Below are 65,009 nucleotides of genomic sequence, written 5' to 3'. Positions count from 1 at the left end.
CGAAAGGATTTTTTTAAAAAAATTAGAACCCAGGCATCTCATGCTCGTCCGAGCGTACATTTACCGACACCAAGGAGTTATGTCTGCTGACCAGACACGATTATGCTTGTCAGAAAAAAACAACTGAGAATTTCGACATGATGAAGATTTTTTTTTTTTTGGCTTGGGAATTTCGAAATTCAAATTTTTCAGGGTTTTGAATTTCGAACGACTGCCGCCTTGTCGCCATCATTAAATTTCGCTGACGCCTCGACTGCTATGTCAGGGGCAGTAATTATTACTGCCGCCTGAATATCCGCACAATATCTGATAACTGAGTCGGTTTGGTTTCTGGTCATGGGGACTGTTTTCCCTAAGATTGCCCATCCGGATTCCCAGTTGCAAGGACCAGTAATCCCCGGTTACTGTGAGGTCTATATAAACCCTCTTCACCATTCACTCTTCACTTTTTACTTCTCACCTTTCATCTTCACATCCTTCTCCTATTCTTCCATTTTCTTTTCAAGCTTTTGTTTTCACCTTCTTCTCTATTTCCTCGGAATGCCTTCCATGGATAACACCAGCGCCCCATCTGAAGCCACTCGCGAAGTCGAAGAAAACGTAATGGGGGAAGACGAAGAGGACGTTCTCGGGAACAACCCTGCGGTACTCATCCCTCTCGAGAATCGGCATGTCTCTCTTTAGTCCGTGAAGAATGAGTGGATCTTGCATGTGAATTATGATATCGGTAATTCAGTCCGTCTTCACTTTCAAGACCCATCTTCTCTGTGCATCTCGGGCGGTGACGTCTCCCTATTTGAACGTATGTTCATGGCGGGGTTGAGGCTTCCATTCCCGGATATTGCTCGGGAATTATTACTCTATTTGAGGGTAGCTTCGAGTCAGATTTTCCCAAATTCGTGGAGATACCTGTTTGCATCGTTCATACTTTGGAGGACTGTAGTCGGGAGTCAAATGTCAACCCCGCAACTCGTCAATGTGTACCGACCAACGATGGACTCCGAAGGGATCGTGAAGTTACGGACCCGTCAAGGCCCCTCGTTCATCTTTTTGAAACCCATCTATTCGAACAATAAAGAATGGGAAAGGCAAGTGTTTCGAGTTTCAGGGGAATGGGAATGCTTCAAATCTGTGAAGCTCACCGAATCTCAGAGAATTTCTCGGGAGTGGAGAGCTTTAGACAGTGGCCTGACCAACCCTCTCGAGATATCTGATGCCGAACAAGAGAAGGTGTCCCCTATGATCGATTATTGCAAGAGTCACCATAAGGTGGAGAACGACTTCGACATGATTGTTAACGACAAATCGTTAAATGACCACCTGGGCTGCAATATTCTCGAGAACAAGGTTCCGCTTACGAAGACCGGGAAACCCAAGACCGCGAAAGGCTAAGGCTCCGGTAGTCCCAGTTCCACTCGGTCGTCAAATGGAGACTCTACGAGCCAGGAAGTCCTCTTCTCAGGCCCCCGTTGTCGGGGGGATTCCAGGGAAGAAAACCCTTCGGCCTGCTACTCATTCAGTCCTGAGTGGGACTTCTACTCCTCGGGAGAAGGGCATACCCGACACCTCTCAACCTTAGGAGCACGATGACATTCCTGGCCGGAGAGCCTTTGTAGAATCTGAGGTCCCCCTATTTTGAGAGGTTGGGGGGGTGGTGATCGAGATGGGCATTCCGGAGTCTCCCCGAGCGGTTGCAGGCAGCTCTGCGGGCGGACCGAATGCCGAGTCCGAGGAAGAAGTCCCGGTTGTCGAGGCTCGGAGGGACGTTACTTCATTAGGAGTTCCCGATCAACAGATCATTTCCGAGTCTGAGACTCGGTAGACTACCCAACCCGAAGCAATACGTCTACACAAGGGAATGGGTACCAAACGCAAAGCTAGCAATCTCCAAAGAGACGAAGCTTCAAAGAGGCCTCACATTGAAGAAGGGGATGACTTCTTACTTAACGAGATATCCCTTGCCGCCCAGAACTTCAAGCGCCCAGAGTTCACATTGCGAGGTGAGCCTCTCTCTTCCCCTCATTTTTCTGAAGAAATCCGAGAACGGAGCGAGTCCTCTCCAGAACATCTGGCCGGTTCCAGTGTCCCGACATACGAGGAGGGACTTACCGAAGCTCCCAGGGTGGTTTCTCCTGAGGTCCAACTGAGGAGGCCCGATTTAGGATCTGAAAGAGGTCTCCGTAATGAAGAGCCCGGCCTAAGTACGACCTCGGACCCGGGTACCTTTGAAGCCGGACCTTCAGGCACTTCTTGTAGGTTCGACTTCTTGGGTGTCTGCCTACTCGGCGACCCTCTGGAAGCCTTAGCCTCCATTCTCCCCGATGGGCTTTTCGAGGATATCGGGAGAACTACACCTTTCAAATTCGCCCAGGACATCATCGAATCCCAGATCGCGGTATTTTCCTTTTGCATTCTTATTTGTACTTATCTCTTTTTCCCCTTATTATTTCTCACTCATTTTCTGCGTTTCAAGATTCTCTTCGCTCTGTTGCCGCCTGGTCAAATTTTCTGGAACACATGCGTGCCCATCCTGACGTCGAGACCACTCTCCGTCTCAAGATCAGTCAGCTTGAGCATACCGTATTATCTCAAGATGAGGTCATCACCGGTCTGACTCAAGAGCTGTCCGACTTGAAGGACAAGTGTAAGGCTCTCGAGACCAGGGCCGGAGTTCCTGAGGCCTCTTCAAGCCGGGTCCCACTGCGCTCCTCTGAATCCCAAGGCGAGGGAGAACTGCTGAATGACGAACGAGCGCGGTTATCAGCGGAGTCGGACATAGCTCATCAAGAGGTGGAACGCATATCTGCCGAACTGAGTTCTCTTAGGGATGAGAAGTTGACTCTTGTGGCAGATCTCAATTCGGCGATCCTAGCCAAAGAGGCATTGGACGCTGAAAAGAATCAGTTGGTTGCCGAGAGGGACACAACTTTTGCCGAGAGGGACACAGCTTTTGCTGAGAAGGAACATGCCTTGATTGATAAGGACTGGATCTTGGCCGAAAAAGACAAAGTGTCGTTTGCACTGGAGAAAGCCGTGTCTGAGAAAAATCTTGCCGAGACTGACAAAAATCAAGCTGTTACGGAAAGGGAGTCAACTCTCGAAAAGCTGGAGGGGATAGAAGGTCGATACCAAAGGATTCGAAGGAAGTATCGTTACTATAAATCTAAAATTATGAGGCTCTCGGAGCAACTCTCCTTCGTTCCTTGGCTTCGCACCAAAGCTTGGGCAATTGGTTTTCACATCGGGTTCGAGAACTTCTGAGCTCTAGTTCTTCGCTCTGACCAGTTGAGAATATCTTTTGAAAATGTGAGTTCAAACTTCTTATCGCTTCAAAGCCCATGCTACTCAGAGCTCTTGGATCTCGGGATCGAGTACTTTCTCGACGTTCTCGACTGGAGTAAAGATGCTCCAAATCCCGAGGCCTCATCCTAAGGGGAACATATTCAAAACAATCCTCCGGAAGACGATCAGCCGGAAGACGAATAGGCTCCTTTATACCTTAAGTGTTTTGTATACACCATTACTCCAAGGGAATTAATGGGATTTTAATGCTTTAATTTTCTCTCTTCTCTTCCTCTTTTCTTCCTCTTTTTTTTTTTTAAAAGAGGAAACAAGGCAATTCGGTATTGTTGTCATTTGATATTGCTAATTGCCATTTGAGATTGCTAATTGCCATTTGAGATTGCTGAGAACAAGGAAGATTACAAAGAGATTGTCAGATGCTATGTACTATCGTATAAATCCATTGTAAGAATCGGTTGCAATATAAACTCGCGTCTCTGCCCGGTTTATCAACCTACCCCCCTAAATAACTAAGGTAATTGTTGCTGTATTACCTAAGTTATTTTATTTTTGCAAGTTATGCCGAGTTACCCCCCTATCTGAGTGAGGGTAACTTTCAGATTAACTTACTCCCCTTTTATCCGAAGGAGGATAAGAGAAAAAATTTTATGCCGAGTTACCCCCTATCCGAGTGAGGGTAACTTTCAGATTAACTTTCAGATTAACTTACCCCCATTTATCTGAAGGAGGATAAGAGAAAAAAAAAAATTTACGTCGAGTTACCCCCTATCCGAGTGAGGGTAACTTTCAGATTAACTTACCCCCCTTTATCCGAATGAGGATAAGAGAAAAATTTTTATGCCGAGTTACCACCTTATCCGAGTGAGGGTAACTTTCAGATTAACTTACCCCCTTTATCCGAAGGAGGATAAGAGAGAAAAAAATTTATGTTGAGTTACCCTCTATCCGAGTGAGGGTAACTTTCAGATTAACTTACCCCCCTTTATCTGAAGGAGGATAGGAGAAAAAATTTTATGCCGAGTTACCCACTTATCCGAGTAAGGGTAACTTTCAGATTAACTTACCTCATTTTATCCGAAGGAGGATAAGAGAAAAATTTTAATGCCGAGTTACCCCCCTTTCCAAGTGAGGGTAACTTTCAGATTAACTTACCCCTCTTTATCCGAAGGAGGATAAGAGAAAAAATTTTATGCCGAGTTACCCTCCTATTCGAGTGAGGGTAACTTTCAGATTAACTTACCCCCCTTTATCCGAAGGAGGATAAGAGAAAAAAATTTATGCCGAGTTACCCCCCTATCCGAGTGAGGGTAACTTTCAGATTAACTTACCCCCCTTTATCCGAAGGAGGATAAGAGAAAAAATTTTATATCCACTTCATTTGCAACTCCAGCCATTCTATTCAAACTTCATGGGTTTACAAAAAAGGAGATTTCAAAATTACATGTAGTACTTCTTCAGGCGCTTCGCATTCCATGCTTTGGGACCATCTTGCCTTCATGGGATTCCAAACGATAAGCCCATTTTTCATGGCATTTGACCACTCGGTATGGTCCTTCCCACTTGGCACCAAGCTTTCCTTCAGCGGAATCTCTGGTCATCAAATTCATCTTTCTGAGTACCCAATCTCCAACCTGAAACTTCCTGGGGTTCACCGTCTCGTTATAGTATCTTGCTACTCGGGCCCGATAAGCTTCGCCTATCGCCTGCGCGTCATCCTTCCGTTCTTGCAACAGATCAAGGCACAAGCTAAGTCCTTCATTATTATAATTCGGATCATATTGCGAGACTCTATAGCTCGGGGACCCTATTTCGACCGGTATGACTGCCTCAGTCCCATACGATAATGAGAACGGGGTTTCCCCAGTTGGGGTTCTTGATGTTGTCTGATATGACCACAAGACCTCCAGGACACATTCAACCCATAATCCTTTCCGCCAATCCAATTTCTTCTTTAGTATCCCCAATAAGGTCTTGTTAGTGGCCTCTACCTGCCCATTCGACTCGGGGTACATTGGAGTAGAGTAGTAGTTTCGGATACCAAGCTCAACACACCAGCTTCGGAATGGTTTTTCGTCAAACTGGGCCCCATCGTTGGTGACGAAGGCATGGGGGATTCCGAAACGACAGACGACCGACCTCTAGAGGAAGTTTATGACATTGTTGGCGGTCACAATTGCTAGCGCTTCTGCTTCGGCCCACTTCATGAAATAATCCGCAGCAACCACCAAGAACTTCTTTTTTCCTTTCCCAGGTGGTATTGGACCGACCAAGTCCACTCCCCATTTGGAAAACGGCCATGGTGACAAGACCGAATTCAATTTCTAGGGAGGGTTTTTCATAACTCGAGCGAACCGCTGACATTTATCACAACTTCGGACGAATTCGGCCGAGTCCTTTCCCATCGATGACCAATAATACCCAGCTCGCATTGCTTTGTGGGCAAGCATTCGTCCTCCCGAGTAGTTTCCGCATACTCCCTCGTGAATCTCCCTCAAGACATAGCGAGCCTCCGAGGCCGAGAGGCACTTTAACAGGGGATGTGAGTACCCTCTTCTATATAACACACCATCAACCATCGTGTAACGAGCCTACTGCAGCTTTACCTTATGCGATTGAATTTTATCATCAAGTAATTCCCTGCCTTTCAGGTATTTGATCACATCCGTGGGCCATTCAGGTTCTGGCTCCTTTTCCCGAGTTATCTGCATTGGATTATGAATTTTTGCTATTGTAGGACTGGGTTGAACCAGGACTTGACGCTTCATCCTGTTAATTTCCTGCTCCGTTGCTGACCCTGCCTTAGCCAACATGTCCGCTTGGACGTTCTCCTCCCGGGGGATTTTCATGATCGTCATACTTCTGAAACAGGACTGGAGGCTATGCACTTCCTTCAAATATTTGACCAACCGGTCCCCTTGTGTTGCGTATTCACCAGAGATCTGGCCCACGACCACCTGCAAATCGCTCCGTATCTCAACATAGAGAGCCCCGATTTCTCGGGCGATCGTCAACCCCGCCAGCACAGCTTCATACTTGACCTCATTATTTGTTGTGACAAAGTCTAATTTGACGGCGTATTGAAATCTCTGCTTTTCTGGACTCAATAGCACAACCCCGACACCGCTTTGCTGGCCCTGAGAGGATCCGTCCACATGAATGACCCATGTAGGAACTCGGGCAGGGCCCCGGGATTCGGGAATAGTGCAGAATTTGAGCAAGAAATCGGCCAGAACTTGGCCTTTAATTGCTGTTCACGGGTGAAACTCTATATCAAACTGACCAAGTTCCACAGCCCAGTTGACGAGTCTACCCGACAGGTCTGGTTTCTGGAGTACCTTCTTCAAGGGGTATTTGGTCAGCACTCGGATAGCATGTGCTTGAAAATAAGGTCTCAGCTTGCGGGCCGATACTATCAAAGCGAAGGCCAGCTTTTCTATTCTTAGGTATCTCTCCTCAGCCCCGCGAAGTGCTTTGCTGGTGAAGTATACTGGTTTCTGGATGCCAGCATCTTCCCGGACAAGAGCCGAGGAAACAGCTGAAGATGATACTGCCAGGTACAGATAAAGAACTTCCCCTTCCACTGGCCGGCTCAAGAGAGGGGGGTTCATCAAGTATTCTTTCAACTTCTGGAAGGCCTTTTCACACCTTGAATCCCATACAAATGCTTTCTTCAGGATTTTGAAGAAAGGGAGACACTTGTCGGTAGACTTCGAGATGAACTGGTTCAAGGTCGCTATCCTTCCGGTCAACTGCTGCAGCTTTTTTGTGGTTGCTGGTGGTTGCATCTCCAAAACTGCCCGTACCTTCTAGGGATTCGCCTCTATACCCCTTTGGGATACCAAGTAACTCAAGAATTTTCCGGATGAAACTCCAAAAGCACATTTCGTCGGATTCAACTTCATCTCATAGCGTCTTAACGTATTGAATGTTTCTTTCAAATCGGAGACGTGGTCTGGAACCTGCACACATTTTACTAACATTTCATCAACGTACACTTCCACATTCCGTCCCATTTGTTTCTCAAACATTTTGTTTACAGGCCTCTGATATGTGGCGCAAGCATTCTTTAGCCCGAACGGCATCATCATATAACAGTATAGACCCCGATCAGTAATGAACGAAGTGTTTTCCTAATCTACCTCTGCCATTCGTATTTGATTGTTGCCCGAGAATGCATCCATGAAACTTAGAAGTTGGTGGCCAGAAGTTGAGTCGACCAGAAGATCAATACGGGGCAACGAGAAGCTATCCTTCGGGCAGGCCTTATTCAAGTCGGTGAAGTCTACACACATTCTCCATTTGTTATTAGACTTTTTTACTAATACAACGTTTGCAAGCCACTCGGGATAGTTAACTTCTTGGATAAACCTTACTGCCAACAGCTTTGACACTTCTTCAGCAATCGCTTGGTTCCTCTCGGGCGCGAAGGTTCTCCTTCTCTCTCTAATTGGTCTGGAACTAGGGTCTACATTCAGTCTATGCACAATTATCGAGGGGTCAATACCGGGCATGTCTTCATGATTCCACGCAAACACATCGCTATTTCCCCTGAGGAACGTAACCAGCTCCTCCTTTAAATCTTCGGAGAGTTAGGAGCCAATCTTTATCTTTCTTCCTGGACCACCAATTTCGAATTCCTCTAAGTCTTCGACTGGCTCCACTGACTGTAATTGCTATTTCTCCTCCTTCCTGGCATCTCATCTGGACCCGTCCTTCAAGGTAGCGTTATAGCACACACGGGCAGACTTCTGATCTCCCTTGACTATTCCGACACCCGCGTCTGTTGGGAATTTCATGCACAGGTGCGGGGTTGAGGTAATGGCTCCCAACTCATTCAAGGCTGGTCTTCCCAATATAACGTTGTAAGCCGACCGCCCGTCCACAACTAGGAACTTCACCATAATTGTCTTCTGCCGGGGGCTGGTTCTCGCCATAACCGGGAACTCTATAGCCCCAATTGGGAGGACTTGCTTTCCAGCGAAACCAACTAGGGGACCCTTTGTTGGGATTAATTTCCCTTGATCTATGCTCATCAGATCGAAGGCCGGCTTATATATTATGTCGGCCGAACTCCCGGTGTCGACCAAAACTCTGTGAATGTTATGGTTGGTGATAGCCAAAGTCACCACCAAAGCATCCGAGTGGAGTGATACCCCTACAAAATCTTCGTTTGAGAAGCTAATAACTTGATTCTCGTACTTCCTCATCTTTGGTGGTCTCTGGACCGAATAAACTTCAAAGTCTTTTAGGTACCTTGCATAAGCTTTCCGCATTGCACTGGACTCACCTCTTCCCCCAAAACCACCAGATATTGTATGAATCTCGAGGAGGTTATCCCGACCAGGATGTCGTGCTTGACTTCTGCTTCTCTCCCGCCTCTCTCGATCGGGTGGTCGGTTGTCAGGCTCCCTGTTGCGATCCCGGGGGCGTTCTGCCCTTTCCCTGGGCTCTTTCCGATACATTTGGGGCTGGTTCCTCCGTTCCTCGAGCTGTGGATTTCGACTGAACCTTTGATGGTCTCGCTGACTAGCCAGAAAGCGGACTAACTTTCTGTTCTCGATAAATTTCTCAATCAAGGCTCGCAAAGACCTACAAGTCTCTGTGCTATGCCCCTTTGACTCGTGGAAAGTGCAATAGCGATGAGCCGTCCTAGGATGGGGAGTCCCGATTATTTCTGTCGGCTTCTCGTACATAGGATCCATTTTGATTGCTGCCAGGACTTCCTCGATGGGTGCCTTGAGGGGAGTCCAGTTATATTCATGGAATTTCTTCTTGCTCCCGGGCTCTGCTGCATCTGGCCTCTTGTGGAACTCCTTCTTCTTTTTCTTTGACTTTTCCCCCGAATGGGAAGCCTGGGCGGACCCTTTCCCGAGTAAAGCACAAAGTGTTTCTTCCTGATTGATAAACTCGTCGGCCCTCTCCATGAATTCATGAAGGTAACATGTCAGTTTTCGGGCCAGGTCGGCCATCAGTGGCCCGTCTTTCCTGATTCCCTGGTAGAGAGCCGAATGAACGAACTCTTCAGTCAGGCTTTCTATGGTAAGCTTTGCCTGATTGAAGCGTTGGAGGAACTCTTTTAGCGATTCATCTCACCCTTGCTGCAGTGACATGAGAGTGCCGACCGGCTTCCTTCTCAAAATCCCGGCCATGAACTGTGTCAGAAACATCTTTCCGAACTCATCAAAGTTTCGGATAGATTTCAGAGTAAGCCTCCTATACCAGTCTCGGGCATTTCCCGATAGGGTTAGCGGGAAAGCCCGACATGCCACCTCGTTCGGCGTTCCTTGCAATTCGAGATGAGCGTGATAATTATCCAGGTGCTCAACCGGGTCTTCTTGCCCAGAGTATGTCTTGATATCGGGGACCTTGAACTTTTCCAGGAGACGGAATGAGGCCACCTCGTCAGCGAACGGGGAGACCGATTTCTGGAATAGATCTCCCACTTTCGAAGTAATTCCGTTAGGCGAGTGCTGGGTTGCTACCAACAACAAGTCACACCTCTGCTCCAGTCTCTCAATGATTTCCTTGAGTTTCTTATCTACCTTTTTCGATGCTTTACGCCTTGGAGGTCTGCGACTCACAGTATCACGATTCTTCTTTTCTCCTTGACCTTTGGTTTGTACCTCATCATCCCGATCTTTGCCTTCATCAGGTTGCAAGGTTGCCGAGTGCGAGTCTTCTGCGTTACGCCGCTGTAGCGCAGCATTCTTTCCCTCCAACTCCTGCATTTCTTTTTCCATTTGGGCTATCCTTTTGTTGAGGATTTCCAATGTGGGGGAAGATTTGGAAGAGGTTTCTCCTCTTTCTTGGTGCTTTCTGACCCGGCTTCCCCATGGGCCTCTCAAGGCCTCTGATCGTGTAGTCACCATGTTGGACGTACATGTGTATTTCGCAAGAACGACAAACGTTCCCACAGACGGCGCCAATTGTTGATGTAGTTTCCAACTTGTGACGTAAGGATCACCGTCCGTGTAGATTGCTTTCAATAACCTACAAAGACAACAGGAACACACTGTGGGTTTCCCCAGTGGTTCCCCTCCGATGCCAAAGTTAGAATGGGTGCGTTGATTTGATCAAAAGAGAGAAAAAAAGGTCAATGCCCTCTTCGTACTTGGACCTTCTTATTTATAGTCTGTTGTAGTCATGTTTAGGTAAGGCTAATTCGGCTTTTAAGGGGCATGGTCCCTTCTGGAGCGAACAATGTTTAGGTACAGTTCAAATAATGACCTACGGGTTGACTTACCTTTGGCAAGGCATGGGCTCTCGATGGATCCCAGATTTTCTGGTGTTCAGTCATCTAACCGCGTCCTTCAGTCAGTCTCACAATCATGGCTTCCAGTCGGTTGGGCCACTCGGATGATTTGAGTCGGCGAACACCCTACTCGGGAAAGGTGGATTCCCCAACATTGCTCATCTTCTTCTCACCTTCAAACCGCCACTCGCGGTGTACAAGGGAGGTAAGATGGCATATTGATCATATCAATATATATGGGGTAACCCGTGTGATTTTCACTTATCCACCAACAACTTCAAAACAGTTTCAAACTGATACTCCCTTAACTGAAGGTTCATGCAAGATAGGCCACAACGTGTGAGAAGGCCAAATCCCAATTAAGTACATGGGATGGGATGAATGTGCTCTTCAGTGGCATGGATCTGTTTTGATGTGAAAAAACAAAGCCAAACAGAGCTAGATATATATTCATGGGATTGGATTATGGGTTATGGAGCTGCAGGAGTGGAACTAGTATTTGAAATTTTGGGGTAAAATTAAAAAGTAAAAAATAATAAAATTAGGGGTTAAAATTTTAATTTTAATTTCAAAGGATTATAATTTTTTTTAGAGAAAACATGCCATGTAGCTCCGCCCCTGTGGAGCTAGATGGGCATTTGACAGACGTGTTGTATATAGTTTGAGCATATTTCTTGTGTAAGAAGTGTGTTATATATAGGTTTTTTGTGTTGGCAAGTTCAATGTCGAAACATGTTTGGTTGTAAGTTTTAAGTCTAGGATTAAGTTGATTCAAGACATGAGAATTCAAGTTTGCGTATGTTGTTTAACATAGACCTAGTCAAACTAAAAGGATCATGTCTTTTGATTTCGACATCAGATGAAGCCAACTTGATGGTGTTGCAAAACTTACTCAATTTTTATTTTCTTAATAAAAAATAATAGAAGTCTAAATTTTTTGACAAAAAAGCTAGTTCTCTGAGTGTCGAACAAACTGAAGATTGCAATTTGACAAAATAACTTGTTCACTAGCTCGTTCGCACCGGGCCTAGATGCCACTTGTGAAAAATATATAAAACCTTAACCAACTTATTTATTTTAAAAAAAGAAGAAGAAGCCTTGTTTCCTCCCCATCTTTATAAACCTCATAACCCATGACTTCCAAACAATTAGAGAGGTTATTTTTCATCAATATTGGAGAGGTTTCATATAGCCACTAAAGTTCCATTTTTTTTGAAGCGGATGAGGTTAATTCGTGAATGTACTTGATCCGTATAGAAAAATGCTAGAGGTTCCGGAGTCATTACAGTGGGAAGTGAATGGGTCGTTTCTCAAGGTTACGAAATTGGGTCTTCAGAGTTATAAATGTTTTGTAAGTAAGAACAATCTATGATATAAACCTTCTATAGTAGTCAGTAGATGCCTTTTGGGCTGGCTGGCCCCAAGGTCGGTTTTACTATTAGGTTTCCATTTCATTACCAAACTCTTAGTCTTGATTGCCTGTTAAATTCTCAGAAACCTCGTAGTGATAAGTGTGGGTTGGGTTTCAATTTTGCTGTTTCTACCTCAAAAACCCCTCATGTTACAAAGCTAAGATTGCTTTTGTGCCTGTTTCTTCTGATAAGGGTAAGAATATTGTTTGCTATTTATTGTCTAAGGTATCACTATTACTCCATGGGTTCTATCTTGAAGGCCCATAACATTTTGTCACATGACAGTTACATGTTACTTAAATAAATTGATTTTATTTTATTTTTTTTAAAAAAAAGATTTCTAACTGCATGTACATTCCTGAACTATGTGATGCCTCGATGTGCAAACTTCTTAAAATCAACTTCTGTACACCATGCAGGCATATAGTTGTCAATATGATGGGCTGTTTATTCTCTTTACAATCTCATGGAAAGAATAGAATTTTAATCAAAGATATGTTATTCAACTGCTGATTGCTTTAGCCAACTACTGCAATTAAGCTTTGCCTGATAGCCGGAACTGAGCAAAGAAGAGATCCAAATATACCATTCAGAGCATAAGCAATGGCACAAAATGGGAGAGCCTCAGGCTCCTTGGCTGACAATGCTGCTGTTCCCAATCCATGAGCACTAGAACAACCAAGTAAAAAACAAGTTAAGCAAAAATGGATGAAAATGGCCATACCAATCTATTCACTTGTCCAAAAGCGATGTAAATGAAAAGAAAGAAAGAAAGAAGAGGAAAGAAAAACGAAATGATTGTATGAATGAATGAAACGTTTTAAAATGTTTTCTTATCCATATGAAAGGATGTGCAATAGTATCAAAGCCACTTAGTAACGCTAGGCCATTTGGTATTGAAGCACTGCATGACGTGGCTCTGCACAACTGTGCTAAGTCCCACATTGCCTAATTACTAGATGAAATTGTGCTTTATAAGGGATTTTATGAGAGCTCTAAATTAACTACTTATTTTGGGGTAATAACACATATGTAGCTAATGCTTTTTCCTGAGTCGTTACAAAAAGATTATAAAATATTATATTTTTCTTATGGATGGAATGCTTTGAAACTGTTCACCGGAGCGAAACATAGAAATAAAAGCATTCAGATCCTAAGAACATCTGTCTTACAGTCCCCAACATTTAGAAATTTTTGCACAGAATTAAAATATTGGTTGCCTTTAAGCTTTGTACCATATCCACTGAGAGCATGATTGATTGTACACATTGGCCATATAAACTTAATGGTGAGTACTCATTGATTAATCAGCTACAGAAGCACATACCTGGATGCAGTTGCTATCCCTCGAGCGATAGGATCACGAAACCGTAGTTTATCAAGCGTTGCTTGCACAAAATTTGCTCCAACTAAACCAGTTACTACAACTACTGCGGCTGTGAGAGATGAATTGGTACCTATTTAAGAAATGGAAAACATTATATTCCAAGAGAGAATATGTTTCAAGCAAGTATTATATGCACCAACATGTGGTCTGAACATTATATATTGATTGGGTGGTTAAGGAAAAAAAAAAAAGGCATCATAAAAATGAATTAAAACTTGAGTTCATTTCTCTTTATTTATTGGATTCATCTTTTTATTTATTTATTTTTATCTGTTCTATATTATGAAAGCCAAATTTAACTATAGCTCATAATTATAATTGTACAGGATATCCTGCCTACAGATTCGTAGAAATTATATAAATTGTACCTTCAAACAAAGACACAATGCTGAGGGCTAATGCCACAGTTATGCATCTGGGTAGAATTGATACAGTCAAAGATGGTTCTAGCCCAACAAGGCGTCCAACAAGAGCAGTTGAATACAATGAGAATATTGTTGAGAGAATGACTGACGTGAAAATCTCGGCTGCATGCCTCTTAACGAGCTGAAAGTGTGCAGAGAAACATCATTCCTTTATTAGTTTACAACATCATCTGATCATATATAGGATTTTCACAACATTAGATTGGAATTAATAAGAGAAAAAAAAAAATAATGCATGACATGGTGTCACAGTGAGGTATTCATATACGTTAACTTTGTATCAATCAGTTGGAGCATATGGCGCACGTATAAAAGATAGAAGAACAACACTATGGTCTGGATACCCATATCCCTGGCATCAAAATCAAACTGTACAGGGGTCTTTCACCATCCGTTATCCACTTTCCTAGATTTTCCAGTAAAAGAGAGCAAAAAAAGGTTTGCATAATTACATTGTATAGTTATAAATTATATATCAGAACAAGAAATGATATTAATAGAAGGATGGTCCCCTCCCGTATGTGCATCCAGTGGAATGCTATGGTGCAGAACCACTAGTTGTCCATTGAATCCACAGAACTCTGTCTAGGTACTCAGGTGGACTAAACCCAGCCTTAAACTTGAGAAGAATCAAACTAAATTAACAGTAACTGTTAAAAATTGGGAAAACTCTTAACTCACTAGATGTGAAGGATAGGTCGTTACCTTTCTCTGTTTGAACATAGAGAAGGCAAAAGAGAGTATAACAGATCCCAAAAATCCCATTAAGACATCACCAGCCCCAGGATTAGAAGACACCTTTGTAAGGTAATGTCCTGTTTATATTAGAAAGAAGAATCACCAACAAAGGTATAGATATGCAAAACTGAAACAGATAAGTGGTAAAATTTGCAAAAGAATAGTTCATATGAGAGAGGAACAACGGGTGGGCCTGCCTATATGTGAAGAGAGAGAGAGAGAGAGAGAGAGAGAGAGAGAGAGAGAGAGAGAGAGAGAGAGAGATCTAGGGCTTTCTTTTTTTTTTTTTCTTTTTTTTTTTTTTTTTTTTTTTTCTTTTTTTTTTCATATGAATCCTTAGCATGTGATCACTCCCACGCCAGTTTTAGGAAAGATACTTCCTCCTTGGAAGTAGGAACCTTCCAAAACAAGATATATCACCTTGCGACTATACAAAAATTTATCTCAATCATTTGGGTTCAGGTAAACATATCCTCATTTTCCTTCAGCTCTATCTAACTTCTGTCCCTTTTTTAACATTAACCATCTCGTCTTCTCCAACAAATTCAGCCACTGTTCTTTCTGCCTTCTACATGTCCTTTTAATGCCTTCAACTTGAACCAAGTCACTCCTTGAGAAATAATCATGTTTTGTGTCCCCTAATAACATTGCAGTCTTAGCCTTCTGGTAGTATCACATCTTGAGAAATCATTGTGTTTGACAATGGATTTTGAAAAGTGTTTTTTTAGCTTTGGTTATAAAAAAGTGTTTTAATGCGATATAGAGGTGAGAAGTGTTTTTTGACAGGGTCCACATTTGAAAAGTTGATGCATACCACATATAAGTCATATGTAGAGTCTCGTCTCTTCTTTAACATTATTATGTTTTCTAATGTTTATAGCCTTCAGTGGTTTTAATAGAAGGTTCCTATAAATAAGTTCTTTGTAGGAAAATGGGATTACACACGAGTTAAGAAACACAATTGAAACAACTTTGCTTTCTCCCCTGCCCCCTTCTCTCTCCATCAATCTATCAATCTAATATATATGTATATATTTCTTCTCTTGCCAATCATCCAATCCAGTATACACCCTGTTGAAGCCTTCTTATTAATGGACATGTTTGTTGACTGGACATCAGTAGATAATATAGAGTTTGGCTCTACTTAAATTTATTTTGGAACTTCCCCTTTAATTGATTAATTTCGCTGATCATACGACATTCCAAGAAGTCTATCCACTAACCATTCTGCGTGGAAACTTTAGGACATGTCCCATCATTATATGCAGTAAATTATGGCCCCTTAGATTTCTTTCAAAGTTCTCTCTTTAAATAATACTTTGCTGATCACATAGTCCAAGAAAAAATTTATCCACTTGATTCATCCTGCATGGAAAGGATAGGCAATGATCCCCATCATCATATAACATTAAGTATGGCTGTCCTTCCATTTGTTTTTTTTTTTTTTTTTTCCCTTAAAATCTCCCTTTAATGGATGAACTTCGCTGATCATACAACAGTCCAAGAAACAACTTATCCCTTAATCTTGCTTCAAATTTATAGGCAAACAATCTCCTTCCCCCCCCCCAAAAAAAAAAAAAAATTGGGTTTAAGATTATAAAAACAATGACTTTTGGTCACTTTGCCGGAGAAGGTATATTATCTCTACAAAGATTTTTTATTTTATTTTTCAAAAACATGGAATATTATCTAAACAATGATATGATGGTTAGTGGGAAAATTAGGGTTGATTTGGTAAAGTTTTGAAAAGTGTTATAGGTTTTGAGTTTTGAAAAGGTTAAAATTGAGAATTGTATTGGTGGGGCCACACAAAAGTGTTATATGTGAGGTCACAAAAATATTTGTTTGGTTGGTAAAGTTTTTGAAAAAAAAAAAAATTGAGAAATGTTGTAAAAAAAAAGTACTAAAATTTTGGGCTATTGGATCTAGCCACCATCACCGGATGCTAAGCGGATTTGGTGGCCAACTTGGTGGCTCCGCCACCACAGGTTAGGCGGCCACCAGGCCAGCCTCAACTTCTTTTTAACTTTTTATGTACAATAAGACAGCTTCCACACTTGAAAAAATGAGCATGTCTAGTTATATTTTGAGAAGTGTTTTTGTTTTTTTTTGTTTTTGTTTTTACAAGTGTTTTATTTTTCTAAAAGAGTTTTGTGGTTTGTTTTGAAAAATGTATTAGTGGTGGGGTCCACATTTGAAACTCGTATGGATAATTGATGTTGGAGAAAAAAATTTCAGCTTTTGAAAAACGAAAAAAATTTACTACCAAAAAAGGCCTTAATAAATTTATAAGCATACTAACCCTCCCCCCCTCACGTGTGGATCTAAGATATAGAATTTCTTATATATACCTCTTGAAGAGGCAGATTTAACTTGAGACAATAATGAAAAATTATGTCAGAAATACTACTCACTATAACGCAACTGAATGTGTCAAGATGATCCAAGTCCCTATCTTTCCCACACCTTATCCTCGTAAGTTCATATATCGCTCTTGCTCCCATCATTTGGACATGGATCATGCTAAATCACTAGTTATTCCAAAGCTTAAATTTATAGGAAATAACGAATTTAAACATTTAATTAATGTTTTCACTCTCTTTATGTGTGAGCTTAAACTCCATCCCAACATGTAAGATAATTAACTGAAATAGGGGTTAAATTGTGGAGTCAATGTTTGAACTTAGGACCTTAACTCTGATACCATGTCAAATCACTAGTTATCCCAAAAGCTTAAGCTCACAGAAAATTGTGAATTTACACATTTAATTAATATTTTACACCTGATCACAATAAAGATTTATTTAATCTGACCTTTATGAAACACTATTTGTGTGCATGATACAATGACTAAAATGGTATGGGTTACTATAATAATTTGCCCCAAACTAATTATGGTGAAATTTTCAAACATCATCCAGAAGAGCACTACCCATATAGTCTGTTTATTGGTATGTTAGATTTTCCTTTTACACAATTATATCACATAGGCAAAAAAGAAATAAAAAACAGTGCATTGGGAAATAGCATAAAGAAAAAAAAATGGTAAAATAAGAGGAGAGACCCAAAAAGCTTATTTGGAATCATACAAGTGGCTGTGGTTTGACTAGTTGTAGCAACTTGTGATATTCCCGATTATAATATGTGTTCATCTTATCGTGTAGCAACCAAGGGAAACAATATTTAGCTAAGGAAATCAGAAACTTATGCTTTTGAGTATACCTAGAATAGGATCAAGCCCAGACTGGGAAAGGTACCCAAAAGCCATTGCAGCCAGATCTGCAGATACTGCACAGCAAATAATTGGATGAAAAACTTTCTTCACATCTGATGGCAATCTGAAACCCACATCCAGAAAGAAAAGGTTAAATGTCCACACAAAAAACAAATAATTACACCAATATAAAATTTTGGAATAGAAAATAACAGTAAGATTATTCACCATTATCTTAATATTAATTATTTTCCTCAGTAAGAAAGTTTCTGTTACTATGACATGCTAAAGTGAGGAATATGAAGCTTTACCTAGAACCAACCATGTAGCCTAACACCGTTGATGCAAGTAGGAAAGGAAGGCATGTTCGTGCACCTGTCCCCAATATTGTTGGGTACACCAATGCAGCCACAAATGATATAAGGAAAATACCAGTCCAAGTCCACACTTCAATGGGAGAAAAGGGAGATGGTTTCGCCATAGGCTCTGCATCTGTCATTTCTGTCTTTACAATTTTTCTTACAGCTATTGCTGTATAACCCGCAACAGAAAGTGTAGCCAGCCAGCCTCCCACTGCAAATTAAACCCTTAAACACTAATATCAATTGCGCTCGAAAGAAAACATTCGACACACTTCTAATCGTATATGAACTCAACATCAATAAATTAAACATTCAGTTATTTAGACTGAAAAATAAAAGAAGAAAAAGTTTGTTGCATAGTTTAACTGAAACAAAATCAACTAAAAAACTGTTTGTGTAGTTTAATTGAAAGAAAATAAACTGAAGTACCATAGCACAACAGCAATAAATTATACTCATGCAGCACATATAAGTTCCTTAACGTTTGGGTGTTCAATTTTTGAAATCAGAATTGAATTCTTATTCTGTTTGCTAATTTTGAGGTTTGACTTTTTAGAAAAAGTTGAATAAAATATGATTTGTTTAGAAAAAGTTGAATAAAATATGATTTGTTTTTGAAAAAGTTGAATAAAATATGATTTATTTTTGAAAAAAGTAGAATCAGAATCATATTCTGTTTCCAAAATTCTGTTGCCAAACAGATTTTTTTAACTTAAAATAAATACTGTGTCATCGAGGCTTTGGTCATTGTGAAAATGTATTCCAAGAGCTGTGTAGACCCGCAGTCACTCTAATCTATCCTTTAAATCATATGAAGATGGTTGCATTCTGAAATGCAAAATGGGCAATATAGGGGAACGTGAGACAATCATTTAGAATTGTTTCCCTTAATGGCATGTCCTAAACTCAAAGCTTCCATAACCGTCCAAAACCTTATTACTATTACTTGACAATTTCTATACTGAAAATGACTTAAAAATCAATAGTTGATTCTTGTCAAAGGCACCTCTTTGTAATCCCCCCCAAACAACTCCATTTATCAGTCAAGATAGTGAAAATAAATCTATGTCGTCATCTCAATCTGATGCAAAAGCATATCACATAGCTTGAGTTCTTATCACTTCCAGATTAGGCCCTCAAAAAATAGAAGTTCTTTTCATATTTAAAATCATTTGAAAACTGCATCTAGATGATGTTAGTTCCCTACGCCCGTTCTATGTTTACTTTTGAGCAATATAATTATCAAAGCAAAGATTTAAAAAAGGCAATGACAGTTTGCATAAATGAAAATTACTTCTTTTTTTTCCTAGTTTTCATGATATGCTTTCGTTCAGAGAAGACCATCTCCATGCATCAAATAGTAAGGATAGACAGGACAAACATTAGGCTCTGTCAAGAATGACAGGCCTATAATCTATTAGCATGTAAGGGCTGCTTCACACTCGAATAAATGGTGCTGCTCCTATCCATGATCAAATGTTCAGAAATTTTGGGGAAAGAAAAGTGATGGTTCTACAATAATTAAAGTTACTGCCAAAACTAAAAGAGAACAACTTATGCTGTCGAGGTACTGGATTGAGGAAAAAGTAGATAGAGGAGGAAGCAAGCAAAATATCAGTGCACTGACTGGTGTCACCTTAGATTGTTTACTTTTAGGCACAACTATGAGATCAGCTAGGCAATGTGGCACAACTAAATAAGGTAGCTCCATAATTATTCTTCGAATTATAATTCATTAGCTATTAGCTATCATTTACGTGAAGTAAAGAATGTGATGAATAAAGGCCTACGTGGAATGAGATCAACATGCTTTTACCAGATTATTGCAAAGATGAAAAGGACAATGTGATATGCTGAACAACAATATGATACATATTCACCTACTCTTCTATCATTCTCCATTTTTTGGTACAACAATGAGCTGGTTAGTAGTATCCACTGAATAAGGACAAATAAACAATTAATAGATTGAAGAAATCCAGTTGGATGAGTGATCCAACTGGAATCCTATCGTCTTTATGATCTGTGGGCTTGCTTTATTTTTATGGCTTGGTTAGTAAATTAGATGATCTTATTTCACACTTTCTTTATCTTTTTAAATGGTTCACAATCATCAGGTGGTAGGGAGCATTTGGAAAAGGACGTACGTGTAAAACATAGTGGCTGTAAATAATTAAAGACATAAGGAAGAATGCGATAAGCTCTCCTTTAGGCTTATGGCCTTGCTACATTACTTATTTATACCTCTTACCAAAATTTCACAAAAATAAATTACTATCCGAAATAGTCACTGAATCACTAAAAATGAACACCAAAAAGATAAATCACCACTAATAGTTTCATAGTTTATCAAGAGGTAGGCAAAAATTAACTTACCTATAATGAAACAGATCTTGATGCCGGAAGCAGCTGGAATATCTCTAACAGAAAGCGGCAAAACAACCAAAGACGGAACATAGAACAACGGTAGCCATCTCTGAATGAAGATGAGAGCAGGCTCAAAGAAGTTCATCAAACCAGTCGCCGCAGCTGGGACAGTGGAATCGAGAATAACAAGAACAGAGAATATACAGAACATCCCAAATAGCGCACTCGGGAACTTAATAGCGGCAGCCACAAACGCCGCTTTCAAAAGCTTATCCGTGGCCAATATAATCCCAAGCGAAACAACCAAATGCGCAATCCCAAACACCTAACATGCATAAAAACTAAAACCCATCAACACATATCATTCAAAATTTCAAACAAGGCTCACATGTATTGGCTACGTACTGTTTGAGAGACCGTGGAAGTTCCACCGCTTTCTGCGCCGACGGATTTCGTTGAAATTTCTCTACTGGACGAAGTTTCCGGAGAACCCATTTGCAAGAACCTGGAGTTGAGTCCAAAAGCTCCAATGGGTGAGGCCGATTTTTGAGAACGGGGCGGTCTACATAAGGCTCGGACCCCAAGGAAAGCCAAAGCGGATGCTTTATGCGTATACGCAAATGAACTTCGACAAGTAAAGGAGGATAGTTTTGGATGGTGGCGATTGGGGAGAGGGATAGGCAAATTATGGAGTATGGCCGGAGGAGTGGTCGCCATGGGAAAAGGGGTAAACAAGCGAGTGGAAACTTCAGGAAGAGAGAGCGACACAAAGAGAGCATTTTTCAATTTTTGTGGGGTCTGGAAAATTTTGTATGGACATAAAACTGTTGAGGGCAAAGAGGATGAGATTATCTTTCAGCCTTCCTCGCACAACGGACAGTACCGAACTTTTCCCGGGCATTTCGAAAATCAGAGACTTATTAAGATTACAATTCTTTATAATTATTTGTTCTATTTATTGAATCCACTTTATCGGATAAGTAGGTGGGTCTAATAAATGGTCTCTCACAATCACCTGACTGAATTCTCTTAAATTCAAACAAATAATTATAAAGGATCTGATCCGACTTATTATTTACTAGTTCGTTGCTGAACAGGAGGACACAAATTTCCACCAAACCTACAATTTAGCAGATAAAGTTAGTATATTTAACGATATACGTGATGTTATATTGGACGTGCTAATGTTGATATAGTGCACAAATTTTAAATTTTTGCCATAAAATCGATACTATCTATTTTATTTGAAATGGAGAGGATCCTATTCCCAACCGAGTGTCATGTGTTTCTTACTACATCAGAAGCATATAAATTTTTTTAATAGCGTTAATAAAAAAAAAAAATGTATTTCTCACATACTCAAAAGACATGTGACACTTCTAGAACTTTTTTTTTTTTTTTTTTTTTTTTTTGAGAGGGACACTTCTAGAACTTGAGTTAAAAGGAATTCCTATAACCCATATGTGGGATCCAATTTATGGCAAGTAATCTTAAAATAAATCTTAATGCCTTTTTAAGGATCGTGTAGATTGTCTGATTATGAGTCCTATTTGATTATAAATAAAGTCCATCTCAGCAGACTAATCCATCGTCAGGAAGATGATGACATTGCGATATACACGATGTCATATTATTTAAAATTTTTAAAAGACATGTCTGGAAATTTTAAATGAAACCGTCTGTAAAACTATAATTCTAGACGGTTTTCAAAACTGTCTAGAAAAAAAATCAACCTTTTTTTGTAGTGACGTGCCAACATTGATATTATGTATATACTAATTTTAAATCTTGGTCATAAAATAGATACTATTCATTTTATTTGAAATGGAGAAGATTCTATTTCCAACCGAGTGTTATGTGTCTCTTACCACGTGAGAAGCATAAAAAACATGTACTTCTTACATATTCAAGAGACACATGACACTTTTAAAAACTTAGGTGAAAGAATTCTTACAACCTAAGTCGTGTCGTGTCGGATGCATTTTATGGCAAGTAATCTTAAAATTAGAAATGGTAATGCCTTTTTTAGGATTGTGTATTTCTTAATTAGGATTATATGATTATGAGTCCTATTTACCTATAAATAAAGTCCATCTCAATAGACTAGTCCATGGTTGTAACGACCCAAGGAAAAACGTTAGCCACATTTGCGCTATCACCCCAAAATGACTAGCCAATTTGAAGCTTCCTTATAATCCATTATAAAGTCTAGTTTCACCTAATAACTAGGCAATGTGGAACTTAGCACCCATAAGTATTTTTATAAACTACTCATTCTATGTGAACTATTCATCTCTTTCCAATATGGGACCGGGGTATTACAATGGTATTCTAGAGAGAGTTTGGGATTTCATAAAGAGAAAAAGAAAAAGAAAAGAAAAGGGTTCATTGCTTTTTTCTTGGTGCTAGAGAAGAAAAAGCAACATTCGTAAAGGGAGAAAATTAGGTTGATTGCATTTTTCCTTAGTACTAGGAAAGAAAAAGCATAGTTGTTGCTTTGTGTACGTAGACAATCTTGTAGAATTATGTCATGTCTTGATTCTTTCCTTTTCATTTTTGTTCTTAGTTGATATTTTATGGTCTTATTGGATGCAACAAAAGAAAGCCAACAGGACACAGGAAATTACTAGGTTCTTTCTTTTCTACTTTTGTTTCCCATCACCATAAGAAACAGCTAAAAATCATCCTGTTCCTTTTCTTTTCAATTTTTTTTTTTTAGATGAAGTAGAATTTATCTTCGGAAGCTGATATTTCAATCTCTTCAGTGTTGACAGATGAAGAGCCCAAACCAAATGAAGAAGAAAATGAACATATTTAACTTCCATATGAAATGAAGATACTTAGATTAAACTGCCTTTTCTAGATCCGAGGGCAGGGGGTTTCATGGATAAGAGGAGTGCTTTGCTGTCTAGTCCAATCATTTAACAAAAAACATTTTATTTGAGAGTTGTTAAATCAATCTTTATTTTAAAAGTTTAAACTAATTAGAAAAAAGTTGATTTAATCATTTAATTAATATTCTAATAACGACACTTTGGAGCAATATACACCCTCTTACTATAAGAGAACAGCCCAAGATTGCCCCTAGTGGAGGGCGGTTTTAAACAACCGTCCGCTCGTCCAATACAGGCAGATTCTGCCCATAATGGCCTACGGGTAGGCAGTTATTTTTGAATAACCACTAAAAAAATTCTCTGGGAGATGAAGGTTATTCGGAGAAAGAAAGTTTTTGAATTTTATATATATATATATTATAGTGTATTAGACAATTTAGACTTGCCATATTTTGTTTATTTTCCTTTTCAATCGATAGGAGTTGCGTTTTAAATAGTAATTTTCTTATCTTTAGGAGATTCTCCCATATTCAGAATTTTTATTTTTTTAATTTTTAATTTTTTGGTTAAATGCCTAATTGGTACCTGTGATAAAGGTCAAAATCAAACAGCAAACTTGGTTTTAAAAGGTATCATAGGTGGTATCTGTCGTTAATAGAAATACTCACTTCGTACTTCTGTCTAGGTTCCATTCATTTTTTTACGGTCGTCCACATCATCACCCTTAAAATGGTGACACCTATCTCGTTGCAACATATGTAACCCAACTCAAATTTGCATCCTACGTGACCGTCTGTCATAAGTGATTCCTATGCTTTTTACTGCCACACAAGTTGAAAAAAATACCTAAACTTTTTTTTTTTCAAAAAAATTAAAATAAAAATTAGGATCCAAAAATTGCCCCATTTTGGCCAAGGGGCAGTTCAAGCCACACCTCTTATAACCAGCCAGGGGGTGGTCGAACCATCCTCAAGGCCAAAATAACGATGGTTCGGCCAACCCCAAGAGGCCAAAAAAAAAATAAAAATGGGAGGGTTGACTCGAGGTAGCCCCAAGTACCGTGGGGGTGGGTTCAGCCACCCTAGATTGGCTAGTATGGGGTGACCAAACCCACCCATGGCCGTTGGGGGTCGTTTGACCAACCCTACAAGGGCAAAAGGAAAAAAGAAAAAAAAGAAAAAAAATTAAATTGAAGAGTTGGCTCTTGGCCACCCCCAGACCGGCCGGTTCGGAATGGCCGAACCCACCCTCAGGCCAAAGAGGTGGCTCGAGTCACCCCTTAGCTAAAATGGAGGTGGTCGGCCACCCCAATTTTTAATTCCTATTTTTTTTTTTTTAAAAAAAAAAAGAACAAAATGAGGTAATTTTTTAATATATTCTTCATTTTACGTGGCAATAAAAGAATAAGTATCACCTGTAATACATGGCCACGTAGGATGATAATATGAGTTGGCTTAAATATGTGGCAATCAGGAAAAGTGTCATCATTTTAAGGGTGGTGATGTGGATGGCCGTAAAAAAAATGGGTAGAATTTAGACGGAAATACTAAGTAGGTATTTCTATTTTTGGCAGGTACAACTTGTGATAGTTTTTGAAACCGAAGCCGACATTTGATTTTGGCCCTTCCTACGAGTACTTGTGAGGTATTTAACCCTACTTTTTTAGACGTTTGGTTAATGTTAGAAAAACATAGCTATTGTATGGAACAAATCAAGCTTTGAGAATGAAATATTGAATAATTCAGTTTTTTTTTTTTTAAATAAAAATAAAAATTTATGTGGTGGTTCTAAGCTGTTTTTTAGTTTAAAATTGAAGTCAGTCGAAATTTTTTTCTTCTCTTTTTTATCAGAAAAAAAAAAAAAAAAAAACTTTGGAATCATTAAGTGGAGCAACACAAGGCAAATACTCTTCCTACAATGAAAATCTCTACCCTACCACAGGTCCACAGACACAGAATATCGACCATTCTGGCAATAATTTCAAAGGCCAGTGATTTTCAATAGGGATGTGTCATGTGGGCGTCACCATCAAAATTAAACTTCTTTTAATTTGTACGAATCAACATGAGTGGTTTTTAGGGCTCGTTTGGGTGTTTGATTTTTTGAAAAATTGCGAATATGAATTTGTTTTTTGAAATATGTTTGGATGGTTTATCTGAAAAATATTTGAAAATTTTCTCACCCAAACATGCCCTTAGTCTTCCTCCCCCTGCTTCTTTTTTTTTTTTTTTTTTTTTTTTTTTTTTTTTTTGACTTTATTTAAGTTTTTGAATGCAAAAGATAATTTGTTTCACATGAATAACAAACAAAAATGATTTAACATGCAATAACATTTGGTTCAACATTGAGACACTGGTCTGGTAGAATCATGAATATGATGGTAGCATTGAGCTCGAACCAAAATATCATTTATCAAGACAATAATACTACATTCTTCAATGCAGAAAACAATTTAAATTAAAAAAAATATATATCAATTTATATTGTGTGTTGTGTTCTGACAATTATAATTAGCAAAATCTAAGATAAAGGCCTATTCATTTCAAGGCTCTACCTTAAAATAAATTGTTTTATTTACTAGTAAGGCCTGCCTGAGAAAGATACCTCAAAGTCTATTAGTTATGAAGTTCCTGAGTTGCCTTCGAAGGATTTTTCCTGCTGCAGACCTAGGTATGGTGTTTGTAAAGACCACCTTTCTGACCTTCCTGTATGGTGCAACCTGCCAAAAGAAGTGAGACGTTTCTGAAGTTATAGTGATCTGCTCATGGTCAGCAAAGGGAGTGCCCAGAAGCACCACTTGGGTCATGATGAGAAAACCCTGTATGAGAAATGCTACACGCTTTCTCTTTTATATTCCCAAGTGTTTACTCTCTAACGTAGTAATTGCAGAAAGATAATAAGCAGATGTGATTAAAAAACGTTGTGGTGAAAAGCTTTCAACTATCACGTTAAGGAGTAAGTACTTGGAAGTGTCAAAAAGGGAGTTTGTGTAGATTTCTCAACCTTGTATTAAAGCTATAAATATATGCATAGAGCCACAGAGCTCAAAATGAAATACCTGTTTAGAGACATAGTCCATAACAGCTTCTGGGGAGAGCCTGCTTCCATTCTTTCTCACCACAAATGCCACGGGTATCTCCCCAGATTCTTCATCCAAGGCACTGGAGAAAAACAAAATGGAACATTAAGTAGAGATCACAACAAATTATTAGCAAAATTTCAAGCATTTAGAACACCTTTGAACACCAGATATTGAAATTATTCTTGGCCAACATGAGCTTATTTGATAGTACATACAGGATCAAGTTACTGATGTACTTGATTAGAATGACTCATTTTTAAAGACGAGCATAGTTGGTTTCAAAATTGTATTCTTGACTCTGATGACATACCTTTATGTAGGGAATGATTTGCAGGTCATTACCCTCCTTGTGCTCTATTTAGGGCCAATTCCTCTATAAAATCATAAAATGCTTCTGATTCATATTTAACTATAAATCCTATTATTAAACAGATAAGATCATTTTCATCTCGACAGTCGACACCATGTTCAAATGCCGTGTAGAATACTTTCAAGTGCCTCAAGTGCTCACACTTACGCTGTTACTGCAACATCAAGTATCTCAGGATGGGAGATCAACACAGCTTCTAAATCGGCAGGAGCAATCTGCAGAAAGGACATGTTATACAAGAACACATATACTTACAGCAATTTAAAGCATAAACTTTTCAAAAAGGTTTAAGTGCACAACTAGTTGATATTAATGTGCTGAATATTGAGCTCTTCCTTCTATCAAGAAACCCCCTTCCGCCAACAAATTTTTTTTAAAAAATTCTCAATGCACACTGAATTATGTATACAACACTCAGTTTGTCATTTAAGACCATGTGCAAAACAAAGAACACGTTCCTAAAGTGCCCCATATTATGAAGAGTGGTAGGTCATGCAAATTAGATGGCTTTGAGTCTAAACTTTATACCTGAAAGCCCTTGTATTTGATAATCTCTTTCAAGCGATAAAATATATTTATGTATCCATCTTGATCAAAGCAAACAATGTCTCCAGTATGGAGCCAACCATCTTTGTCAATTGTTGATATAGTAGCCTCCACATTATTCAAATACCCTGGAAATATGAGGGCAAAATTAATCTGTTGTAGATCTATGGGATTATAAAAATGGTGGCAAAGGAAATTTATTTTACTCATGCTATGGCTCCATCAGTTTTGCAAGAAAGTTCAGAGAAATTATTATTATTATTATTACTTTTATCATTATTGTGATATGATGGCCACAAGTTGTGGTAAAATCTGGGATTATCTGAGATTGAATTTTTCAGGATGCAAATTATTTGCATGACAATAGGTGGATTTTGGGGATGAGCCATCAGATACCAGCCTACCATGAAGATCTTAAGGGCATAAATGAATTACTGGCAGAATTTATTTATTTATTTTTTAATAGGTAATAATACCCAAGCCTCCATATGGATGAACCCATGACCTCAACCTGCATCCCTTAATTATATGTGGAGGAGATGCTATTAGGTCCAAGAACCATTGGCAGACAAACAAAGAGCTCATAGACCAAATTCATATTTAAATACCTATATAGGTGAGTGAATGACATCTTCAACATATATATGGACATAGTCACTATCTAACATAATTTGAACAAAATAAGTTGAAACATAAGCCACTGTTGTCCCATATGGCATCCAACATGACCAAATTGTTAAAATGAGAGTAACATAGATTTAGCAATCATAAAATGACTAATTAGCATTCCCAGTGGTGGTATATGATCTAGAGGCTGCAACAATTCAGGAAACTGATGAAACTTATTACCTTTCATGATTGCGGGTCCTCGTAGCCAAAGCTCACCACTACTGCCAGGAGGCGAAAAGGAACCAGTATTCTCATCCACTACTTTAGCTTGCATATTTGGAGCTAACAATCCTAGTGAAGAATAATTTTGAAACTTTTCAGTATTGAAGCCACGAGTTCCTACTGCAGTCGACTCAGTCATGCCATAACCCTAAAACAAACAAAATTTATAGCTGGATATTTCCAAAAAAATGAAAGAGACCTACAGAATCCACCAAACGGTACAAGACCAACATGAATGGGCCGGTCTTGATGCTGATGCCAGTGTCTTAACTACCAAAGAATTCAAGCGACAACACAGACAACCTTATGACTTGCTGTAAACCACATTCTGTTTCTGATACAATAGGTTGCCAAAGAAGAAGAACAAAAGTAGGGATTCAATTTTATTTTATTTTTAACATTTTCCGCTGTTTGGATTTGTATATGTATATGTATATTAAGAATATATGAAAATTTAATATTTTGTTTTAGACCTTGGATTGAGGAAAATGTAAGATCCCAACTTCTGATTTATTTCCTCCAATTCAGGTCTCAACCAAACCAAACATGTAATTCAGGTCTCAACAAAAAAGAGTGATAAAGAAAAGCAAATAGGAGTAGTTCTAGTAATAGTAATAATTATGACAATTATGCTGTTAATGGCCATTTTCTCTCTTTACCTGAATGAAATCAACATGAGGCAGTGTCTGAATAAAGTCCTCTATGAATTTCCTGCTCAAAGGAGCTGCCCCACAGGAAACCTGCTTCAAACTCTTCAAACTACTTCCACCAACATTCTTTACTTCCCTTGTCAATGCTGTCAATATCGGTGGAGCAACTGGAAAGTGTGTAATTTTATATCTATCAAGGGCCTTTATCACCGCATTTATATCGAATTTCCTCATCACGACAATGCTAGAACCCAAACACAATAATCCTACCACGAATAGTGATATCCCGTATATATGAAACATTGGTAGAACAGCTAAATACACATTATCCAAACTTGAGTATTCGTACTGTGAAGCCTCAAACCTCACAAAAAGCTCAACCATGGCTATAAAATTCTTATGTGTTAGCACAGCACCTTTGCTCGTGCCAGTAGTCCCCGAGGAATACATTATTGCAGCGGTGTCTTGCTGCTTAATCACTGGCCTAGGAGCCAAATCAAAACAACCAGATATAAGCTTATAAAAAGCCGAAAAAGTAGTTTGCTTCGAATCCAAATTCAGATTTTCTGGTACCCCAATTGCGGGAATACCCAATGCTTGCAGCTTCTCAACGTTTTCAGGTACAGTAAAAGCTAGACACACATTACAATCAGTAATCTGTTTCTTGATTTCGAGTACACTACTGAGAGGGTTCATGGTCGTAACAATTGCACCCAAATACAGAACACCCATGAAAACAATAGGATAGTAAACGGAATTTGGCAACAAAATCAAAATCACATCACCTTTTGAGATACCCGCATTGTGGAGCCCAGAGGCCATGGATTTGACCAAGGGGAAGAGTTCCGGGTAGGAGATTGAAGACCCAGATAAGGAATCAATGAGAGCTGAGACACCATTGTGCTGGTGGGAGAAGACGAAGGAAACAACATCAAGACATGGGTCTGAGGGGAGCTCTACTGAAGGGTGCTTGCTGCGGTATATTCCAGTCTCTGGTGAGTACCAATGTGGGTGCGGTTTTGGGTTTTGGGTGGTTTGTTTCTCTGTGACATGGCACTTGGAAAGGCTTGTTGAGGCTTTTGCCATTGATTTCGAGAGAGAGAGAGAGAGTTCAATAACCAGAAACGTCTTGTTTTTGTACAAGCAGCAGATAGTTTTGACAGTACGAGGATGACAGCAGTTCAGTCGAACGTGTCTCAGCCCTGCGTTCTTGGCCTGAAATGGAGCGAAATGGACGTGTTTGAGAGTTCATTAGAAGGGAACAGGATCATCTCCATTGACGCGGTCAATTTGCCGACGAGGAATGATCGGTTTCATTTTCTCTTATATATATATATAAGATATATAAGAGATGGCAAATTTAGCATTAACTCTTTGAAATTACACGTAAATTTTACGGATTTAATAGTAAATTTACAAAATAGATGGGCAAAATAATGACACTAATCTCCTATCTTGTAAGATTTAAAGTTGGTTATCTAACATTTCTCCGATATTTCATCCATAAAGGGAAACGCTTTTAAAGCGAGGAAGTGCAATTGCAAATATTTGAAACGTGATCCTCTTCGTTTTATTTTTAGTTTATTTGATAATTATGATTTAAAGTTTGTGTATTTAACGATGTATTTGATTTTAAATTTTTAAAAAACGTGTCAATAATGACATTATGTAAACCGTTAGATGTACTATTTTTAAATTCTAACGGTGAAATAAATAGTCTTAGAGAGAATTTTGTTCCACAAGAATGGAACGTGAGTCATTTCCGATTTGTAATAATATCGGATAAGGATCCCTTAAAATTTCAAAATTCTAGAACTATGTAAATTTAGGCAGTTTCTTTCGTTGAATGGCTTGAAAAATTTTACTTATTAAAAATGTGACATGCTATCAAAGAAATAAAAAAATAAATTCTTTCCAAAACTTTTTTTTTTTTTTTTTTTCCCTTTTACTTTTAAAAAGACGCTTCTTTTTCTATAAATCAAAAGATAATTTTTAGCTCAAAGTTTTTTTAAAATATAAAACACAAGAATATTATGAAAATATTCTCAATTTTCATTGATTATGTCACTTTTTAATAGGTAATATTTTGGTTGTCGTTCAACGAAAAAAAGGGCTTGAATTTATGTCATTTGAGAATAAATTGTTAGGCATCCCTGTCCAATAATATCTGCCCAAAGTCATAACGGTATTGATCGTAGTGTCGCATAATTAGTGCATTGCAGCTAACGGAGTTACAACTGCTCTTGTGTAGGCTGTACTCAGTAGCGTAGCCAACTTGTTCACACCAAGAATTAACTTTGATCCCCATTTTCTTTCTAGTACTGGCAATTTCATTGAAAGCATTCATTTGGAGATGTTGGGGCTTCGCTCTTGTCGTTTTGTCTTTGCTCCTAGAGAGGCGAATATGGCAACCCATACTTTAGCTAAAGTAGCTATTTGCAATAAGAATGATGCGTGTTCGCTAGAGGATGTTCCTAGTAGTATCTCTAGCATTGTTATTAGGAAAGCTTGTTTTTTCATAGATCCTTAGTTTTTTGGGGTCAATTTCTGTATCTGTTTTTTGATCAATGCAGTTTCAGAATTATTATGTTCAAAAAAAAAAAACTTGTTCACGCCAAGTGCTATAAATTTTAGATTAAAGCACCATTTGTTTCGATGCAAAAAAAAATTTTAGAAAACATTTTACCTTTTCTTTCTTTCTTTCTTTCTTTTTTTTTTTTTTTTTTTTTTTTTTCTTCTTTCTTTCTTTCTTTTTTCTTTTTCTTTATTATTATTATTATTATTATTATTATTATTTTTTATTATTTTTTTTTTAATGTTTTGGTAATGGGTAAGACCAAATTCGTGCTCAAACTAAAAATATTTTCAGTTGATAAAAAGAAATTTATTTAATTTTTCATAAAATAGTTTCTCTTTTTTAAACTGTAAAACCATTTTCAAGTATAAGCTTTTCATTATCAAATCACCGGAGTTTGCTAGACCACCCTTCGAAGCCGCCGGAGTTTGCCAACTGTTTTTTACCGTCGATTATTTTCGTACGAGTCATACGCCGAAAAATATTTTTTAAAACAATTAAATTTCCTGAAAGACGATTTCGTTGAAAATCGTCTAAACAAATACAGCCATGTAAAATGTTTTCATGAATCACAATAACAAAGGTGGTTAAACTAGAGAAGACATGTATTTATCTCAAATTTTCAGAAAATTTCAATATTTTTTTGGTTGTCAAAAGCTCAGTAATTCAAGTCAGTTCAGGTAGTACACAGTTGTGCATGCTTCTTTCAAGTGCTTGAACATTGTTTTCATGCATGTTCAGAAGAAATGATGCTTCTCAATGAGATTTCCAGGAAAAGGAAAACGCTGAAATCATGAAAAGAGATTGGAATTTAAGTGGGCTTTCTAAGATTACAAGCTTTCAATTCTAGCTTCTTGACAATCAAACCAAGTAGAACCCCCAACTACAGTTGAAGAAAATGCCACAACCCAACTACAATTACATCTTGATGAAACAATAATTACAATTGACACAACATCAACGGACGGCGGTGAAAATGCTAAATAGAAGAATAGGTTAGGGTTTCTTGTATGCAGACAACTATATATCAGTTCATGGCTCAACCTTTTAATGATAGACATACTGTGGTGGGGAGGAGGGGTCATAAACATAATGGGGTGGGGAGGATGGATGATCAACATAATGAGGTAGGGAGGAGTGATCATAAACATATTGGGGTGGGGAGGATGGATGATCAACATAATGAGGTGGGGAGGGGGGATGATATACATAAAGTGGCGGGGAGGAGGGATGATGGACATAACGTGGCGGGGAGGGGGAGCTGAGTTCGCTCGTTGAGGGGCTGACCGTGTGGGTTTGATGTTTGTCTAGTCTGACCTGAACTAACTCATCTTCTTCCTCAAATGACCGGAAAATTGGGTGCAAATAAGCATCAGCTAAGCATGCCTTTAAGTTAATGCCAGGTTCTGTAGTCTGTTCCAACATATCCTTTGCCATGGCTTCCTGAAGAAGGAACAGAGGCAAATTAATTTATCAGCACTCAAATACAAGTTTTCATGCCTCTCTTCAAGTCAAATAAAGATAAATCAAAAGCCATCACAAAAGAAATATCATGGAGAACAAAGTTTATTGATTTTATGTACAGCCATAATAACCATCAAATAAAAATAGATCACCTTGAACTCTCACAATGCCCTTATATTATCGCAGGACAGTGATAATAACAATTAGTCTAATTTGAATGTTATCCAGAAGGAAATGGACCCATACCAAATCTGAATCTGACACATAATGGACTTATTTAAATGTTGTGGACATTTAGGAGGCAACTAAAGGTAGTACGGGCAGTCTAATTATCTGTCTACTTCTAGCACATGCTAACATTTAATGCAACAGGTCTTCACCTCCTTTGGCATAATGGGATCCAGAAAGGGGCTTCTTCCAAACATGATTTAATGTGTCAAGAAACACCCATTATTTAATATAAAAATTCCAGCTTTTGATACATTCAGAAAGCTGTGATGAAAACGATTTATTTGCTTGCATGTGACAGACAAACTTCCATTAACTGCTGTCCGATGTATAAGGTTACAGACACCAGTTTTAGAAGCAAATAGAATGTTAAGAATTGAAAAACTACTTCAAGACGGTGAAGGAATTAATTGTGCCCCAACACGAACACCAAAATTCCATTCATGAAAATTAAGATAGATTTGCCTGGTTCACTTATAAACCCAAGTAACTAGTGGGAAAGTTGCTTTGTTAATTCTTACGCCTTCTTTTTACTGGTAGGTAGTTAAAGGAGGGGCTCAAAAGGAGATGATGATATAAACTCTAAATGCCTTGAAGAGACTTGAGCCAAACTACAAGTACAACCATCAGCAAAACTTTACCATCAAGCCTAATGACATGTTTCACGTAAAAGGATAGTCAAATTTCATTTTACTATATGTAGTGTCAACACAATTTCATCTGTAGAGCTGTTTAGCTTGAATATATTACTAAAAGACATGTACGAGTAAAGAAAAAAGTTTGGCAGTTAATTGTTGGATAGTTTGGAGCTTACCTCAAGTGGGTATTTCCTAAATGCAGGTTCAAAGCGATTCTTGCAATATTTGTGGAATGATAATGTCAATACGGGCAAAACAACAAGCAAAGGAGTGGAATTGGCAGCTTTCTTTGTGCTAAGCAGTCCCATCAAAAGAAGTTGGGATATCAACAAGCTTGCTATTATGCGGCTGTGGACAAGTGGCCAGAATGCAGCAACGCTCTCATATTGTTGATTGTAGACATTGATTATCTGTGTAATCAAACAGGGTCTAAAATTACAAGAATTATTGAAAACATAAAAAATCCACAAAATACAATACAAATATATGATCATAGAACCAAGTTCTACAAATATCAATTTTCTTCTTTATTATTTGCTTTTGGTTTGTCACCAAGCTCTCTATATGTAATCTGTTACCTATACAAATTTTGATGAGCATATATTCATCTTCAGGTAAAATCACTAATTGTGTATTCCTCTATTAATGTTGTGATTGCACATAGATTTAATTATTGGCTAATTATACTTGCATATGCTTCCCTTAATATTGAGTTCTTTCATCTATATCTTTGAGCTCTCAAAATGGAACGAAGAAACTTTGAGGACCGTAAGAGGACTTTGCAAGAGATTTAAGTCTTTATTTTTCAACACCCTGTATCTTTGGACGATTCTTTTTGTTTCTTTTTTGGCGATTAGTTATCATGATTTTCTTTTTTTTTTTTGCTTCTACTGGTTAGGTGGCTTCTCTTGTATGTTTTCTGTGTACCTGGAGGCACCTTACGTTTTTAATAAAATTTTGATTACTAATAAAAAAAAAATTGAGTCCTTTCAACTGGGACATGAAATATTGAATGTTTCTTAATCATTCTTGATAATCCTGGTACTTCATTCCTAAATTATAATCCTTACTAGCATCTATAATTCCAAAACCTAGATACTCCATTTTTAATTACACATATTAAGCCCAATTTATTGTTTTGGCTATCTTGCTTAACTGCATAGTTATTGTGATACAATTCAAGATAGTAATAAATGTTGTTAAGACAGATGGGAAAGAGTAAACAAAATGCAAGGATTGTGGATAAACTGACCTGATGGCGGTAAACTAAGTAGGCCAAGGCAAAGAAGACTAGTATAAAAGGAAGAAGGATCGGAGTAATCACGGCATACACAAGCCCCAATAGGAAGTACAATTGGAGACTTGGGAGAGTCTCTGGGAAATCAACACTCCCAGGGTTCATTGCTTTTTCTCTATCTCTTTCAGTTTTCACCAGAAACATGTTCTTTAGATGGAATATTACCAACGGCTTCAACCGAAGAATCTCACTAGCAATGCCAGCCCACCCATCAACCATTATATATGTAATAAAGAAAGTAGCTTTCATTGGTATGGAGACCCCAATGGTTCTTGGAATCCTATAACAAAGAGTGAAGTTCCACAAAAGTCAATCACATCAGATGCATCTATCATTGTTATATAAAAGACATAGAAAAATCATTCTGCTTAGATGTAATACTATAAAGATTGCAATGATGTTATGTTTTAGAGTAAAATTATTTGCATAAGAAATTAAATGCAGCTAATCTCTCCATCAATACCATAAGTACATTTCTAAAAGCACTGTCGCAGCTAGATACTTTTTATGAATGCAATGAGAAGTAATGAAGTAAGGTGGTGCAAAATGGTAGCCCTTACTATTTGTGAAAAATGAATTGGCACATAGAAACCAATGCTAAATGGATTATAATGAATCACTATTTCATTGTTTCTGCTTATCATTATGCTTTTACTGGCTTTCCCAATTTCATTGTGGAGATAATTGACAAACTTGTACCTCCAAATAGCAAAATCTTATGAAACATGATCTTTGCCAACATAATGCAGGCCTTCTACCAAAAAGAGAAACCACTGCTTTAAAGAATATGTATGCAACACACATATGGTATTTGTATAAAGCCTTTCCTTATCCAAACAACAAAATGAAAATAATTTATTTCTTTATCTTTTACATTACTTCTTGTCTTTTCGTTTCTTTTCCATGACAAAGACCTCTGACCTATTGGGGTGCCCATGCAACCACCTTTTTATTATATATATATTTTTTATTATTATTTTGCAAGGATTAAGTCAGGCTCCAATCCTGAAAAAAATAAGCTCATATTTTCTCAAAACATTCCTATAAGAAGGTGTGAAAAGTTTTCTAAAAAATGTGTCGTGTTTGTTTTTGGAAAAGTGTTTTGTTTTTTGTTTTTGTTTTTTTTTTTTTTTAAAAAAATAAAAATAAAAAATTGTTCTGTTTGGTAATTATTTTCTGAAAAGTGTGTTTTTGTGTTTGAAAAGAGAAAAGACTTCAAAAACATTAGCATACGTCGCAATATTTCTTCAAAGCAAAACCTATATTATATTCATAATACCATAAGTTTGATTTCTTAAGAAGGAAAAAAGAACATTCAGAAACATCAATAAGAAATACATAAAGCATCACAAACAACTATATAATGCCAATTAGCCTTCGACTATAATCCCATCCCTTTCATCGGAATATGATATTTCATTGAACAGGAAACTGAAGTGCAGAACAGAGACTAACACTTTGATAATTTGAACAACTATACACCATTTCTCTAAATAAATACAAAAAATGTAATTGCTGTTGAAACATATATATATTGAAACCTGAGTAGATTATTGTTTCATCTTGTTACACTTACGTTGCAACTTCTTAAAGCACAAATAATTGTACCAAAGAAGAACTTCTACAACTTGATAGTCATTTTCAAAATTGAAATTTTTATTAAAAATGCAAATATGTGGTCCACTTTGATAATTTTTAGGTTAGCGGCACTATAAGGGAAATCACATTGAGAAAGTTACAACTAAAGACAGCCATATAACATTTATTGTAATATTTTCAAACATGGAAGAAAGAAAAAGCTTAAGTAATAAGATGGAATTTTTTTTTGATAAGTAATAAGACGGAATATTACTCGGTAGCCGATTGGTGAAGGAAAGAATGCAGTTGCTCAAATGCTGTTCCAGTCACAATGCTTCCCAAGAATACATTCACTAACATAAAATAATAGTATTTTGATGCTGCTTTCCGTTCTAGTGTTGAGAATGCTATATGTCCCTCAATTTTTGACATGATCATCAAGACTGTTGGAAGAATATATAGGAAGACTTTAAGGGCTAGACCTGGAAGGAAGCCTTGTAAGAATGACTTAATGAATTTCCTGCACAAGATTGACGACAAGCTTCTAGTAAAGGATGGACAAAAGGAAATGCATAGAATGAAAAACTATTGGAATTGAGCTGCTATGGTGACCATGATATAAGAAAAAGGCCATGTCTCACATGTAGTGGTGAGAAAGCACCAACAGATCAATCAGTCAATTCCAAACATGAGTAGATCTTTTAAAGGTTTATAACTGAATCCACTACCTAGTTGTGGCAATATGAAAATTCATAGCATCTACCAAAAATGGTAGTACCTTCAGTTTTAAAGCATTACAAAGTAACAAAAGAAACATAAATAAGATATTCAAATAGCACATTCAATGAAACTATAATCATCACAAATAAAACAGTAAGCCCTATTGATGAATAAGCTAAAAGGCCATATGGAAAATAAACAGATAAGAAACGGTTCGCATCAACCATTTATTTATATTCATGGAAACAACAACTGAATATCTGTCATTTTACTGCACTTGATTGCTTGCTTATGCCGACCAAGCTCTTTTGGCCTTCACAAGGCTTTTCTGATTTATTAATAATGTTAGAAATCAGGAAAGCATAACCAGTTCTCATTCCAATACATACCGAGAACCTTCCATTTAAGTTTTCAAATTGCTGTAAGGTATGGGGGATCCGTAACTCTTATACCTTCTAAAGGACCTTTTTTTTTGGTAAGTAAGACCTTCTAAATCACAACATATGTTGATGGTGGTAATCTAAATCAAACATTCACTATAATTACAAAGATAGAAAAGAAAAAGGGCCACACATCCTCATGCTATTTAGTAATGATGAGAAGAAGAGAATGCAACAATAATATGAGCTTTTTACCAAGTGAGATATGAACCAAGTACGGAACAACACCTGTCATACTTCATTTTTTTGAAGTTGTATAGGTATGTTGTCTGTGCCAAGTGATCAAAAGAGAATGCTACAGGTTTCAAGCAATTTAAGTAAAGAACTTTCACTTGAGAAGTCTTTCCACATGAAGCAAATAAGCTATCATAACTCTTAGATTTTGCATAATCATACAGTTCCCAAAACATAAATCCAATTTAAGTTTACTTACAGTTCTATCACAGATCTGAGGAAAGGAGCAACTCTTTCAAGACCTTCCAAATTTGCAAGGGATTGCACAAATGCAATGGGTATCATGTAGAAGAACACCAAAGCAAACACTGACATCGATATTACAAGTTTCCGGATGGTTAAAGAAAAAAATGGTATGGCCAGGTTCCGCCAAAATACATCACGAGGTTCTGGGGCCCAATTTGTCAACCAAAGTGTAGGATTTTTGCTTTGCTGTGTCTGTGCACAAACAGCAGCTCCCCAACGGGAATTGAATGAAACAAAAGCTACTGGCAGAACAGATTTTGGGTCTTTGACAATTTTCTGGCGCTCCGATGTCAACTATAGCAAAAAAGATGCAGCCATTAGATTAAAGCAATCCAACAATTCGAAAAGGAATGAACACTGCATGATTATGCCGAGTGAAATGAAACTAATTCTACGGAGGTTTTTGAACAGGTGAAGAGCAAAATACCACAAAAGTTTAAATAGATTGAAAATGAGTAAGAGGTCATGACTTACTATTTTATCCAGCTGCTTAATCTGTTGTTTGTAGTACTCAATGGAATCAATTCTTTCACCACAAAGCCCCAAAAATCCTGTCTGAAAATGAAGATAGATTAAACCATCAAATCCAAAGCTCCAATAATCTATTGATGGATAATAAAATTGGATAGAGATATATTCAACAAACAAAATTTCGAGATTTCAGTTCACAAGAACAAAATACCTTTCTAGTTGGCCTCTTTTCTGGGTGCCTTTCAAACTTAAGCTGGTTATAGTCCAGCCAATTCTGGAACCTCTCTCTTTGTCTCACGAGTTTAGCATATTTGTTTGCATTGTAGACTGCCTGAATAAAGACGAAGCTAGCCATCATGGAAAATATATAAACCAACCAAATATCTATAGGGAAAGTAAAGACACAAACATCATCATTTTATAGTTTGTCCATTAAACTATCTCAGTTGGATCAGAATTAATTATATGGAAATGGAAGTTTAGCCATTAAATAGTTTTAAGAAAATATAATACCTGGTGACAGAGATAATGATTTGGGTGATTAGTTTGAAAAAAGTGGTCCACAGTATCCGACACCGAGTGTCCATGAACATGTGGCACGTTCCTCACCACTACCTGCAAAAAATAAAAGCAAATATAAAATAATATCCCAAGACTTCTGAAAAAATTTCAAGACAAATCTAAGAAATACAAAATGTATATCATAATAAATCAAAGTTCAAAGAGTACTTAGAAACTCATTGTTATAATACTTTTACAATTAAATCTTAAAGGCTTATCATCCATGTATCACACTTGTACCATTCGTTAGAGTTCTATCAGATTGTAAACCATGCAAGAAAGAAAAGTGTAAAGCCTGATAAAAAAAACAATTAAACTTGCGCAAATGTCCCTACTACATTTATAATTAAAACTTAATAGGACTCATCATTGATGTATCATACTTATATCCTTCATTGGAGTTCCATCAGATTGTACACCATGCAGGTCAAATACATTCCATTCCTAGACCAACTAAACCTAGAATTACAGCAGACAAAAACCGCCTCATGATTAACAAAGATTCTAAGGTGCACAATAAGTATCTTGCTCAATATATCTGACAAGTTGCACTATACGTCAACCCAAGATGCATCTTCCTCTCCAGGACTATGAAAAGGTACTTTTGAAACACCAATAGGCATTAAAAGAAAGAAAAAAAGAATTAAGTACTATATCTTACTTTGATGTGGAAGCATATAAATGGGTTTATGGTCTTAATAGGATTAGCCTTTATCATAGTTTATCCAAAAATGTAATAAGTTCATAACATACCAAAAAAAAAAAAGAAGAAGAAGACAAAATGAATATGACTATGATGAAAGAAGAAATTTTTTAAGAATGGGTTTTTTGAATGATATGAACAAATATGAATGCTTTCACTCATAGAAAATGTCGCGCATTAACATATTGGAAGGCATCTTTCACAAATTTCAAGCTTCAATGAAATAGGTTAGGTATGGTAGCATTCTTGAGTAAATTATATATCTATTTGATACATCTTCAATTCTAACATCATTCTTATATATCCATTATAAAATTTAAGGGTTAATTACATTTAACCCCTCTCAACTACTACTCATTTACACATTACCCCTACAAACTGCCAACTGTCACACTCAACACGCTTATACTGCCAATCATCCCAGATCGTTAAGACTTAGTTAAGTTGTGCTTTAATATTCTTCTATGTACCTCTTGATGATTTTCTTTAATTATACTGCACACAATGCCTATTATGCAAGCCTTCTAAGAAAATAGAATGAAAATATGTAACAAGATCCTGCCAGATAAGTAATACTGAAGAAAAGACTTAGTTAAGTTGTGCTTTAATATTCTTCTATGTACCTCTTGATGATTTTCTTTAATTATACTGCACACAATGCCTATTATGCAAGCCTTCTAAGAAAATAGAATGAAAATATGTAACAAGATCCTGCCAGATAAGTAATACTGAAGAAAATAAGCATGACCCTCAAACTGCACGCTATTGAGTTAATATACGACAAGCAAATTGATAAACAATCACGATTCTTTCCTTTTACTGAAAAAATGCTTAAAATTTTCCTTAGATTATTACAGAGAAATTATTAGTCCAACTCACCGTGAACTGCTCTGCACGCCTGTGTTGTGAAGCCAAGAAATGCATTCTCATTGATGCAACATAATCATATTCCTTGTATAGCATGTAACAAGTCCATATTGTGAACAAGTATTGCAATCCTATGTGGAAAAAAAACCTGAAATTTAAAGATTATAATTTTTTAGAATTAGCATTAATTAGAATGAGATCTGTTTTAAAAGAGAGTTAATATTAAAAAAAAAAAAAAAATGTTACAAGATTACAGTGGAAGATTTTTCATTGAAAAAAAAAAGAGAACAGGTAATAATGCTACTATAAATTCTGGCATTTCAATAAAACGGAAGTCATATCACAAGTTCTTAGTATTGAAGTTAGAACTTTGAACTGCTTTAAGTCAATGAACATAAAATTTAATTGTTTTGCAGTCCAACGTGAGCAAGGAACCTAAATGAATTGTCTGAATGAAAATGACTAAGATAACATCAGAATGTCTTCAATGTTACAAGTCAAAAGAGCAACTCCGTAATCTTAACAAGCCAATTCTACAAAGAAACCTTTTCTTTCATTTTGGGGGAGGCTTTGAACTTTGTATAACAGATTGAATGAATTTGAGAACTTCGAACTTTGTATCTGTGGAAGGTGGTTTTTGTGTCCCATTTGTTGCTTAGTTTTGGGAATTTTCTTGTTCGTTTTTCGATTTCTAGCTAGGTGCTTTCTTTTGTATATTTCCGGTGCATTTGGGGCGCCTTTTGTTTTTAATAAGACCAATTTATTACTTATCAAAAAAAAAATAGAGACCTGATCCCTCAAATGAATTTGGTTGTTATATATCACACAACATTCAGGATAAAAGGGCCCCAATCCAATGTACATTTGTTGTTTGCCTATCTTTCTATCTGAAGAAACACATTCTAGGCACAGATCATTGCTATTGTTTATATCAATTGACTGTTCTAACTAAAACATGTACGGTAGTAGGAGTATAACAAACAAGAAAGAGATGAAAAGTTAAAAGTTAAAATTTGATTTCCATTAACATTGATTTCTTCCTACTACATATAATTTTACTTGAAGAAAAATCATTTAAAATATTCTTTCTTCTTAAAGCTGATTTTGAACTTTGTATCACAGATTGAATGGATTTGAGACCTGAGCACTCAAAATGAATTGTTTGTTACATCACACAATATTCAGGATAAAAGGGACCCAAGCCAAAAAGTACATTTGTTTTTTGCCTCTCTAGGCACAGATAATTGCTATTGTTTGTATCAACTGGCTGTGCTAACCGAAACATGTACCATAGTATGAGTAAAACAAACAAGAAAGAGATGAAAAATAAAAAGTTTAAATTTGATTTCCATTTACAGTGATTTCTTCCTATTAAATAGAATTTTACTTAAAGATCTGTTTTACGGTCTAAGTCAAAAAAAATTTTTAAAAAAAAAAATTGATGAGATTTACCCATTTAAGGAATTTATGTCCATTGGCCTACCAAGCGATTTTAGTTTAATCACAGAATTCATTGCAATCCTTCAAATTTCATAATAGAGTGGTAGAACCATACATAGGATTGTGAATAATGACAGTATGATAATCACAGAAAGCTGATATCCACACTCAACCCATGCTTTCCATACCATTTAATGTGAAATATAAAAATAACCATGCCTTTAACATTGATTTTATTCTTACTGACATAATGCCAAATGCCTGTATACCATATCTCATCTACAAACTGCAAAATAGTAGAGCAGGCATTGGTCTAGTTTCACTTCTGCCTTCAGTAGTTTGAAAAGCACTAGAAAACTCAACACTTAAGCTAGTCACCAGCGTAGAAATATTTTATCAGTATCATGTGTACATACTATAGATTTGAAGTAACTTAAATTACCTTATAGATTCCGGGCGAACATTTGATATTGAAAGCTTATCAATATCACTCACGACCAGTTCTTTTCTAAGGAAAAATAGTGTTCCGCTTGATACATTGACTGGAATGAGGATAAGAAGTGCCAGGACAGTCATTGGTACAAAAATTTTTAACCTGTAAGACACAAGAGTAAAATTTAGTCACAAAAACACGAGCAGATACAGAATTTTTAAATCCCAAAGCCTCAGCCAAGGTTACAAATCAATAGAAAAGATGATTCATATTATTTGCTTGAGTTTATGAATCAACGGAAAAGTTAAGAGTCAATGCAAAATGCCAGTGTTTTTTTTATTATTGTTCCTCTGTTTCTTGATTTCACTTTGCACTATAACCCCAATGTTTGGGGTTGCAGATAACAATGTTGTTAACTTGCTAAGTGAATATTGATCAGATGATATAATCCAAAGCTCGCAACTTTAGAGAACATGAAATTGAACCACATGGACTCCATCTGGACCAAAAAAGTCTTAACGTTCATTCGGATGTTAGGCTCATGACCTCATATGGACCAAGATAGAATTTTTGGAAGGTACTTTTTTTTTTTTTATAAGTAATGTAAAAATTTATAGAAAGGGTAAGGCGCCCCTAAGTACACAAGCAGTATATACAGGGAGTTCCCATATGCCCAAAACCCAAAAAAAGAAAAAATACCCACAACCCAACCCACCAAAAAAAGCCCACAACCCCAACACCCACAACCCCAAACCCACAAGACAACAAAGCCCAAAGCCCAAAACCCTCAAATGCTAACAAGCGTGAGCCTTGCCTTTCCCACACCTATATGATACTCCCTTTGCATCATAACTAATGGAACAATTAGAATTCAGAAGCTCCCTACCATCCTTAACCTTCCGAAGGGTATCCTCTATCCCCTCATCCCCAACCAAAGCCCAATCTAAAAGGGTGGCAGGGGAAAAATCACCCAAAGGGTACGGAAACTCTCCATCCTCATCCCAAAAATCTCCATCCTTGCCATCACTAACTGCCATCTCCAAAGATGGACCAAATCCATACTTTTCGGAAATGAGAACGTGACGGATTGATAACACCGAGAGCTACTGGAAGAGGACCCCAACCCGCAAAAGAACTCGGTTTTAGAAAACCCCTCCGGAGAAAACCCACTTCAGCACTTAATTTCCATCTGAAATTACACTACAATAAAGCACATCACATCCAATTGAAGTTTAGCGAATACATTGAGACTCATTAAAGCAATTTCTCATAATCAAAATTTCAAGCACTCTCTCTCTCATAAGTATGCAAGCACCATAATCTGTTTAGGGAAATGTTGAACAAAGAAAGCATTTCAAGATATTCTTAGTACCAAAATTATGAAACTGTAGATAAATAATGGAGGAAGGGAAAAATACAAAACCAGTACGCATAGATGTGGCAAAAGAAACATTATGAAAAACAAAGATGGAGAAGGAAAATGTGGAGAAACTTGGAAACTCAAATGTTCACAATCCAGTACAAAGTCCCAAGAATTGAAAAAAGCAACATCTTCTTGTAGACAAACTTGAGTACCCAAGCTCAATGCAAAAGAAGGGAAATTAGAGTTTCTCTAAAAAAATGGCTAATTTGCAATTAATCAATTACCAGAACTATTCAACACCAAAAGATTAAGGAGAATAAAGAATATATAGAACCTTATAGGGAAAGAAATCGAAAACTCTTAATCTGATGACACTATAGGCTGAAGTGCCAGTTGTCTCCAATTCATTTCTCTGATGTTTTTCTCAGCTATAAAACAGGGTAACTATGTATTATTTTGTAAGGAAAACAGCTAAATAACAATGGCATAGACACAAAGAGACAACCGGGAAATTTTTCACCTTTTTTCTTTTGGATATGACCAACCAAGGGGAGGGAAAATTTCAAACCTTTCCATTGCAAAGGTCAAGAATTTTTCTTACAAATACAAGCAATATCCACATGTATGCAAAGTTATATTCCAAGCCAATATTGAGCTTGCCATAATTAATTTTATTAATTCTCAAATTTTAACTACAAAGCTCATAATCAAAGCTAAACGTGAAAATTACATTTTTATCCGTTCTGAATATTTTTATTTTCAAAGAATCTCTATAAGAAAGCAACAAGTCGTGTTGCACCCCTCGTTTACTTATCAAAAAGAAAGAAAGCAACAAGCACAACAGAATACGGAGACGAAGAAAAGAAAAGAGATAAAGCTGGACAATCAATTTTTGGGTGAACAACTTCAACGGAAAAGAAGCGCAACAGCAGAGGTCAAAGACTTCAAAGTTCTCTCACCATATAAGTCAAAATTATTTTCTTAGTCAATAAGTAAAGAATTTTATATGACCAACAACAAGAACCACATATATAATTCAAAACATTGCAAACTACATGCAATTGCTCCAGATTCAAACTTTTCTCAAGAAACCAAACACCACCGTGGACCAAAAACATTGAAGAAGGAAGAAAGAAAAGGAAAAATTAGTACCCCAGAAATAAATCTCACACAAGCACTAATTATTTCACTCCAAGTTCATCAAATTTGTACCAACATATATATATATATATATATATAACACTGAACAATGAAAATTGTATCTACCAACTACAATTTCTCGAGAAACAAACAACACCCAGAGCCAAAAATTCCATAGAAAGCAAGAAAAACAGAAGAAGGGAGAGTACCCCAGAGTGTAAATTCTCAAGAAAACGGCAGAGTCCACACCAGCATGGCTTATAATCTCAGCCTCACTCCTCCTCATAGCCTGAGGCATCCAGTTCAAGAAAGTAAAATAAGTCATGACATTGAGGTTGACAAATTTGCCCACATAATTCCTGGAACGCCTTGGGCTGGTTCTTTCCCCCTTAATGTACCATTTGGGAAAGTAGACCCTGTCATTGATGGGTTGGATTCTGAGGATAGCAAAGGCCAGCAGAAAGGCAAAGGCAGTGACTATGTTAATGAATGCTGAGACTCCAATATCCTCAAGAGTAGCCATTGAAGAATTCAGAACAACCCAGAGAGAGAGAGAGAGAGAGAGAGAGAGAAACAGGGATGCGTGTGTAGAAGAAGGAAGCAAAGGTGGGTGGTGAAGTAAAACAGAGAAAGGAGAGAATATTGTCTTTTTCAGTATTTTAATTATATGAAAGTGGGCATGTAATGGGGTTTGATCTGTTAAGGCTGTTATGTCCCAACTCAAATTTATAATGTTTTTTTACATCAAACTTCTAATACTTCTAGTTTTTTGTTATTATCTGTTTTAAATCCTGGATTTGGGTTTTGATGATTGACTTAGAGGGTGCCCATGTGAGGTTAGTAAAGGACAGTAAGAGTGAAAGGATTTTGCTTTTTTGGGTGGGGGTTAATGCATGTTTGCTGGGGTTAATCTTTGCTTCTTTTTGTCAAACTCTTTCATTAAAAGAGAAAGAAAAAGAGAGCTTCTCTCTCTCTCTCTCTCTCTCTCTCTGTTTGTGTCTTTTTCAGTTACCCACCGTTTTTCACACGGCGGGAAAGCTGGATCCCATCATTTTAGTTCACTAAATCAACGGCAGAATAACCGTAATGAGATTGCTTGCCAAGATTTGCTGACGAACTATATTGGCCCTCTGAAAAAACCCTAAACTATTGGAAGCCAACTAGAGACGAAGATAATCCCAATGAATTTTCATTTTTTTATTTATTATTATTTATTATTTTATAGTAAGTTAGTTGACTTAATTGGGTGGTTGACTAAGTCTAACTGGAAGGCACTTAACTCAAAAACTCATTAATTGTTATCTCAATATTTACTTCTTTTTTTCTTTTTAATAAATGTAGGATAGCTTTAACAAAATAATCTCACACTTACAATTAAATTCTTTTCCATCCGAACTTTACTTATGATTTGTTTAACGGCAGCCTTTGCTAAGCTATGTGTCACGGAGTTAGCGATTCTGCTGATGTGACTAATTTGCCAGCTATGGAGTGAAGCTGTCAACATGTGTGTGTGTCTTCCGCTAGTTGTAGAGTGCATCACATTTACCACTCGGAGAACGTTACCTTCCAAAATAAGATTATGTAGCCCCAATTCTTTGCTAAACACAACTGCATGGAAACATCAAACGCCTCCGCTGCAGCCAATTTTAAAGTTTCAATTTTAGTCAAAGTTCTGGCTGCTATCACGTGGCCCTCGTAATCCTGCACCACAAGTTTTATGCCTATACATCCATTTACTTTATCCACCGATGCATCTCAATTCACCTTGTAAATAGTAAAAACCTTGTAAAGGAGCTTTCCATTTTATTTTCTATATTATATTTTTGCCCACTTTTTTTTTTTTTTTTTAATAATTCAAACTTATTATTTTTTCCAAATTTAATCATATATCTTTTCTAATACATCTAAAGGCATTCTTAAAATACTGAGAGCTCGTCTCTCCCATAGAAAACCCTTTTCTTTGTTCAGCACCAAGAAAACTGAAAGCTCGTCTCTGTTTACTTAAGTATAACAGGAAGCTTTTTTTTTTTTTTTTTTTTTTTTTCTGTTCTTTTTTCCTCTTACAGAACTAATTGATCATGGAATTGAAGGTCATGGGTCCACGCTTTAATCCACACAAATGATGACACAGGCGAGTGAGAGGGTGGGAAAAGAGTTGTGCTTGAGTAATGCATAAATAATTTTTTGTCATATATATTGAAAAGTTCTTTTATATCCGAACTAGGAATTCTAAAATAAAGTCTTTATATGAACTAGGGTTGAATTGGTAATTTTTAACACGACCCGCAAACTTGACATGAACCCAACACAAAATTATTAAGTTAAAGTTGAGGGGTGCGGAACCGTTTAATTAATGGATCTAGTTAGGTTGACGTATATAGTCTTATATGCATGCCTCAATAAGATCAAAACTCGACACGCGACAATTTTTGACACGACTCGCGAACCCAACATTAAATTAGTAAGTTACGGTTAAGTGGTCTAACCAGCTTAATTAAATAAGTCGGGTTAAAGTTGACGTATATAGTCTTATATTCATATCTTAACACTATCTAACCCCAACATGCAAACACAAATTACTGCCCATTCTGGGTGATTAAATAGTTTTGTTTGATTAAAAAATTCAATTGATAGTAATTTTGAAAATACTTCCTTACCAAATGTTGCCTAATAACAACTTTTTCCCTTTATCTATTAAAAAAATATAAAGAAAGAAGAAAAAAAAGACTATTTTTTCCCTTTGGATAGAATATGTGTAGAAGTGGGTATATCTATATTCTTCGGCCTCGTGAATCCGTGATGACAAGATATTCCACCCGTGAGCCGTGACACAATCACATTTGTCTTTGTGCGCCTTTCTCATTCGTAGTGGCAAAGAGACACAGTAGCCCCATCCATGGTGGTTCTTGGCCCATACTTTTAAAGTTAAGTGTTATTTTTTTTCTACAAAAGTTGTGTTGCTTTCGGCGTCAGAAAAACAGCGTTATCCTCAAAGAAGTTGCACTTCTTTTTTTATTTTACTGGGCGGGCGAATTCTCACAGCATGAAGGGGCAACTGATGAATGACCATAGCAGCAATCAATCAATTTCTGCCTTTATTTACCTTGAAGACAAAAGGAGAGACAAAGAACTTGTTTGTGGGGCTTCTTTGAACACAGAAACCCTCCAAAGTTTGGTGCATGGAGAAGAACATGGAATCTTTGTTGGAGAAGTGATTTTCAAACAGCTTCTACCAACCATTTCCTTAAAGAAAATGTTCCAACTACATGAAAAACATGCTATCCTGCCTTTCCCTTATTCTTTCCTTATCCTATTTAAATATTCATTTAAATCAATAAGAGTATAGTTTGCATAGAGAAAAGCTCCTGTGAAATTATTATTATTATCCTCCAAAGAGTTAGTGTTTTTAGTTAAATATAAAAGAACCACAAAAGAAAAAGCAGCATCAGCTAAAAACACAGTAATCCATACAGACAGCTTTTAATTTTCAACAGCAATCTCAAAAATCTATGGGTGTTTTATTAAGAGTATCATTTTGATAAGACACAGCTCAACTTGAATTTATCAATTCTCTACAACTTGCTTCTTCTTCTAGGGACTCTTAAATGCAAACATCAGAAAGAAAGCACCAAAATGCAGAAGGCCAGAGGAGAACCTTTCCCTCTTTCATTCCAGGAATTGGCAGCACCTACAGTGGACTCCCGATGTTTTAACTACAAAAACCGAGCTTCTTCATCACTTTGGCATAAGCTAGAGGGACTATGCCAGGTTGTCTGAGTCTGCGTTTTGACTTCTTTGACTGCATTAAATACCAAAAAATTTCATCAATTGCATTCACTACTCAAAATTCCATTACCTTTTCAAGTTAGCCACATTCACGGTTCCTTATTTTGCATCACCACAACGAAACTTAACGAAATCATAATAATAACCAAAGGTGGAAAAGCAAAATCGCACATTAGTGAGCAATAAACAGTTTGGTGTTTCAATCTTAAGATGATATCAATGTTTTGAGCGGATTTCAGGACATTCAATTTGTCATTCTGCCCCCCACCATTGCATAAGGAGCAAATCTTTCAAACTGCAATCAACTCCTTTTCTCCACACAAAAAGACTGCTTAATGCCTCCCCAACTGGAGAAAGTAAAAGTGAGCAAAGTGGATCTCCCTCAAATCCCCCTAGGGCAAGGGAAAACCCCCAAATCTAGAAACTGCTTAATCCGATACTAATACACTACCCACACGCATCCTTGAATTAGGGTGTAAATTCAGTATTCTTAACCAAAAGGCAGAGAAAGGTTCTAAGAAAATTCAATTAAAAGGAAAATCAACATCCGGGACCACCAGCTTAGTCTGAAGGGTAAGACTACTGCAGCAATCTAGTGAAGGCAGCTAACCAATGAAAAGGTTTCCTGACAATAAATCTATGCTACAGTTGAAATTTTAGTTGCTCCTTGCTGGAAGGATCCAATCTAAGGTTATCCTAGTGCTTCTTTAGCAGAACCCTTAGGGTACTCCACGATATGATCTTGATGTTTCCAGAATCTCAGTGGTCCAATGTGAGATTAGATGTTATTCAAAAACCAAACATATTTATGTGAATGATAAATAAACTTCAAAAGAATAAAAGCCAAAAAAGTCCCTTCTGCTCCCAACCAATAGATAAATATATAAGGGCATGGCCAATAGATGCTTCGATGCGAATAAGAAGGCAAAAGACAATTAACTTCATTCATGAAAATAGTTCAGAATTGAATAAACAATCAAATATATTTGCACATCTTAGCATATGCGGAATCAAAATGTCAATCACATATTTTTACAAGGTTAAAACTACTGCAGCAAAGATTATCATGCCACTCCTAATAAGGAAATATGGTGCCCTGTGCACAACATATACCCAATTGATCAATTTAGTCTTTTGACTCTTTCTCCAATAAAAAGGCACTTAGTTTTAAATAACTGATATACAAAAAACAATACAGTATTTCAAGAAGTATCCCAAATTCTCAGATGGAAACAATACATTCTCGTCAACAACAATGTCAGTCCTACACGATTGTATTTACTTTGAACATTTGAGTCACTTTAGCATGTCTGCACGTCTTTTATATATATATTATTTTGAGTCTAAACAACTTCAGCGCCTGTTCCGTTCTTCCAAGTAAACATTAACATCTTCCTACTAAAAATTTCCTATCACTTCTGACAACAAGAATAAGGGTAGGTACAGAAAGGAGGGATGATTAGATTTTAACAAAAGGCTCCAAAGCAACCTATGAATGACAAAAAAGGGAAACTAATGAAATCACTGGAATAAAAGCTTAAACCAAGCCAAAACCATGCAGCAAAGTCAAGACATGCAAAACTTTATTTTGGTAGCATCTCACGCTTGATCTTAAAATTGGACAAGCAATCCATTATAAGAGAGAATATAACTCACAACCAAGCAAGCAACAGCATAATATGCCCCATAGAAAGCTTAAGTCTCCAAAACTGATGCAGGGGCATCTAAGCCCAAAGCAAAGAAGCACCCCTAGCCTGTTTAATCCAGCCTATTAGCTATTTAAAAACCAGTCTTTTATTACTATCTTATACTTTATATTATTATGTTTTTAGCCTATTAAAAAGGTAATGTGACTAGCATGTGACTTTTAATGAAGTCGGATGGTTAAGATTTATTTGTTCTATGAAAGATGAAGGCTAGGATTCTAGGATTACTAAAGGCTATTATAAATAGCCTCTTTTGAATCATTGTAGGCAGCCTTTTCTTCTCTAAACATGAAATTTAATATCTGAGTTTTTGGACTCTTTGGAGCCTAGAAACTGATCTTTGATTGTTCCAACTTCAATCTTCTCTTCTCTTTGCTATAGTCTTGATTATTGCTGGAATTGTTTCTTAAACTCTTTGTAGGCGTCAATTTGTGCAACAGACCTAGGGTTTTCACAAATTCTTTCTTGTATTTATGAATTCGATTGTAATGGAAATTGTGGAAAATTGTAGAATGGGATGATGAATTGAAATTCGAATATGGAAATTAGTGAGATGAAATTTATATGATTCTGGTTCTTCTTTAGAGGGTAACCAAACCTCCAAGAAACTACAATTTTTACACAACTCAGATCTAGCTTCTTTTACAAGTTTTCCCACCTTTTATACAGACCAGCTCAGTTACAAAGCCATTACAACATAACAGAACCAACTAAAGAAAACTAACCCTGCCCAACTCGTTTACCCTTACAAAATGAACTCACAGCCCAACCCATTAGTAAAAGAATCCAGCTCATCCGCCACGTCATTTGCTCAGTCAGCTACCAAATCATATACTCTGTCCACCACCTCAGCCCTAACTACAAATTCCACACTTCATCCACACACACACCCACTCTTCTACCTTTATATAGATCACGCCACATCACATCTACTCTCCTTATTTCACACCACCTGGATTCTTTTTTTTTTATAAGTAATAAATTTTATAGAAAAAAATAAGGCACCCCTACGTACACAGGAACAAACAACCCTAAAAAAAAAGCCCAAAAGAAGAAACCCAAAAAGACCCAAATTAACCCTCAACCCTAAGACCCTCAAACCCAGAGCTCACAAGAAGCATACACCCTACAGCACGTGAGCCTTGCATTTCCCTCGCCTAGAAGACAAGCTTGCATCGCCGTAGTTAATAGAGTTGTTTAGATTCAACAACTCCCTCCTTCCTATGGTCTTAGGACGCCCAAGCTTAACAATCCGAAGAAGGTCCTCTTCAATGACATCCGTAAAATCTCCACTAACATTTTCTTTAGTCTTTTGGCGCGCAACCATAGACTCCTGAAGAAACTCCTATTCGCTAACGCTGGCATCCAAGATCTCCAAAAGCTGAGCCTCATCCTCTTCACAATCGCCCGCCCAATCCAAATGCATATCGGGCGGATAAACACCCAAAGGGGAAGGTCCATCCACACCACCTGGATTCCACTCATAATTTCTCATTTTCTATGCCTCGTCTGCCGGGCACTGCCATTCCTCATTCCCAAAATCTACCACAACACACTTCCTCATTCCAAGGCCATTTGCAACGTTCACCATCTACCTTTCACATGTCTGCAACGTCTTCTTCCTCTTCCTTCTAGATTGAACACTGTTGTACCCTCCTGCACACACCCACGCACACCTATACTCACACGCCTTACTTTTTCTTTTGTTCATCGGATAATATCTGTTACAATTTTCTTATAAGATGGCATCTTTGGCTGGTTCATACCATATTTTTTCTAGATTTAAGTTCTCCTTACCACATCAAGTGGTACCCATGCCACTCTCCATATATACAGGGTGTGTAACATCATCTTCTTCAATTCTAACAATCAATTCTCACAATCATCAAAGCTCCTTGCGTTCCACTCTCTCCAAAGACACCATATCAAACACAAAGGAACCAACCTCAATATATTCAAACCTCAATATATTCAAAGCATTACAGTTGCCCAATTGTCCCCTCCATATATATATATATATAAAAACACATTCACCAAAACGAGGTCGTTTTGGTGTTTAATACCCATCATGGGGTATTTGTATTTTCTTTGTTATTTTTAAACTGGAATGGGGAATGAAGAAATGGATTTCATAAAAAACACTGTGGCTAAAAAAAAAAATAAAAAAATAAAAAAGAAGCACAAAACACTAAAAATAGGCCCAAAACAATTTTAAATCGTTTAAAATGAGCTATAATAGAGGCCTAAAAGACTAAAATAGGCCCCAAAGGCCCATGACCTATTATGCGAATAGTAGTTAATAACCAAATTCAATAACCGCAATAACTATGCGGATGACGGTTAGTAAGTAGTAACCGCATGATGTGAATGCGGATGCGGTTACCTAAATGCGATAACCACAAATGCGGATGCAGTTATTGCCAACAACCGCATCGGCAATAACTTTTTTTTGATAAGTAAGATAATTATATTAAAAAACGCAAAGCGCAATCAAGTATACAGGGGGTATACAAGAGAGACAATTAAGAAGAAGAAGAAAGCAAAACAAGGAAATAGTTATAACTAATCCCTAGAGGTGCGAGATACGCAGCCGTCCAGGAGTACAAAGAATGAATAAAAAAGGAAATGAGCTCCTCTATTGTTCTTTCTTTGTCCTCAAACTGTCTTTCGTTGCGTTCCGTCTACAAGCACCACATAAGACAACAGGGAACCATTTTCCACACGACCGCACTTCGGGAGCGTCCCCCAGGCCACCAACAGGCAAATAAGTCTACCACCCGAAAAGGCATCACCCAAGACAGACCGAAGCGTCTGAGAATATCATACCAAAGAACGCGTGCAACCTCGCAATGAAGAAGAAGGTGATCCACAGTCTCCCCGTTCATTTTACACATGCAGCATCTATCAATCACAATGACACGTTTCTTCCTGAGATTGTCCAGGGTGAGGATTTTCCCTAGCGCTGCCGTCCAAGCGAAGAAGGCCACTTTCAATGGAGCCTTAGTTCGCCAAATGCTTTTCCAAGGAAATAAGATAGCTTCATTGCAAGCAAGAGCCTTATAGAAAGATCTAACATCAAAAGACCCTTTGTGAGAAAGGGACCACCAGAGCCGGTCTCCTCCATCTTGAACAACCTTGGAGGAATACAATAAGGAGAAGAAGGAAGCCATGACGTCCACCTCCCAATCGTGTACGTCACGAAAAAATCTGACATCCCACTGATAGGATCCACTTACCTCTACCAAGTGATCTGCTACCAAAGTATTCTTAGCACAAGCTATATCATACAGCACTGGATAAGCTTCCTTGAGAGGCATCTCTCCACACCAAACATCATCCCAAAAACGTATCCTGGACCCATTACCCAAGATAAGTTTGGTATAGCTACGAAACAAGCTCCACCCCTTCCTAATGTTCTTCCAAATCCCCACCCCGTGAGACCCAGGGGGGTCTAGGGAACACCAACCAGCCCTAGTAGAACCATACTTTACATCCACCACAGATTTCCATAAAGCCTCTCTCTCATGAGCATACCGCCACAACCACTTCCCTAAAAGCGCCTTATTGAAGATTCTCAAGTTCCGGATACCCAACCCACCTTCGGAAATAGGATAACAGACCTTGGACCAACTAACCAAATGATATTTGAATTCATCGCCTATACCACCCCACAAGAAGTCTCGATGCAACTTCTCAATACGATTAGCAACACTGGATGGAATAGGGAAAAGAGAGAGAAAATACGTAGGAATATTGGAGAGAGTACTCTTTATAAGGGTAACCCTACCCCCTTTCGACAGATACAACCGCTTCCAGCTAGCCAACCTCCTCTCAATCTTCCCTACAACTTCATCCCAACAAGACTTTGCCTTGAAGGGAGCTCCCAACGGAAGACCAAGATACTTTATAGGAAGAGAGGAAACTCCACAGCCCAATATGTTAGCCAGACCGTCCATATTATCCACATCACCCACAGGAACAATAACAGATTTAGCCAGATTAATCTTCAGTCCTGACACAGCTTGAAAAGATAAAAGGAGCATACGAAGATAATGAAGATGATCAGCATTAGCCCCGCAAAAGACTAAAGTATCGTCTGCGAACAATAGATGAGAAATGTTGATTGCTTCACTGTTGCCAGAACCCACAGAAAACCCTGATAGGTAGCTCTTTTGGGCAGTAACGAAGAATAACTTACTAAGAGCCTCCATCACAATAACAAACAAAAGGGGTGACAGGGGATCACCCTGTCTAAGACCACGAGAGCTGCTGAAAAAACCAGTTGGGGAGCCATTCACCAACACAGAGAACCGCACCGTAGAAATACAATGCGCTATCCAAGAACACCATCTCTCTCCAAATCCACATCTTCTCAACATATACAATAAGAAATCCCAGTTGACATGATCGTAGGCCTTCTCAACATCCAACTTACAAAGTAACCCTGGATTACCGGATTTGATTCGACTATCCAAGCACTCATTGGCTATAAGAACTGAATCAAGAATTTGCCTACCTTTCACAAAAGCATTTTGAGGGGACGAAATAATCTTCTCCACAACCTTTTTAAGTCTATTAGCAAGGACTTTTGCAATGATCTTGTACACACCACTTACAAGACTAATAGGACGAAAGTCCTTTAGATCCACAGCCCCAGACTTCTTCGGAATTAAGGCAATAAAAGTGGCATTAACACTTTTGACAAACTTGCTTTGAGAATGAAAGTCCCAAAAGACCTTCATGAGATCTGTCTTGATCACATCCCAGCAGTCTTGGAAAAACGCAAGAGAAAACCCATCAGGACCAGGAGCCTTGTCTCGATTCATGCATCTCACCACTTCTAAGACCTCCATTTCCTCGAAAGGAAGTTCTAAGGAAGAGGCCTCGGCTACATCCAAGGTATCAAAAGCAATATTATCCATTCTAGGCCTCCATGGGAGAGGTTCTGTAAAGAGAGACTCATAGAATTGAGCAACATGTTCCCTAATCACCTGCTGGTCGGAAGAAATAGAACCATTGATAGAGAGCGACTCTATGGAATTAGACCTCCTGTTCGAGTTAGCTATTTGATGAAAAAATTTAGTGCATTTATCACCCTCTTTCAGCCAAAGAACCCTAGACTTCTGCCTCCAACTAATCTCTTCCTGTACTATAGAGTTCTCCAAGTCTCTGATGACCGCACATTTCCTCTCCTTTTCTTCGAAAGATAAACCTTGTTGTTCCTCCAACCTTTCCAAAGAACATAACTCTTCCATGAGCATTTTTTTGCGGAACTCCACATTACCAAACTCCTGATCATTCCATCTCTTGAGATCAGCCTTTAAGGCCTTAAGCTTTTGAGTGAAGATGAAGCTAGGAGAACCCTGAAAGCGATAAGACGCCCACCAAAGCCGAACCTTATCCACAAACCCTTCAGCCTTCAACCACATATTCTCAAACTTGAACGGTTTGGAACCCCATTGAATGCCACCACAATCCAAAAGGATAGGAAAATGATCAGAACATACTCTAGGAAGCCTTTTCTGAATAGACCTTGAGGGCACTCGAGATCCTGCGGGAGAGTGATAGTTTCCGTCAAGATTCAGCGAGATCTGAGTGTTCTCGACGGGAGAATGTGACAACCAGCGAGATCCGGCGCGATCCGTCGGGAGAATTAACACTTAATACTGGAAAAAACGGCAGGTTATGGTGAAATCCGGCAAGATCCGATGAGAGAAAGCGACGACCGGCAAGGGAATGCGTCGACCGGCGAAATCCGGCGGAAGAATGCTGCGGTCGGCGAGAGAATGCGACGACCGGCAAGATCCGGCGAGATCCAGCAACCGTCGAGAGATCCGGCGACTGACTAACCCCGGCGGCTGACTAACCCCGGCTGACTAACGGGAGACATCAAAATTTTTAACATCAGGTTTTATATAACCGCATCTGCATGTACAACCCTACCTCCAAGTCATGCACTTGACCTAATATGGGACAGGAACCTTTAGATGCTTACTGATTCTTGTTTGGAAGGCCAATTCTCAAATGATGAGAGGACTGAATTAGTACATTTAACTTCACGATGTTTACAGTATGAGCCCTGAGAGCGTCCAAATCCAAAGCCTTTAGTTGCTGCTTTGATTCCTCTTCGGAAGGACATCTAGGTCCCATCTCATGTATTGATGGGTATTCCACATGGTGCTGCAGCTTTACCTTTATCACCAATTGGTGAAACTTGCCTAAGTATGGATTTGACCACATCTTAGAAAAGCTTGGGTATAAGGACGAAGATCTCAAAGCTGCAATTGAATGCTATACCCAGTTCATTGATGTTGGAACGATGGTTTCCCCGACGGTTTTTACACGTTGTATTCTATGTTATCTCATGAGTGATATGCCACAGGAAGCTCAAGTTTGTGATGATGGAGAGGCCTTTGCTGACCCTGTATGGAGAGTTCATGAGGAAGTAAGGATTGCTCTCAAGGCTAGTAATGATGCCATGCCACAACAGCAAACCAACATCAATGAGTTAAGGAGTTTGAAGAAGGTGATATGGTATTAGTGTATTTGTGGCATGAAAGGTTTCCTAAATGAACTTATCACAAGTTCAAGTCAAGGAAGTGTGGGCCATGTAAAATGTTGAAGAAGATTAGCTCAAATGCTTATTTGCTTGAATTACCACCAGATTTGCAAATCAGCCCAATCTTTAATGTTTCTGATTTATACTCATTTGATGGGCTCAATGGAGAAATGCAAGTTGTTGAAGAACAAATTGAACAACTATGCAATAAGACGTAATTGAAGATGTACTTTTTGATAAGTAAGAAAACTTTATATATAAGCGTAAGACGCCCCTAAGTACACTGGAAGTATACACAAGAACAGCCAAAGCTAACCTATAAAAAGAAAAACCCAAACAAACCTATAAGGACCAAGTAATTGAAGATGTACTTGATGTCAAAGAAGTTATATCAAGAAGAGGCAATGAGTATAGGCAGTTTTTGGTGAAGTAGTTGGGTAAGCCAACTAGTGAAAGTACATGGATTGCTAAAGAAGAGTTGAAGAAAATTGATTATGATTTGAAACAGTTGAGGTTTTCTCCTTCAGAGCCGAGTTTTTTTCCAACCCGGATGGATTGATCCAGGGGCATCTAAGCCCAAAGCAAAGAAGCCCCCCTAGTTTATATTATCTAGTCTATTCGCTATTTCAAGACCAGTCTTTTATTATTATGTTTTTAATATTTTAAAAAGGTCATGTGACTTTTAATGAAGTTGGATGGTTAAGATTTATTTGTTCTATTAAATATGAAGGGCTAGGATTCTAGGGGTTACTAAAGGCTATTATAAATAGCCCCATTTGACTCATTGTAGGCAGCCTTTTCTTTTCTAATATATGAAATTTCATATTTGAGTTCTTGGACTCTTTGAAGCCTAGAAATTGATCTTTTATTGTTCCAAGTTCAATCATATCTTCTTGATTATTGCTGGAGTTTTTTCTTTAACTCTTTCTAAGCATCAATTTGCTTGAAAAGTGGCATCTTTGGCTGGTTCATATCAAATCTACTCTAGATCTAAGTACCTATGAATAACACAAATAAATAAAACTAATGGAATCATTCGAATAAAAGCTTAGCTCAAAACCATGCAGCGAAGTCAAGACATGCAATTTTTTTTTTATAAAGGATCCTTGGGTAGTATCTCAAGCTTGATCTTAAAATTGGACAAGCAATTCATCCAATAGAGAATATAACCCACAACTGAGCAAGCATCAGCATAACATGCTCCACAGAAGGCTTTTTACAAAAAAAAAAAAAAAAGTTGTCCAAAACCCACTTATCACCTATCGTGGCCTCCACAATAACCCAAGAAAAAGCACTCTCACAGAATTGTCCAAACCATTCCACTCAAAAATAATGGCCAAACATTTTACCCCAATCACATACCCATTAGAAACAGAAAACCAAACACAATATTCTCATTTGTAATTTATGGAATAAGGCAGAATCAATGAGCAACCATCAATGAGGAACTTTAGCTATCGGAGGAAGGCTACAAATATGTGAAGACATGGGCTAGAAAACAAGTAGCCCTTTAGTCTTCAAGACCGGAGATCCCTCTAAACTCCTCGAAAGCAAATCCCAAGAACAGAGCCAAGACATCTTCGTCAATGATGCAAAATATTTTAATAATTCATATTCATATTTTATTTTTTTTGACAAGTAATAATTCATATTCATTCCAGCTATAATGAACACAATCTTCAAAATTTATTTAAAGACCAAAAGCAAAGGCACAAGTAAATTAGCAGGTTATGAATCTAAAGGCGATTTTACAATCTGCTCGCACTGGATAGGCAAATAATAGAGATTTTAACTCACATTTCAACTCATATCCATTGTTTTGAGTTGCGTACATAGTACAGGGTCAAATAAACCAAGAGAGAAATCATGATGACAAAAACCCGCTTCAAATAAAAAGATAGTATGCATATACTACCTTCTTGAAGAAGAATGCTAGTTTAAATATATATGTTTCCAAATGCAATGTAACCTAAAGTCATATGTAACTTCATCATGAAAGTTTGCACTATTTTTTTCTAAGTGGATTTGTTCCTTGTTAAATTTTCAAACAGATAAGGTATAGAGTTGAGAATTCAATTTTCAATGGGATTGAAAAAAAAAAAAAAAAAATCAAACCTTCAAATGGGCATTGTGCCGCTTTCCCTCCTTCCAGCGCCGAATATTCCCATCATTCATTGTCCTAAACCTGGACTTGTAAGACCTGATCAAGAAACATCAAAACCATTTATTACACAAAAGCATAATAGTTGTTTCAAAATAAGCCGTATAAACGCGTAAACCTACGAATAAAACTTCATTTTGGTTTTCTTTAACTTGGACGTGACCGGTGTCATTGGCTTTCTCCTCTTCTTCCGCTCTCTCGACGAAACATGCCGCACTTGAACTACCTACACACATATCAACATATAAAAGGTCTCCATTCACAAGCACAAGGATACCCAAACTTCAAATTCCAATACTTGAAACGAATTAGTCAGTCCGACCATGCCAAGACTTTGGATAAGATTGTCTGTAACAACTATAACATTCAAAATTCAGGGTCTTTCTCTTTCAGGCATTTCCTCAGTAACCAAACGGACAATAAAGAAAATGGCCACAAATCGAAAATAAAACAGAAATAAACACAAGCCCAACTTACAGATGGAGGACGTGGGGAGAGAAATGGCTGCAAAGCCAGTGAAGAATGGGCTGTTGAAGAGGCAATGAGGAGGGGCCTGCAGCTCCATCTACTCGAAGCAAAATGGAGGGGTTGGTGGAGCTGTGGGAAAGTGTGGATGAGGCGACGTGAAGTAGAAGAAGAGCGAGAAGGAAGAGTCTTGGCCGATCGAAGGGCCAGAGACTGAAGCTTGGCGCACCATCTCTGCACCATGGTTGTCAGCAATGGCCGGATGGTTTCCACGAAGCTTTGCTATTTTCGTTTTGTTCTTTGGGGGAAACTCTGATTTGGTGCTGCAATGAGGGGTGTTTGGGAATTGGGTTAGCATGCTACAGTCTTGGGTTAGGGTAGTGTTTGAGTTGGTTTTAGGTTGTCCATGGCCTGGATATGTATAGACTGTTTATTATAAGAAATCTACATACTTTATTAAAACTCGATTGTTTATGTTGATCCAAACTTCTCAAGGTCAGGGAAAAAAAGAAGAAGTTGATCCTAATTTATTTTTAATAAGATAAAATATACCTATTAAATAAAAAAATAAAAAAAGTTCAAAGAGAGGCTTAGCCAAATGGGTGATGGTCGAACCACTCTTTAGCCATTTGGGATGACTTTATCACCCCTCAATTTTATTTTATTTTTCTATGAATTGTTTTCTTAAGTAGATTAAATTTTTAAAAACTGGTTAAATCTACCTTTTCATCTCGAACTAATATTTGACTAAATCAAGGATAAGATAAACTTAAATTTTTTTTAGATTGACAAATTAATATATCGTCGGATGGGATACATGTTTATTAGGGGTGTACATACGAGGGATATTAATAGATCGTATCCGCTATTCGCACATGCGGTTGCGATTAGTAAAGATCACTATTTGCATATACGGATAGCGGTTTTAAGGTATACGAATGCCGTTGATAACCACATCCACATACCCTTCATATATAATATATTTTTTATTTTTTATATTATATGTAATAAATTCACCAAAAGGACATCGTTTTTTATTTAGTATAGGTTATGTTTACATTTGTTTGGTTGGTTGTATTGCTTTCTCGTATGACACTTGGATAAAAAGACAAAAGTAATATGAAATTAATAATTTTCAAAAGATTAGGACTTCAAAAAATATTAAACAAGCCGGTAGCACTAAAAATTGGCCTAAATTATTTTTAAAATTGTTTAAAATAGGCTTTAATAGAGACCCATAAAGGCCAAAAAAACTAAAATATGTCCAAAAGGCCCATTACCTAATATACAAATAGGGAATAATAATCACGTTTAATAACTGTAATAACCACGTAAATGCAGTTAGTAAAAACATAATGCGAATATCTAAAAGTGATATATGCATTTTGTGGATGCGGATGCAGATATTACAAATAATCGCATCCACATCCCTACTGTTTATTTAATAAATCAAAATTACGTTAAAAAGATGTATCAAGATCATTTCAAGTAAAATGAAAAGAATTCATTCCAGGTACAAAATACAAATTTGATATTACTGTATTTAATAGTATATATAATGTCACATCATTTAAAAAATAAAATAGATAGACGCCTATTCCAAAAATTAGAAGTCAAAACTTTATTGTCCATTGACTACAAATATTTATTGGCCACTCACATAAGTATGTTTGTTGAATAGCTCAACTTTATGAACTTTTTACAAAGCATTACAACCACAATAATTTGTTATAAATCTTTTGAAAGTAGTTAAAAGAACTATTACTTTTATTATAATTTCTTTAAAAGCTTATGTGAAACTTCCGAGAGCTAACTCAATTGGAGGTGAGTCGCTCCCCTTATGGATTCCTAGCTTCATGGACTGATTTATTGGTCCCTTCCCATAAAAGCTTCTAACTCAGTCCTTGCGGCTAGCTTTATCAACGCCTTTAAAACAGCAAGAATAGGCAAATAAACTCCGTCCCCAATCTTCATATACACTCAGCATTCTCCCATTCCCTGCATTGCTGCTGGTTACATTTATCATAAAAGAAGCATGGGCAGACCATGGATGTTTGGCTTCTATGCCTGTTGTATCCTCCAGAGTGTGCATGCTATTATATGAAACATTACAACAAAGAAAAAATCAAAATGTGTATAAATGATGGACCTAGCTAGAGGCATGATCAGCAAAAAGCAAAACATAAATTACATTCTTTCAACACTCATAACCTAAAGGATTTGATGTCAAATTATTTATGTTTCATGGGAATAATAGGATGGATGGATTAAGGAAGAGCAAAACACTGAATAGTTTCACAAGGAGGATGAAGATGAAAAAGATGACAAACAATCTCATACTCTTATCCATGCTTTTCCTCTCGATCTACTTATATTGCAATATATATATGAGCCATAGCTAGCTAGCTATCGAAATTTATAATGTACGTAAACCACTTCATTAATTTCTGAAATTGAGGCTAGCTAGGATCGATATATAATTAATGACAATCAAATAGTTTTATTTATTTATTTTAATTTTTGGCCTGTTTTGAAGAGCTAGCTGTCCATGAACACGATCAAACATTTTCTACAGTTTTAACTCAACGTTTCGTAGTTTTGGAATGGCAATAACGATATGGAGAAAGTTGGGTCGTAGGCTAAAAAAGCATATGAAAAGGAGCTCCCTTTAAATATTTCTATGGAAGAATCTATTTTGTGGGTGATGACAAAATTTTGGAAAAAAAATAATAATAATATATCAATTGACTAGTTATTCAAATAGCTTCCTTAATTGACACTCTAAACATCCCTTCAGTATATATATATATAGTCGACGATTAACATACTGTTCTTGCATTACATTCGAGAGTGAAAAATAAATAAATAAATAAGAAAAAAAAAAACCATTAGCTTGAGGCAAGACGACTGTTCATTTCTTGGTTTTATTATTATTATTAATTTTTTTTTTTTTTGGTACTCACCCATTTCATTGGATTGTGTTAACTCTTTTTACAATTTACCTGCAGGTCCGGATCAATTTGTTTTGTTTGTTTTGTTTGAAATGTTCTTCACTTTTCGTTGTCAACTGATCTTTTTATGCAAAACCAAAACCTGAAATGAAGAGCATTCTTAAAAAGATAGAAATTTCCTACGTACCCATTGAATTGTGAGAGTTCTTACAAATTAACATTTAAAAAGTGATATATGTTATTTAAATATGCATGTAAAAAGCAGGGAAGGAGTTGATGATGGTGATCGATCATGATAAAGCTAGGAATAATAATATTAATAGTTAACCAATCATGGAAAGTCGACATTAATGCTGCATGCTGTTGATGATGGTGATTGTTGGGTAATTATAGTTCAAGTTATTGGATTGGGCTTTGAGTATGGACCAGTACCATGAAGGAGGCAATGCGGGTTGGGCCCATCAATCAAAGGAGTTCAATGTGACCAAAGACTTGTTTAAAAAGGGCGGTAGTGCCGAGGATCTAAGTGAATAATGCTCGGACACTCAGGTGACAGATTAAGTATTCGGCATATGTTCGAAGAGGAAGATCTTTAATCATTTATTAGACATGAAATCAGCCAGTCCAATCAGGATTAGGCACAAAGGGAACAACAGCATTATACGCCGCTACTCAGGTTGGCTCATCATGTTGATGGACAGAATACCATAAATAATCGTTGATCATGTCAGACCCAATTTCAATTCATCCCCGCCGGCAGTGCAAAGATCACACGTGCGAGTTCACAAAAAGAATGTAGTATAAATAGAAGTCATAAATGGGTAACACATGATTTGCCAGTTGCATTAATTATTATTCTTATTCACTAAAACTACGATTAACTTAATCATTGGATGAAGCGTCGCCAGCTAACTCCCGGCGAATCTTTTTCTGTTTTACAGATTCCAAGTCCATCGACTTACCAACCTTCTTCAGGCTCCCATTGTCAGAAGAATAACCTTACGATCAACATGTTACTATTCGGAAACTATGCAAACAATAATCATGATGATAATAACAATAATAATATTAATAGTTAAACAATCATGGAAAATCAACCTTCGCTAAATCATAAGGTATACAAGTGGAAAATAAAATTATGTGTTTATATTATATTTTATGGGTATTATTATAATTTGAAGTATATATTGACGTCATTTTGAACTTGTGTGATCACTTCTTTCAGGGTGGGGGGCTGGCAGGGGCCATGGTCCCCCCAATTTCCTAAAAAAAATAAATTATAAGATGGAAAAAAAAAATTAATTTTTTTTTTAAAAAAATATAAGGTAAAAAAATAAAAATTTAGCCTATTGGCCTCTATCAAAAAAAAAAAAAAAAAAATTGGCCATTGGCTCCTGCCCATAAAATCTTCTGGCTTCGTCCCTAACTTTTTTCCTTGGCTCCATTACTTCAATTTTTCCTGAAAAGAAAAGGCTCCATTAAGATTTACGATTTTTTTTTTTTAAGTCAAAAAAGCTCTCCATTTCATTCTCTCTCTCTTTTTTTATTTTTTATTTTATTTTATTTTATAAATATAAATATATATATATATATATATATATATATATATATATTTTCCTGTGCTGTGAAAGGCTATCCAATATTAACTCGAATATTTAATTATAGCAAGTCGACATCCATATATATAGACTTGGCAAAAGTTCAAAGTTTACTCTAATTTTCTACACTTTTAACTTGACGTTTTGGAGTGTTGAATATATATATATATATGGCTAAAAAAGCATGTAAAAGGAGCTCCCTCGAAATTTATGGAAGAATATATTTTGTGGACGATGACAAAATTTTGGACAAAAAAAGAAGCAATATTGTTTCTTGACAATCTACTAGTTATCCAAATAGCTTCCTTGACATACATCCCTTCATAATGATAAATGATTAATGAGGAATGATTATTATATAATTTTGTTACAATTTCAACAATTTTTTTTTTTTTTCAAACTGACTATTAAATCTGTTTTCTTACATGTGGATCCTACATATCCAATGATTAAATTTTAAAAAGTTGTTAGAGTTGTACAGAAGTTATAAACGTATCATATTTTCTTCAGAATATATAGTCGATTGACCATTAACATAAGCCTGTTTTGCAA

The 65,009-nt window shown here is 37.3% G+C and overlaps 4 protein-coding genes and 1 long non-coding RNA gene across 6 annotated transcripts; all 5 read right to left on the bottom strand.

The window, feature by feature from the left end:
- Positions 1-12,322: 12,322 nt before the first annotated feature.
- LOC133854380 (plastidal glycolate/glycerate translocator 1, chloroplastic) lies at positions 12,323-21,256 on the bottom strand. The gene is made up of 8 exons (XM_062290565.1): positions 20,866-21,256; positions 20,470-20,785; positions 18,043-18,304; positions 17,740-17,855; positions 14,485-14,594; positions 13,723-13,900; positions 13,295-13,424; positions 12,323-12,636 (listed from the first exon to the last, which is right to left on the bottom strand). The coding sequence occupies exons 1-8, from the start codon at positions 21,175-21,177 to the stop codon at positions 12,486-12,488; spliced, it is 1,575 nt and encodes a 524-aa protein (XP_062146549.1). The 5' UTR covers positions 21,178-21,256; the 3' UTR covers positions 12,323-12,485.
- Positions 21,257-25,784: 4,528 nt separating this feature from the next.
- LOC133854894 (4-coumarate--CoA ligase-like 6) lies at positions 25,785-30,118 on the bottom strand. Its single transcript, XM_062291161.1, has 6 exons — positions 28,843-30,118; positions 28,142-28,331; positions 27,275-27,420; positions 26,894-26,961; positions 26,353-26,455; positions 25,785-26,013 (listed from the first exon to the last, which is right to left on the bottom strand). Exons 1-6 carry the CDS (start codon positions 29,917-29,919, stop codon positions 25,900-25,902), a joined length of 1,698 nt encoding a protein of 565 aa, XP_062147145.1. The 5' UTR covers positions 29,920-30,118; the 3' UTR covers positions 25,785-25,899.
- Positions 30,119-32,194: 2,076 nt separating this feature from the next.
- On the bottom strand, positions 32,195-45,985 carry LOC133854213 (CSC1-like protein At1g32090). Its single transcript, XM_062290301.1, has 11 exons — positions 45,441-45,985; positions 42,738-42,890; positions 40,868-41,003; positions 39,238-39,339; positions 38,936-39,055; positions 38,728-38,808; positions 38,207-38,547; positions 36,888-37,133; positions 34,991-35,315; positions 33,915-34,148; positions 32,195-32,851 (listed from the first exon to the last, which is right to left on the bottom strand). The coding sequence occupies exons 1-11, from the start codon at positions 45,752-45,754 to the stop codon at positions 32,456-32,458; spliced, it is 2,448 nt and encodes an 815-aa protein (XP_062146285.1). The 5' UTR covers positions 45,755-45,985; the 3' UTR covers positions 32,195-32,455.
- A 2,741-nt stretch (positions 45,986-48,726) lies between these two features.
- On the bottom strand, positions 48,727-60,241 carry LOC133854694 (uncharacterized). Its single transcript, XM_062290951.1, has 4 exons — positions 59,921-60,241; positions 59,566-59,669; positions 59,398-59,482; positions 48,727-49,030 (listed from the first exon to the last, which is right to left on the bottom strand). Exons 1-4 carry the CDS (start codon positions 60,149-60,151, stop codon positions 48,941-48,943), a joined length of 510 nt encoding a protein of 169 aa, XP_062146935.1. The 5' UTR covers positions 60,152-60,241; the 3' UTR covers positions 48,727-48,940.
- Positions 60,242-61,503: 1,262 nt separating this feature from the next.
- LOC133855084 (uncharacterized) lies at positions 61,504-62,332 on the bottom strand. Of its 2 annotated transcripts, none has more exons than XR_009896932.1 (2): positions 62,249-62,332; positions 61,504-62,001 (listed from the first exon to the last, which is right to left on the bottom strand). It is a non-coding gene; the product is annotated as an uncharacterized LOC133855084 (long non-coding RNA). The 2 variants fall into 2 exon arrangements; XR_009896933.1 differs by lacking the exon at positions 62,249-62,332 and adding an exon at positions 62,100-62,229.
- Between the last annotated feature and the right edge of the window lie 2,677 nt (positions 62,333-65,009).

Source organism: Alnus glutinosa, chromosome 13 (assembly GCF_958979055.1).
Source record: "Alnus glutinosa chromosome 13, dhAlnGlut1.1, whole genome shotgun sequence".
NCBI classification, from domain to species: domain Eukaryota; kingdom Viridiplantae; phylum Streptophyta; class Magnoliopsida; order Fagales; family Betulaceae; genus Alnus; species Alnus glutinosa.
This window is presented reverse-complemented; position numbering and strand designations above follow the sequence as displayed.

Bases quoted from the DNA above. Each gene is read 5' to 3' on its own strand.
- LOC133854694 (XM_062290951.1), bottom strand. From the start codon at position 60,151: ATGGTGCAGAGATGGTGCGCCAAGCTTCAGTCTCTGGCCCTTCGATCG. The intron at 59,670-59,920 runs GTAAGTTGGGCT...ATATGTGTGTAG, and splicing joins TCTCCCCACGTCCTCCATCT to GTAGTTCAAGTGCGGCATGT. The intron at 49,031-59,397 runs GTTTGATTTTTT...TATTTAATGCAG, and splicing joins GGCACAATGCCCATTTGAAG to TCAAAGAAGTCAAAACGCAG.
- LOC133854894 (XM_062291161.1), bottom strand. From the start codon at position 29,919: ATGGCAAAAGCCTCAACAAGCCTTTCCAAGTGCCATGTCACAGAGAAA. The intron at 27,421-28,141 runs GTAATAAGTTTC...TCATATTTCCAG, and splicing joins AGGACCCGCAATCATGAAAG to GGTATTTGAATAATGTGGAG. The intron at 26,962-27,274 runs GTATAAAGTTTA...TCCTTTCTGCAG, and splicing joins TCAAATACAAGGGCTTTCAG to ATTGCTCCTGCCGATTTAGA.
- LOC133854213 (XM_062290301.1), bottom strand. From the start codon at position 45,754: ATGGCTACTCTTGAGGATATTGGAGTCTCAGCATTCATTAACATAGTC. The intron at 39,056-39,237 runs GTATTATATTTT...GTCTTTATTCAG, and splicing joins ATCATTATCTCTGTCACCAG to GCAGTCTACAATGCAAACAA. The intron at 35,316-36,887 runs GTAATATTCCGT...TCTTTGTTATAG, and splicing joins CTTCACCAATCGGCTACCGA to GATTCCAAGAACCATTGGGG.
- LOC133854380 (XM_062290565.1), bottom strand. From the start codon at position 21,177: ATGGCGACCACTCCTCCGGCCATACTCCATAATTTGCCTATCCCTCTC. The intron at 20,786-20,865 runs GTACGTAGCCAA...TATGCATGTTAG, and splicing joins CTTCCACGGTCTCTCAAACA to GTGTTTGGGATTGCGCATTT. The intron at 13,425-13,722 runs GTACAATTTATA...TTTCTTAAATAG, and splicing joins CATTGTGTCTTTGTTTGAAG to GTACCAATTCATCTCTCACA.